The sequence below is a fragment of the Lagenorhynchus albirostris genome, chromosome 20, assembly GCF_949774975.1.
Source record: "Lagenorhynchus albirostris chromosome 20, mLagAlb1.1, whole genome shotgun sequence".
NCBI lineage: Eukaryota > Metazoa > Chordata > Mammalia > Artiodactyla > Delphinidae > Lagenorhynchus > Lagenorhynchus albirostris.
Genome location: NC_083114.1, coordinates 40,257,666 through 40,326,925, shown reverse-complemented (window position 1 = coordinate 40,326,925; position 69,260 = coordinate 40,257,666). Strand labels below are relative to the sequence as shown.

Sequence of the window (69,260 nt, the reverse complement as noted above, 5' to 3'; positions counted from 1 at the left end):
CAAGGACGAGACCCCCGGGGAGATGCCAAGGGAGGGGTAGGCGTGGCCAGTGAGGCTGGGGGCCATGCAGTCTGTGGGGCCAGGTGGAGAGGGAGGGTCTGGGAGAACCTGGATTTGGTGTCCCACCTGGTGTCCCACCTGACCCATCCTCACTGCTCCTGCTGAATCCTTCGTAAAATACCAGTTGCTCACTGGTGCTTTTGAGGAGAGGATTTTCTTTTGGGGACAGAGTGAGGTTTGGGCTTTTGCTTCAAGACTGGCCTGGGCTTCTGCATGGGGGAAACTGTGACACTTTGGTTACCTTATAGGGAGGCCATGGCCCGTTGTAGAAATATTATTTACTATCTGCTTCCAAGTGATGGGCTTGGCATTAAGCAGTTTATATTTACTGTCTTGTTCAATCTTCCCTAAGCCCCACCAAGTGGGAATGGCTCTTCTCTTACAGACAAGGACACTGAATTTACAGAGCTGGGATTATTTTCGCAAGATCATAGCTAGTAAGTGGCAGGGCTGCGTTCAAGCCCTGAGCCTGTGCCCTTAACTGTGAGGGTACCCCCGCCCTGTGGACTGTCTGTGCCTGGCCGTGCCCCCCAACACATACCCCCAAATCACTGCTGGCTTCTCTTCCCAGGGCGGGGGAGGCACGGAACCCCCGCCCAGGGCAGGGCGGCCTGGCATGGCCCTTGAGTGAACCCACTTCCTTCAGTTCTTTCAGCATCTCTATGCTTTATTTTATTTTCAAAATAATGATGATATCTCCCCAAATTGTAAAATAATACATTCTTATTGCATAAAAATTTAAAACGTAGAAAAGTGACCCCCCAAAAAACACCTGTTAAGTCAGTTACCACCCAGGGATGACCAGGACCCATTTTGGCGTGTTTCTGTCTGTTTATGAATCTGCCCACTGCTTTCAGCGTCCTTCTGCCTTGTGCCTTGCTATGCCGTACACAGCCTTCGGCATGGCTTCAGATCTTCCCCAAAGAATCCACTCTTACTTAAAACATGAGCGAACGATGTAAGTTTTACCCAGTGACCCTCAACAGAGGGCATTTACACCACCTCCCCTAACTTAGCTCAAAAGTCTTAGCTGCGCAGACCCCTCCTGGTCTTTTTTTTTTTTTTGCGGTACACGGGCCTCTCACTGTTGTGGCCTCTCCCGTTGCGGAGCACAGGCTCCGGACGCGCAGGCTCAGCGGCCACGGCTCACGGGCCCAGCCGCTTCGCGGCATGTGGGATCTTCCCGGACCGGGGCACGAACCTGTGTCCCCTGCGTCGGCAGGCAGACTCTCAACCACTGCGCCACCAGGGAAGCCCTACAACCACACTTTTAACGGCTATGAAGTTTTTATTTATCTGAATGTAGCATAAATAATGTAACCAGTTTGCTTTTCTTGGACATCTAAATCGTCTCCAATCCTTTGTTCTCATCAACAGCACTGCATGAACATCCTTGTGGGTAATTCAACTTGCACGCCTTTCAGGATAATTCCTCTAAGTGGATTTTCTGGGTCAACAGAAAAGCATATCTTTAAGGTGTTTGCTAAACTGCCCTCCAGAGACAAACTGGTTCACATTCCCTCCAGCAGCCCAGGTGAAGGAGGGCCTTTCCCTTCTCTCCCAGCCACTTTTCTGACTCTTTCCTCCCTGGACTCTGTGACGCTCAGCTCTCTGCCAAGGGCTTTACAAATCCTAGTTCATCGTGTTTAGTTGTCACGTCAACCCGATGAGGCAAGGACTTTTTAAAAATAATTAATTAATTAATTTTTGGCCACATTGGGTCTTCACTGTTGCGTGCGGGCTTTCTCTAGTTGAGGCGAGCAGGGGCTACTCTTCGTTGTGGTGCGTGGTCTTCTCATTGCGGTGGCTTCTCGTTTCAGATCATGGGCTCTAGGCACGCGGGCTTCAGTATTTGTGGCATGCGGGCTCAGTAGTTGTGGCTCACGGGCTCTAGAGTGCAGGCTCAGTAGTTGTGGCGCACAGTCTTAGTTGCTCCGCGGCATGTGGGATCTTCCCGGACTAGAGCTTGAACCCATGTCCCCTGCATTGGCAGGCAGACTCTTAACCACTGCGCCACCAGGGAAGTCCTGAGGCAAGAACTTTTATCATCACCATTTTATAGATGGGGAGACAGAGACTCAGAAAGGGTAAGTAGGGACTTACCTACTTATAAATAAATAAATAAATAAATAAATAAATAAAAAAGAAAGGATAAGTAACCAGCCCAAGGTCACACAGCTGCTAGCAAGCTGTGATTGGATGGCCTGGCCTGGGACTGTATTGACAGGCAGCTCTCCCTTTGCTTTCTCTGCTAGCTCCCCTTCCTTCTCTGGACTCCTGCCAGGTCCCAAACTCCTGCTTCCTGCTGTCTTGGGTCTCACATTCCTCTCTTCTGCAGCAAACTGGCAAACTCGTTCCCCACCAGCTCTATGAAGATGGCTCCTAAGTTTGCACCTCGGTTCAATTCAGCTCCCACAAGTTTCTATTTCCAGGTCTGTCTCTAGCAGGGGTTTCCGAATCACAGTGGCCAAGAGAACCAGAAACATCTCTGAGGCAAGCATCCTTGGCTCAGGGCTCTGCTACCTCCTGTAAGTTCCTTTCCCTGTCTGATTCTCAAGCCCTCCTGGGTAAAAGTGGGGAAAAACACACAGGGTTGGGAAACCATATAGCAGCTCCTCAGAAAAACTAAACATGGAATCGACATATGATTCACAATTCCACTTCTGTGTATAAACCCAGAAGAATTGAAAGGAGAGACATGAGCAGATGTACACCCATGTTCATAGCAGCACTATTCACAGTAGCCAAAAGGTGAAAAACCCTCAAATGTTCACTGATGGATGAATGGATAAATAAGACGAATTCCTATACAATGGAATATTATTCAGCCTTAATAAGGAATGAAATTTTGACACATGCTACAACACGGATGAACCTTGAAAACACTATGCTAAATGAAGAAAGCCAGATACAAAAGGACAAATATTGGATGATTCCACCTAGAGGAAGTACCAGAATAGGCAAATTTATAGAAATAGAATGATGGTTGCCAGGGCTTGGGGGAAGGGAGAATGGGGAGTTATTGTTTAATGGGTACAGAGTTTCAGTCTGGGATGATGAGAAGTTTCTGGAGGTGGACCGTGATGAGGAAGATGATGTTGGATGATGGTTGTACAACAATGTGAATCGACTTCATGCCACTGAATGATATACTTAAAAATGATTAAAATGGTAAATTTTATGTTACGTGTACTTTCCACAATAAAACACACACACACAAACGCACACACACACGGTTACCAAGTGGGCTGAATGAAGTTAATTCACTTGATATCCGCCTTATGATGCTTAATAAACACCCCAAACTTACCAAGCCCCAGTCTGAGCTCCTAATCTCCCCTCCCCGCCCAAGCTGCTCCTTCCCCATGGAGACAGCATCCTGACTCTTCTCTCCCACCCCACATCCAATGGTTAGGCAACCTTGAGCTCTCTCTGCACAATATATCAGAGCCTGATCACTGCTCAACACTCCTTGGTTCCTGCCCCAGACTGAACCACCATCATCTATGCCTTGGATTGTTGCAATAGCCCCCCCAACTTTCACCCCAGCTCCCTGGAGCTGGTCCCCACACGGCAGCCTGAGGAAGCTCCTTAAAATGGAAATCACAACATGACTGCCATCCGCTCAAAAGAAAAAGCCGGTCTTCACATGTTCTACAGGGCCCCTGTATCAATCCTTATCACCTCTCCCAGCCCATCTCAGCCACTCCACACTCCACCCCCAACTCCAGCCACACCAGCTCCCTTGCTGGGCCTAGAACATGCCGGAAATGCTCCCACTTTGGTATCTGGAAGCTTCTCCCCAGATATTCACGTGGCTTTCTTTCCCAATGTGTTCTAGGGGAAGAAAACATAATTTTCCCTCCACCCTTCTAAGATCTTGGCTGAAACTCCTGTAATAAAAGACAGATTAACAAGAGAAAAACAAACAGATTTATTAACATGTATACCTCATGCATACGGGAGAGGTACCCAGGAAAAAAAATGAGCAATTCCAAGGTGGCTTAGAATTCAGGCTTTAAATACATCTTAATAGAAAAAAGGGAAGGCGGGGGAACATAGACCTCTTAGGGGAAAGTAAACTAAAAAAAATTTAAAAATTGAAGTATAGCTGATTTGTAATATCATGCTAGATTCAGGTGTACTGCACAGTGATTCAGTTATCTATAAATATAAATAAATAAGTAAAGTAAGTAGGTAAATAAATAAATAAATTCTTCTTCAGATTCTCTTCCCTTATAGACTATTACAAAATATTGAGTAGAGTTCCCTGTGCTGTACAGTAGGTCCTTGTTGCTTATCTATTTTATATATAGTGACGTGTACATGTTAATCCTAACCTCCTCATTTATCCCTCCCCCACACCCCCTTCCCCTTTGGTAAACATAAATTTGTTTTCTATGTCTGTGAGTCTCTTTCTGTTTTGGAAAAAAGTTCACTTGTGTTTGTTTTTTTTTTAAGATTCCCTGCTACCCTTCCTCTCGAGGTTTTGCTTAAATGGCTCCTTTCTTGACCACCCTGTTTTATTTATTTATATTTTTTAAATTAAATTTTACTTTTTAAAAATTGGAGTATAATTGCTTTACAATGTTGTGTTAATTTCTGCTGCACAACGAAGGGAATCAGCCATGCGCATAAACACATCCCCTCCCTCTTGGACCCCCCTCCCCCCCACCCCTTGTTTTAAATTGCAGCTCTTCACCCAGTCCTCCCATACTCCTTTCCCTGCATGACGGCTCCTTTTTTCCCATAGCACCTTCTAGAACACCATGTACTTTACGTATTTATTAGGGCTGTTAATGTCTGTCTCCCCTACTGGAATCAACCACCATTCACTGATGGATCCCAAACCATTTAGCACAGGGTCTGGTGCATAGTAGGGGCTCAATAAATACTAGTCAAAGGCATGCATGAGTTAAAGTGCTTTCTTTACTATGTAGTCTGTACACATGTGAGCGAGTGTTACTGCTTCCACTTTTATTAATTTATTACTTCTAGTTGCGTGAAGGACGTCTTCACGGAGAGCAACTCAAGCTGAAGTCCTCGTCTCTCCTGGTGGCCCTGGCTTGTCAGCACTCTCAGTAGTACCACCATCAGCGCTGTGTGTTCTTCATCTGTTCTCTTTGCCCAGCAGCCTCTCAGCTGCCCCAAACTTCTCTCCTGTTTGCCCTGTTCACTCCCCTCCTCTGCAGCTCCTATGCTTTTATTCCTGGAGAGATCCCTGACAGAGCTGTGCCCCTGCTCAGAGACTTTTGCTGGTTCCTCACTGCATAAGGATTTAAGTACAAACTCAGCTTTGCCTGTTAGGCTCCCAAATGATCTCGCCCTCAATGCCTTACATCTGACCTCGTCTTGGGACAAACTGGATTCCTTAGAACCGATGTCTTCCTGCCTCTGTACCTTTGCTCAGGCTGGTCCCCTCACCTGGCGTGTCTTCTTTCATCTTCTCTTACCCCCAGTTCTACCTGCCCTTTAACGTCCAGCTTCAACATCACTTTTCTGATGCCTCTCCGTCTTTTGGAACCTTTTGCAGACCTTCTATTTTGGTACCTGGCTCTGAGTTGAGTTTTGGACCATGTCACCTGGAGGCCACCCGGCCAGACTGTAAGCTTTAAATGAACTGTAAAGGAACGGGCTTTTCAAGGCTGTGCCTTGTTCCTTTCTATGTCCCTGGGAGCCGGAGCACCCTGTTCAGTTTCGCTCAACCCGTGTTACCTTGGAACATTACAGGACGGACGCAGAGCGGCGGAACAGGCGCACTTCCTGCTAAGGCCACAAGATGGCAGCATAGACCGGGCTTCAGAACAGGTGAGGTTCCCGCCGGTTTCCCCTCCCCTCGCCCCCCTTGTTCCTACTACCTTCCCAGCATCCAAAGCCCTGAAAGGTTACTAGGTTCCCTCGAGGTGTGTGGAAGAGAGTCCTCTCTCTAGGGCTGGGGGCGTTAGGTCTGGGGTGGGCACACCAGTTGGAGGCCTACAGTGAGTGTGTGCGTGTGTTTCCTGTACCGCCCTCTTCCAAGGTCCCTTTTCCAAGAGAGATCCCGGTAGGATGGAAGGAGTACCAGGCAGGGAGGGAGTGGCAGGTTTGGGTCCTGGTTCTGCACTGCGGCCTCGGGCAAGTGTCTTTGCACCAGGAAAGGGCCGATCATAGAGTCCAGCTCGCGGCAAATGCCCACGAAGTCTCCTCTTCCTGTTCTCTCCCAGTCCCCCTGCCCCGATTTTCCCGAAGGCGAAATGATGGTCGCACTAATGACCTGACGGTCACCACATTCTCCCCCTTTCTGGAATTCTGTGTGGCCCAGAAGAGGGGCGATGTTGGAGCGGGGGGGGGGGTCCTTTTCCGCTCCAACATTTGACAATTGAGACCAACTGAGAGAGCGGGGGCGGGATAGCGGGGATTTAGGAATGTCTGAAATGTGCCTGCCGAGGGCGCAGGGGAGAGGCGAGAGGAAGGACAAAGATGTCTGCGGAGGGTCAGGTACACTCTGGGGCTTCCCTGGGCGACGGGGTGTGTGAGGAAGGGGCGGGGCTATCCCCAGGGGTTCGCGGGGATAGAGTGGAGGAGGGGCGGGGCGGGGGTAAGGACTGCGTGTCCCCCACCCCCTCCCGCGGCGCGCAATGATGGGTCTGTCCAACAGAGGGCGCCGCGAGCACGCAGGGCTCAGTCTTGAGTTTCCTCCACTTCTTTTTTTTTTTTTTTTTTTTTTTTGTGGTACGCGGGCCTCTCACTGTTGTGGCCTCTCCTGTTGCGGAGCACAGGCTCCGGAGGGCAGGCCCAGCAGCCATGGCTCACGGGCCTAGCTGCTCCGCGGCATGTGGGATCTTCCCGGACCGGGGCACGAACCCATGTCCCCTGCATCGGCAGGCGGACTCTCAACCACTGTGCCACCAGGGAAGCCCTTCTCCACTTCTTAATTGAGTGGGTTTGTCTTCCGAGCTTTGGGCCTCTGCACCTTCACCAGGGATGTGATAGGGGCGAGGGTACTGCTGGTTCAGCTGGGGAGCTGTGTCACCGTTCGTAATTGTGCTGTCCTGTGTCCCGAGTGGCAATTGTGGGTTTGCATGTAATCAGCACGGTGATCATTCATTTACTCATTTATTCATTCATCCAGCTAAAATTATTGAGCACCCATGAGGTGGCAAGCACTGTACTGGGAGTGAAGTGGCAAACGAGGAGCGCTCACTGATGACCGACACCTAAGACCCACATCACAGGTCAGCCCAGGGCCCTGGGGGCACACCGAGGGCGGGGAGTACTTCTTACCTCCATCCCTCGCAAGTGCACCCACTCTGAGGTGAGCAGTGTTATGCCTCTTTCACAGAGGAGAGAATCGAGGTTCACAGAGGTTAGGTAAGAGGCCCAGGGTTACACAGCCATTAAGGGGATGAGCTGGGATTTGCACCTGGAGCCTGGTTCCAGAGCTCCTTCCCGCCTGCCCTGTGAGGCTGCCTTTGTCAGGGAACAGCCAGTGAGGCTGTGAGGGGGTGAGAGGCTGTCCTGGGGGCAGGGAGGCCACTCCACCTGTGCATGTCCTGAGCAGGACAGGAGCCTGTGGGCAGGGGGAGCTTACAGCTGGCTGCTTCACCCCAGAATGAATAACTTTCCAGCGATCAGAACTGCCCAGTCATGGAATGGGTGAGCCTGAGGAACAGAAGTGCCCTGCCTCTTCCCAGACCTTGCAGGGGCTGCCCGTTGACCCTTGTGCATCCACCCAGCAGTGGAGGCTCTGCCTGGCACAGTCCGCTTCTCCCTCCAGCCTCGTCTTGTGTCCTTGCCCGGCTGCTCTCTGTGTTCCTGCCTCTCAGGCCTTCTTTCAGCAACCTGCTGGGCACACTCACCTCTGGGCCTTTGCACATGCACTCACCCATCTTTGGGCCACTTGAAGCCTTCCCCAAAGTCTTGTGTGCTGCCCTGCTGGTTTAGGCTTCTCTGCTTCCCCTCAGTATGGCTCCTCATGCCTTACTGAAATTATCGGGTAATAGCCTTTCCCACTGGACTATCAGATGCACGTGGCAAGGACACTGTCTTGTTATCAGGGCATTGCCTCGTTTGGTGCTCAAGAAAGTTTTCTTGGAAGAATGAATGAATAATGAATGAAGGTAAGAAAGAATGAAAGAAGCATGCAAAGCCCAGTGCATGGTTGGGGGACTTGGGTCAGTTCAAGATCTTTCAAGTCCCTTCCAATCATCCTCTGGCCGCAGCTCTTGCTCCCCCCACCCCCGCAGGAAGTGGAGACTGAGAGCCACAGTCAACACCTGACGTTTTTAAGCATCTAGGCATCCCGCTAGGCACTGTCACATGTACTCTCACCCATCAAATAAGCAGGAACGAGGTGAAACGTTTTCAGTGGACACTAGCTTGAAGGCTTCAATCTCTGCCTGAATAGTTTGCCGGTTGGCCTCGGTCATTGCTACATCTATCTGCACGGGCCCCGCCTTCCCTCGGACCCCATCCGCCTGGGCCCCTGACTGCACTTCCGAAGAAGGCCACCAGGTGGCGGCAGACGCCAAGAGTCGGGGCTCGGCTCGCGCCGTCCAACCTCCGACCGCCGGCAGGGGCCGCTGCTGCTCTGCCGGGTGCTCGGAGGAGGTGGGTCGGGTTTGCCAGCAGGGCTAGGGAGGCGGGGTCAGCCCTGCCTGGAGTTGGGGGCAGGTCCGAACCTCAGCAACGGAGGAAGTAGCGCCCTCATTCTTCCTCATTCGTACAGTGCGGTCTTAACCTCTACTTTGTAGGCTTAAGAGGCAAACTTTTTTGTAAAGGGCCAGATGGTAAATATTTTAGGTTTTGCTGGCATTTGGTCTCTGTCACAACTACTCAACTACTCAACTCTGTCCTTGGAGTGTGAAACAACCCATGGACAAATGGGCGTGGCCGTGTTCCAATACATCTTTACTACTGGACGTCGAAATTTGAATTTTGTACAATTTTCTCGTGTCACGAAATGTTGTTCTTTTACTTTAAAAAAATGACTTAAATATGTAATAACAATTTTTAGTTCTTGGGAAGGGATCAGGTGAGCCCTGATCTAGGTGAAGTCCCAAACCAGTGCCTGGCATACAGTAGGTGCTCAATGAGGGGTCACTGATGTCAGCCACCCAGAAACACTCAGCAGGGGCTCCATGGACCCTGGTCTCCAGCGGCCCTTGGAGGGGGTCAGGACGCTCTCCTCCCAGTTTTGGCCTTGGCTCTCCTCCACCCCTCACAGAAGTGCTCAGTGAGGGAGACCTGTCTCCTCCCCTTCTTCCTGTGGCTGCCTTTTCCCACCTCCATGCCTCCACCTGGGCAGTTCTCTCTTTCTAATGAAACCCCTGTCCTTTTCACCTTGCAAGTCCCAATCTCATTTCTCTCTTTGTAAAAATTCAACTTTAATTGAAGTATTCAATTGAAGTTCAATTGAAGTATTCAATTGAAGTATTTAATTCAACTTTAATTGAAGTATTCACCCATTTTAAGTGCAGAGTCCATGAGTTTATTTATTTATTTATTTATTGGCTGTGTAGGGTCTTAGTTGCGGCACGCAGCATCTTCTTTGCAGTGTGTGGGCTTCTCCCTAGTTGTGGTGCGAGGATTTAGTTGCCCTGTGGCATGTGAGATCTTAGTTCCCGGACCAGGGATCAAACCGGCGTTCCCTGCATTGCAAGAGGGATTCTTAAACACTGGACCACCAGGGAGGTCCCAGAGTTCATGAGTTTTGACAAATGCGTGTACCCAAAGGACCACCACCCCAATCAAGATAGAGAACATTTCCTTCACCCCAAAATCTTCCCCATGCCCTTTCCTAGTCAACCTTGGATTTTTTTTTTTTAATGTCTCCCAATTATCAAGCACTTGCAATGTGCCAGGCTTCACGGAGGCCCTTGACAAGTCCTGTTTCACTGAAGCCTCGGGAACCTGGTGAGGTGGGGGCAGTTGTTATCCATGGGCATCTTTCAGCTCAGGACCCCGAGCTCTGGGTTGGGGAGACACGTGCCCACTGCAAATCAGGACAGGGCTGAGATTTGAGCCTGGCCTGCTGATTCCTAACGGCTCTTCTACCTGCTTTTCTCCCAGCCCCCTCGTGTTCCCAGGGGCACTGTGCACACACCTCTATACTCCTGGGTGCTTGCAGAGTGGCCTGGGACCAGGAACATCAATATCCCCTGGGAGCTGGCCAGAAATGCAGAGTCTCGGGCCACACCCAGAACTACTGAGTTCCCAAGTCCCCAGGTAATTTCAAGGCTGAGAAGTGCTGTCCTGAGCCCGGCTCTCTACTGGGGAGTGGTGGCTGTGTCTGTGTCCACTTCCCAGATAGACTGTGAGCTCCTGGAAGGCAGGGGCTGAGCCCACCTCAAGGCCTCCATCCTGCAGCCCCCCTGTGACTCAAAGTTGAACCAGCAGGTGAAGGGAAGAGCAGGAGACTGGAGCTTCGGGGTGAAGGTTTGGGGGTGAGGGCTATGTATTCTAGGAACTAGTGGGAGGACTGAGACAGTGCTGGGGGTGGTCTATCCCCTTGGAGTTTGAAGGTCTGCTGTCCCCTTGCTCTGGTCACTCACTGTCCAAGCTGACCCAGGGAGTCTAGTTCATTTGCATATTATTTGCATACAATGAGCATATCTGGTGCCTTTCCTCTTCTTGCAGATTACATGGTGGTGGGGGAGGGGAGCAGACTGGATTTGGGAGGCGGTGGACAGGACACAGAGCCAGGAGTTTTGGGGAGGTCTTGGGCTGCAGACTCAGGCCTGGCTCCTGGCTGATGCCCATCCTGGGAGCTGGTCTGGTGGTAAGCAGTGACCCTCTTTGGGTGAGGAGGGGCACCGGCGAGGTCCTCCAAGCTCCAGATACTTGCTGTGGGAGCAAGGTTGGGGCCTGGGCTGTTTCTCACCTCCCTGCCTTCGTCCCCCAAGTTCCCCTGCCTGGAATGTCCTTTCCCACGTCCCTGTCACCATCCTACACATCTGTTCACACAACAGGATTCTCTCCAGCAGTGAGAGAACCTTGCAGATGTAATGTTCAGCAAGAAGACATAAAAGGAGCTTGTGTTGTGAGTCCAATTATATAAAGCATGAAAGCAGGTCCTATGAGTCTCTGCTGTTAGATGTAATGGTTCCCCTGGGGGGTGGTTAGTACCTGGAAGGGAGCTCGGGGTGGGGGGGGTGGGGGCTCTGGGAGATGCTCAAGTCACTGTGATCTGGGTGTTGGTTATACGGGTGCTGGTTTCACTTTGTGAAAATTCACCGAGCTGCACAGGGATTACACATGCATTTTTCTTTTTTTCTTTCTTTCTTCCTTCCTTCCTTCCTTCCTTCTTTCCTTCCTTCCTCTTTCTTTCTTTCTTTCTTTCTTTCTTTCTTTCTTTCTTTCTTTCTTTCTTTCTTTCTTTCTTTCTCTCTCTCTCTCTCCCTTCCTTCCTTCCTTCCTTCCTTCCTTCCTTCCTTCCTTCCTTCCTTCCTTCCTTCCTTCCTTCCTTTCTTTCTTCCTTCCTTCTGATTTATTCAACATTTATTTTGTATTTACTATGTAAGAAGTATGGCGATAATATGAATTATAAAAATTCACTTTCTGGACCAAGCACCTACACTATGTCTGTCCCTCAGATCATTTATATTCAAAATATGTCTGTATTTTAGGAACTAAATTGTAGCATTCTAAATCCTCCCACTTTGCTTTTCACGTCCTTAAAAAAGGAAAGTTTTTGTTAAGATCCATTTGCATTTTCGTATCTTAACAGGTAATTTTAATGTGTAATGATAGCACATGGAGGGATCACTTGATGAACTACTGCTCCGTTCGTGCATTTTTCTGTGTACAGACACAAAGTTGCAAAAAGCCCAGACTGAATGCCGAGATGAATCCTGTGCATATGAGCTGCCAGGCGCGCTTCTCTCCCCCTGCCTGCCCTTCACGGCTGATAGGCCCTAGCTGCTCCGTGGGATTTTAGTTTTCTCTTGCCCTCTTCTCCCCCTGGGCTGGGACACCCTGACATCAGGCCCAGGCCTGTTCCTCTGTGTCTCCTGGCCTGGGACCCGGCACCGAGCAGGTGCTGAACATCCCAGCATGAATGGGGCTCCTCAAGACCCCCGGGCTGGCCCTCGAGGCCCTGGGGCACCAGGCAACACGTGTATGGGGGTAGTTCTCCTTACTCCCCCCCACCGCCCCGCAAAGGCCAGCATTAAAACCTGGCTGAGGCCCAGGGTTAGAAGTGGGCTAAGGGATGGCATGGCAGAAAGCACCAGAGGAGAGAGAGGGGCCCCGGTGTGGGGACCACTGACACTCTGGGCCCTCAGCACCCTGGTCTCTCTAGCTGGGGCCGGCGCCTGCTCTTGCGCTGTGCATTCACCCCTGACCCTAAGGGTGCCTGGGCCCCTGCTCAGCCCCCACTTCAGTTTCCAGCAGGGGAGGCTGAGGCTGGCGTCTCTGCACTTGGCTCTGTGCTCAGGCTGCTCTGAACCTGCCCGGCCCTGCTTCTGACTCAGCCCTGCTCACCCTGCCCTGCAAGTTGGGGCCTGCCGGCGGTGCCTGAGTTACAGGGACTTACAAGCAGACACAGATCCCCTCCCCACTGGCTGGAACTTGTCATAGAGGAACTTTGGGCCATGATCTGGCCTCGCTGGCCTCGGTTTCCCTTTTCCATAGAGTGGGAGAGCAATTCTGCAGCTGTGGGGTCTGAGGAGTGTGGGAGACCTTGGGAGCCGGAAGTGTGGGGTCAAAGGCCTGCTGGGGAGGGGGGATGGCTAGTGAGGGGCCACACGGCCCTTGCCCCTCAGCTGGGTGGGTCTGCACGGCGGGGGCAGGCGAGGGGTGGAGAGGTGTGTGCTGCTTTTCCCAGGGTTCCTCTGGGAGGTGGGTGGAGGTGCCGGGGGAGCATGGGAGAGTCAGGGGCCTTGGCTTTGGCCCGACTTGGTCCTAACTGTCTGCAGGCCTGGTCCTTCTTCTATGGGTCTCAGTTGACTCCTTTGTCGGGGGGCCATTTTGTTCCATAGTCCCTCAGGCCCCCAGAACTCTGAGGCTCAGGCACACGCTCTGTTTGACCTGCCTGCGGTGTCATTTTGGAATCAGTGTCTACGTTTAAAAGATCAGAGGCCTCGCGATCAAATCCTGAGTCCCAGCTTCCTGAGCGGGCAGAGGGCTGGCCTCTTTGGGGTCCTCTCTGCCAGCAGCAAACGGGGACGGCTGCTCCCGGGGATCTCCATTCCCTGGGGGCCCAGCCCCCTGCACTGTCCACCCCTGGGGGCCCAGCCCCCTGCACTGTCCACCCCTGGGGGCCCAGCCCCCTGCACTGTCCACCCCTGGGGGCCCAGCCCCCTGCACTGTCCACCCCTGGGGGCCCAGCCCCCTGCACTGTCCACCCCTGGGGGCGCACTGTCCACCCCTGGGGGCCCAGCCCCCTGCACTGTCCACCCCTGGGGGCCCAGCCCCCTGCACTGTCCACCCCTGGGGGCCCAGCCCCCTGCACTGTCCACCCCTGGGGGCCCAGCCCCCTGCACTGTCCACCCCTGGGGGCCCAGCCCCCTGCACTGTCCACCCCTGGGGGCCCAGCCCCCTGCACTGTCCACCCCTGGGGGCGCACTGTCCACCCCTGGGGGCCCAGCCCCCTGCACTGTCCACCCCTGGGGGCCCAGCCCCCTGCACTGTCCACCCCTGGGGGCCCAGCCCCCTGCACTGTCCACCCCTGGGGGCCCAGCCCCCTGCACTGTCCACCCCTGGGGGCCCAGCCCCCTGCACTGTCCACCCCTGGGGGCCCAGCCCCCTGCACTGTCCACCCCTGGGGGCCCAGCCCCCTGCACTGTCCACCCCTGGGGGCGCACTGTCCACCCCTGGGGGCCCAGCCCCCTGCACTGTCCACCCCTGGGGGCCCAGCCCCCTGCACTGTCCACCCCTGGGGGCGCACTGTCCACCCCTGGGGGCCCAGCCCCCTGCACTGTCCACCCCTGGGGGCCCAGCCCCCTGCACTGTCCACCCCTGGGGGCCCAGCCCCCTGCACTGTCCACCCCTGGGGGCGCACTGTCCACCCCTGGGGGCCCAGCCCCCTGCACTGTCCACCCCTGGGGGCCCAGCCCCCTGCACTGTCCACCCCTGGGGGCGCACTGTCCACCCCTGGGGGCCCAGCCCCCCGGGCATTTGAGTGTAATCGCTGGCTCCCCTTCCAGCCGGGGCCGTCCCTGCCCAGGACCCTCTGCTTCCAGCCACGCCAGCCCCGTGGTTGCCCCACCTCCAGCAGCCCAGTGGTCCAGCAGCTGGCGCACCTGCACAAACGAGCCTCTTTTCTCTCTGTTTTGCCAAATTAAGGCTTTGGAGGGCGGGTCTGGGTTAGATGGGCCTTAGCTCGTGTGTTTATCCAAAGCAAAGACCTAGGTTTCGGGATCTCCGCGTGGTGTCTAGAGCCTCGGTCAGGGCCCAGAGATGGTGTCTGCTTGTGGGGAGGTGGGTCCCCACCTCCTGGGGCCAGGTCCTTCCCCTCCCCCTGCGATGACCCCCATTCTCAGTGTCTCAGCCTGGTCACAAGGCCCTTGGAGACCAGCTCTCTGACTGCCTGCTGATGTCTTGGCCTCACCTCCACCGTCCCACCCCCAAATGCCCACGCTCATCGTGTTCTTTGCGGCGCGGCTGACTGTCTGCCTCCCTAAGCCCCTTTCCCTCCTTCCTCTGCCTCAGCTCCCCCTCCCCCTCCCCCCAGGCCTGCCCTGCTCTGTCCCCATGGGCTGCTCCGTGGTGCCTGTGGCCTCCTGCACCATGGCTGTGTCCCTGGCGCTGGGATGGGGCCTCGGTCCGGCCTCCCAGCCTTGAGCACAGAGTCAGACACACAGTCAGGCCTCAACGCATGTTCTAACAATTGAAGCTGCCTTTTGTCTGAGGGGCTGAGAGCTGGTGAGGCGTCACTGGAGGTCAGGCCGAGGTTCTTTCAGCTGTTGCCTGGTCATTGCTGGGAGAGGGAGAAAGCGTAGCCCTAGCCGTCGGGCGAGGGACAGGGAGGCCCCCTCCCCTCTGACACCATTTCTGGCCACAGCCCTGGGCTCCTGCCCTCAGCCACCCGTTGGCACTCAGGCGCGCCAGCCCCAGGATGGGCAGCGGCCTGCAGAAATCCAGCCGGCCGCGATCCCCTCCGCCTCCCGGCTCAAGCCGGCCCAGCTCATGGTGGGCAAGCAGAACTAGGGAGGCTTCTCAGGGACCGCCCAGGCCAGCTCCTGACACTTTACAGATGGGGAAACTGAGGTCGAAGAGGGGTGGTGACTTGACCTGGAGTCCTGGGATCCTCTCCCAGGTGGCCTGAGTCCTGGGCGGTGCCAAGTCAGTCCTGGGGGTCGGGACATGGCAGTGCCTGCTGTGTGGGGCCCCCTGCCCCCATCTGAGCAGCAGGGGAGCCAGCCCTTCCCTCGCCCGGTTCCACCTGGCCTGGTGCCTCCCAGAGCTGGCAGAAAGGTAAGGTGGGAGCAAGTCTGAATCAGCGCAGGTGGCTTAGAATCCCAGGCGGCCCTCCCTGCCCGCAGGCCCTGGGAGCGGGCACTGAGCTCACACCCCAAATCCTCTGCCTTCCCTCCCCACCCATGCATTCAGCCTGGGGCCCAAACATGGCAGGGAGCCAGCCCCAGACTCTCTCCTTGGTAATGGAGGCACAACACCCAACAATACAGACTCGTTGCCCTGCCAAGGTCACACCCGAACCTGGGCCTTTGTGCCTGGTCAGGGAGAAGCCTGGCTGGGGGAGGGGGGAGGCAGGCAGGGTGGGGGGAGAGGGCAGCAGGGTCTCTGGGCCTAGAGACCCTTCCCTCCCTTCTCAAGCTCAGGGGAGCCAGGGCTGTTGTCCCAGCAGCCTTGGGTGGTGTGGCCCCAACCTCAGCCCTTCAGACTTGGTAGTGTGTGGAAGGCAGAGACGGGCCAGGTACATCACAGGGGGAAGTGTGGATCTAAGCAAGAGAGTCCTCCTGGGCCAGCTGGGCTGTGGGAAGGGCTCAGGGAGGGAGGGTATGAGAGGGTCCTTCTGTTCTGGCTGGGGGGCAGCAGGGGAGGGATGGGACATTCACCAGCCCCCAGGTTGGGGCAGGGGCACTGGGAGGCCGGTCCAGCCCCACGTTTGGGGCTGCTTGGGTGGGTGAGCAGAGGGGGTCAGGGCCTGGGGAAGCTGGGATGGCGCTGGAGAGGGGAAGGACAGTTTTTCTGACCTTCACTGGCCTTTGGTTTCTGTGGCCCAGGGCTTGGGATTGTGGGGCGATACAGGCAGATGGGGTGTCTGTCCCTGGGGAGCCCCCGTCAGGGAGGAACATGGCCCCAGGCCTTGGGAGCTCCGGGTCTCAGTGGGGAGTCCCAGCCTCTGTCCTGGGGAGCTCGGGAACATCCATATGGGCGACGGAGACAGAGGACAGATGGAGTCACCCAGCTGTGGGGCACAGGGCTCACCGGGCCTCCCTGGTGAATGCCTCTGCCACTTAGGGAGTGATGGAACCCGAGGGTCTTTCTGCTTCTCTTCCCTGGGTTGGGGGTACCACCCCAGAGCTGATGGGCCCTTCCCCAAGTTACCAGGCCTGGTCAGAGCTGTGATCAATTGAAACTGCTGGTCCAATGTTTGCAGGTTAAGCAGAAACTTCTCCCACCACCTCTGCCTGGCTCTGTGGGGAGGAACCATCACTGGCCCCCCTTTATGGATGAGGAAACTGAGACTCAGGGATGTGAGATGCCCGTGCTAGAGGGCTCGGGTCCTAGGGGCCAGACCACTGTGTTTAGAATGCCTTGCTCTCTGATGTTTGGGGGAATCTGATGCAGGCATGCCGTGGGCAGTGCAGGGAAGGGCAAGTCAGATCTGTGTCCCGGCTGTCTCCCAAGTCCTGAGACCCCGTGTGTGCCGTTCCAGTTCTCGGCCCCTCTGTCAGGCCCTGTACCCTGCTTCAGTCCCCGGTGGGCCAGAGGGGAGGGTGGGGCTGGGGAGACTGGGTCCTGCTGAGGCTGCATCTTCCACACCCACGGCCCACCCAGGCTGAGTCAGGGCCGGGCAGGAGCCATGGGGGTGGCAGCTTTCCCAGGGCCAGCCCAGGCGGGGTCCACATTCCTCACAAGCTGGGTGCGTCTGGGCTTGGCCAAGCTATGAGTCCTGGGCCCTGCCCAGGCCCCCGCCTGCCCCAGAGGCAGCTCAGCACCATGACCTTGGCCTTGTAGGGACCCTGCCTGGACCGGGGTGTGTGCTTGCCTTGCACATACCTGCGGGGGGGGGGGATCCTGCTGGAGCCCCAGTCCCCCACCATGGCCCGGGCATTGGGGTGCCCACTGCTCAGCCCCTCCTCAGGCCCCCCTTTTGCCTCTGCGCTTGGAGACCTGGATGCTGAGGCTTATGCCGCCCACCTGTGGTTTGGGCCTTGGTCCCGCTCATGGCTCAGCCAGTGCTGGTGGAAGGGCGAAGCGTGTTCCGACAGCTGGGGGGTAACGAGGGCCCCTCCAAGGCCAGGGAGCAGCAGGGGGCTCATCCTGTTTGTAGCGCCCAGTCTCTCAGGGAGGCCTTTGTCCTCAGCAGCTTGGAACCCTGGGTGCCAGGTGCGGTGCCGGGGCGGAGGCTCTGAGGGGGACCCTGTGTCCACGGGGGTCCAGCTCTGGGGGCTGCCTACAGCTTGCCCCTCCCTGCTTCCTCCGCGTGCCTGCCGGGCTCTCTGCAGGGCAGGGGTCTGCTAGGGATCCACGCAGGGGTTGGTCAAGGCCAGTCCCCACCTCTCCTTTGTGAAACGTTGCCACAGTCCACCTCCTCTCTCTGGGCCTCAGTTTCCTCTCCTGTCAAAGGAGGACAGGCCCCCCTACCTACCTGCTGGGTGGGGTGCAGGCTGGGGTCGGGGGGGAATGTGAGGCCCCTGGGCTCTTGGTGGGCGGACTGTGACCTTGAGACTGAGACCTGAGATGGGCTGTGCTGGGCCACCACCCCTTCCCCACGGGGGACCCTCCACCCCAGCTCTGCGGTTTCCCCACCAGCCTCTGTGGGTCAGGCCAGGCCCCTGCCCGGGGGTAGGGGAGGTAACCTCAAATCTGGGCTCTGGGGACCCTGTCCACGGTTCCCCACTTCCTCTGAGGGCTGCTGGGAGAGCATTTCATTCACTCCAGCGAATGGCTGCCAGACGCCACTTGCCTTCCCGAGTCACCCAGTTCTACGGCCTCAGCAGTTCTGAGTTCAGCCCGCGGGGCCTGGGCTGGTCGCCTCTGTCACGTCTCCGCAGCAGGCAGGGCCGGGCTGTTTCCTGGGCAGGCCCAGGGCTGCTTGGGCTGCAGAAACCACTTCCCAGGCCTTGGTGGCAACCAACGGGCCCTGGCCCCGAGCCCAGAGTGGGCGTGGGAATACTGTCCTGCACGGAAGGTCGGGAAGGGTGACACCGGGGCTGTCGGAGGAGGGGCAGGGGACAAGCTGAAATGTCAACTCAGCATGTCACTTGGAGAGGCAGCAGGCTGAGTACCGGGCGACCAGGGGGCCTGGGCCAGGGGAGGGGAGAGCAGGTAGGCACAGCCTCTACCCCATCTAGCCCATCACTGAGCACCCCTCAGGCTCCCCCCTCCCCGGCTTCCGACGGCTGAGCCCTAGAGCTGGCGTTCTGCGTGACCCTGTTCCTGCGGACCCTCTAGAGCAGCACTTGGCCCCGGGAGTGGTGCTGTTTGCAGTGTAAGGAAGTGCCTCGGCCCCTGAAAGCCAGCTCTGTGTCCCGGTGTCCTTGGGCTAAGGGTGGTTCAGTGTGTGTGTGCATGTGTGTCTGTGTGTGTGCGCACACGTTTGTGTTGGCGGGAGGCAGTTGTCCCAGTGGAGGTGGATTTCTGGACATTCAGACCAGGGTCTCTCTAGCTGGATTCTGAACCCTGAAGGATTCTGGGAGTTAGCACTGAGAACTGGGCCTGGGGCAGGCTGGGAAACCGTGGGAACAGGTGAGAACAGGCTGGAAGGGTGCGGCAGCAGCTGGAACGTGTAGGCTGGAGCAGCTCCACCCTTCCTCATACAGGAATGGGCGCTGGCTGGGGAGCCAGGACCCTGTGCCTCCCCCATGCTGTCCCCAGCTCTGCTCCGCTGGCCTCCCCAGCCCCTGCTCCCTCCCGTGGGGCATCCCCACACCCCCTCACTCCTTGCTGGGCTAGAGCCAGTGGCTCAGCCGGGCCAGGCTGCTTGGGAGAAGCTGGCCACTCTTCCTGAAGATTCCCAGGGTTTTGGTTTGCACGTTTGTTTCTGACCCTCTGCACAGACAGACTCTGTCACTCACTGGGGTCGCGCTCTGATGCATTAGGGAAGTGCGCAGCTCACCTGTGGGGTGCTCCCTGAACCAGTGGATGGGGCTTCTGGGCTAACTCTCCTCCTGGGATAGGGGCTGAGGGCACCTGCCATTCCCAGAGGTTCTGGACACACTGCTGGCCTCTGCAGAGAGGCTTTGTCCTCGCCTGTCCTTCACGGTTGATCAGGGAACCCTGTGACCTTCAAGAGAGAGGCTGTGCTCCTTAGCAGAGCATACAGGGCCTTCCACTGCGGGCCCCTGCCCGCCTCTCCAGGCCCAGCTCCCATCTCAGCCTCCCCAGCCAACGCCCCCCCCCATCCGAGGCGTCTCACTTCCCTGAGGGTGCCAGGCCCTGGGGCCTCCCGGCTTTTGCACATGCCAATCTCCTGCCAGGAAGGCTAGTGTCTACCTGTGACCCTTATGTATACAGGTCCCTGCTCAGACACCTGCCCCAGCTGTCCTGCCTCTTGGGCTGCATCGGGGGTCCCTCTTAGGTGCTCCCACGGCCCCACCTGCTCAACCAGCTTGTGACGTCTGGTGCCTCCCCCGGGGACAGAGCCCCCTAAGACCAGGGTCCACTGTCATGTGTGTCCCCTGCCACGTCTCCGGGCTCTCCCTCATGGAGGTCGGGGAGTGAGAGAATGAACTAGTGAATGGGTGCAGGCAGCTTGGGGAATTCCTCTGAGGCCTGCAGACTTGTAAAGGGCTGTCACGTGATCCCGGCCCTGGTTCTGCTGCCTCCAGTCCGAGGAAAATCACCCCTCTACCTTGGGATTGGGGCCTCCTGGGCAGATTCCAGAAATCTCTCTGAGAGCAAGGTGGGTGGAAGCTCCCCACCCCCCCACGGGGAGGACTCAAGGTTAATGGGCCAGCGTGCATGGCAATGGCTGCTTTGTGTGAGTGGGTGGGTAAAGGACGAGCCGGGAGAGGCTGTGTGAGTGTGAGTGTGCACGAGTGTGAAAGTGCCCATGAGTGTGTGAAAGTGCCCATGAGTGTGTAAAAGTGTGAGCGTGAGTCTGTGAATGTGAATCAGTGTGAGGCTGTGCACGTCTGTATGCATGTGTGAGGGTGTGGATACAGGTGAGTGTGCATGGGCGTGTGGGTGTGCAAGTCTGTGAGTGTGAATGTGTGTGAGTCTGCGTGAATGTGTGTGAGAGCTGATTGTGAGTGTGTCTGTGAATGTGTATATACTCTGTGCGAGTGTGTATGGATCTATGAGTGTGTGAGTTCGTGTGCATCTGTGATTATGAATGTGTGAGTCTAGGAGTGTGAGTGTGACTATGTGAAAGCTGTGGGCGAGTGTGTGAAGGTGGGAGCCTGAGTGTGTGTATGTGAATGTGCCTGAGAGCGTAAGAGTCTACAAATGCGTGTGTGTGGTATGAAGTTGTATGAGTGGGAGAGTGTGAATGTGAGTGTGTAAATGCGTGAGTGTATGAATATGTCAGTCTGTGAGCATGTGACCATGGGCGTGCGAATGTGCGTGTAAGCTGAGTGTAAAGGTGTGGCTAATCCTGGAGGGTGGTGGCAGGAGACCCAGGGCCGTGGGAGAAGCTCTGTCTCCCGTTCCCCAGGGTGGAGGTCAACCCCAGGGAACCCTCCAGGAGTCTGGGGAGACCCTAGGAGCTGCCAGGCTCATGTTTGCCCCAGAAGTTGACTCAGAGGGGCAAGGGGTCTTTCCCTGTTCTAGAGAGAGCTGAGGTCAACCTTTACTAGAAAGAAAAAAAGTACCACCAAATGGATTCAAAATAATATCTACAAAATATGGGTAGGATTTAAGAATTAAGACAACAAACACCTGTGAACCCACCACCCGATCTTAGAAACGTTGACAGCACCCTCTCCCATCTCACCACGACCCGCAATGGGGATTTGGGGCTGTTATTCCCTTGCTCTCTTTGCAGATCTGAAGCACTTCTCTCCAGGCCCCGTGGGTGAGACACAGGGCTCTTTCTGCCTGTTAAGCTGCCGGCGAGGCCAGGGCGGCTCAGTGCTGCCTCCTGGGGGCGCGGGACGCTGGCTTCCTCCCTCTCCGCACCGCCGCCGCCCGGGGTAGCAGCCCCACCCAGGTCACTCTGCAGACCCCACAGAGGTGCACGTACTCGCTGTGCACGCACGCGCAAGGCACGCCCAGACACATGAGCACACCAGGCACTCACAGAGCTTTGCACGCAGACGTGATCCATCTATTGTGAAGGGAGCAGGTGCCGTACTCTGCGTGGGGCGCTCCAGCAGGAGCCAGCCCACAGCAGCTGCTGCCCCAGGGAGCTGGAGGCAGGAAGGGGGTGGTCCACATGAAGGGGGTCCTCGGGGACCCTCCCACTCAGGGCTGGGGGAGTCTCGGTAAGAAGTACCTTTGGGGTGAGCCATTTAATAGAAAGGTCTAAGCACGGGGTTGCGGGAGGAGGGCTTTGTGCTAGAGGCAGGGAAAGGTTTTTTGGAGATGGAGAACGAGGGGAGGAGAGGCATAATGCAATGCACAGGCCAGCTTCAACAAGGAATTTCATGTCCATTGGCCTGGAATGGACGCAATGGCCCAGCCGGGGCCCCTGGTGCTACGGGGGTCACGGGACTACAGGGAGAGGAGCTGAAGACGGTGAGGAGGAGCCAGGCCCTTGGAGAAGGCGCCGGTGTGAAGCGCAGGTGGAAGATGTCTTGAGTCCCGTGGTCCCTACGCTAGTCGCAGGTGCCACCTCCCGGGACTGCTTGGCAGAGGCGCGCGACCCAGGGCGGCCAGCAGAGGGCGCTCCCGCTACAGATTTGAGGCTCCAGTTGGCTAGGTCTTGAGCCCGGGGTTTAACTAGGATTAGATCATTCTTGGAAAGCGCCCGGGCCTGCAGTCCTGATGGAAGCATTCTGGCTTCCCCCTTGCGGACTACGGAGCAGAAGGGTGTGAAGAGACGACCACGTGAGGTGGGAGCCCCACCAGTGTCCTCCTTCTCCCTTTCCTCTGCTCCCTGGTCAGATGCTGTCCGGTCAGTGTTTGCACCCCCCTGTCTCCAGGTGGCGACCTTGAAATCAACCCAGAAACGCGACTGGCTCTCCTAACCTGCCCTGGAAGCCTTCCTCGAGGCCAGCCAGCTTTTCTAGAACGTTCCCCAGGGAACTAGTCCCAGAGCTCTGCCTCGGGAGTCTCCCCGCTTCCCTCGCTGGCCACTAGGTGGAGGACTTCCTCGCCTGGCGCCCAGGAGGCTTCCCAGCTGCCATAACAACAAAGCCCGTGGACGCTAGAGTTTTCAGGACCGAATGCAGCCCTTTGTCTTCTGCCACAAAGCGTGACAGGCTTCCACGTGGCCGGTTGGTGGACCCAGCCAAGTCCAGCTGGCTCAGACGAGGTGGCAGCCCCATCAGTCCCTTGGTGGTGGTGGTGGGGGATTATGGAGGAGAAAGTCCCTTCAGTTGTGAGTGCCTCCTTCCACACCCTGGCATCTCCACCCAGGCAGAGGCACCTCGAACTCACGTCATTCACATATTCATTCATTTCTGCAGTTATCAAGCACCATTTGCTATGTCTGTTCCTGGGGACAGAAAGGAGGCAGGGTCCCTGCCTGAGTGGAGGAGGAGACAGGAAATAGGTGTGACCACACAGGGTGGTACGTGCTTTGAGGTCAGTGAATTGATTTCTTCCTCTGAACCCTGCTTTTCTCTCTGGCTTCTCGGACCCAGTCAGTGGCATATTACCTGCCCACCTGCTCAACCCCGAAAATGCAGTCATCCTGACGCCTCCCCCGCTTAGGCCCATCTCCCTGTCGGCCACTGTGTCCCATCCTTGCCCTCATCATCTCTCTCCCAGACCATCCCTTTAGCCCCGGGGCTGGCCCTTGGCCCCCTTCCGGCTTTCACATCGCCACCAAAGTGAGCGCTTCTTTTATGCCCAGAGGCATAAAAGAAAAAAATAGCAAATGTGACCTAAGGGAAATCGTTTTGTTTGGGGAACAAAAACACTGTAAACAAAGTTGGAAGACCAGTGGTCAGCTGGGAAAAGACATTGCAACCCATGTGGGAAAGGCCTCCTTCTCACGTTGACCAAAAGCTCACACACGTCAGGAGGGACAAGATCCCACAGAAAAAAAAAAAAAAGGTGTAGACTAGGAACAGCTGGTTCATAAAAAACAAGAAGGGTGCTGGCTTTGGCAGCACACGTACTACAACTGGAACAATAGAAGATTAGCATGGCCCCTGGGCAAGGATGACACCCAAATTCGTGAAGCATTCCATATTAAAAAAAATGATACAAATGAACTTATTTAGAAAACAGAAACAGAGTTTGAAAACACACTTATGGTTACCAAAGGGGAAATGTAGGGGGGAGGGACAATCTAGAGTTTGGGGTTAACAGATACACACTTCTATATATAAAGTAGATAATCAACAAGGACTTACTACTGTAAGTAGTAAACACAGGGAACTCTACTCAATATTCTATAATACCTATATGGGAGAAGAATCTGAAAAAGAATGGATATATGTTTATGTGTAACCGAATCACTTTGCTGTACACCTGAAACGAACACAACATTGTAAATCAACTCTACTCCAATATAAAATAAAAATTAAATTAAAAAAACCAACCAAACAAGAAGGGACTAAAAATTTAGGGAAGGATAGTCAGTCTTACTCATGAATAAAGAAATGGAAACTGAAGCAATAGAGAGGCCTTTTTCAACGATCAAAAAGACAGAACTTGGAAAACAACAACAAACTTCAAAGCTTGGTGAGAACCAGTGCTGATGGGTGTGGGTGGTGGAGGGAGGAGTTATTCTCATTCATAGTGGGTGGGAACGAAAATTTGTAGAACTTTTCAGGAAAACTTAGAGGTGAAGATCCATGACTGGTACAGGGCCCTGGGGCTGCCCGTGACCTTTTTTTAAAACTGTGGCAATTTCAAATATACACAAAAGTAGAGAGAATGGCAGAACAAACTCCCATATGCCCATCACTCAGTTTCAATAATTGTCAACATGCTGACATTCCTTTTTTTCTCTTTTCTACATATATATATATATATTTTTAAAAATTAATTAATTAATTTATTTTTAGCTGTGTTGAATCTTCGTTTCTGTGCGAGGGCTTTCTCTAGTTGCGGCGAGCGGGGGCCACTCTTCATCGCGGTGCGCGGGCCTCTCACTGTCGCGGCCTCTCCCGTTGCGGAGCACAGGCTCCAGACGCTCAGGCTCAGTAGTTGTGGCTCACGGGCCCAGATGCTCCGCGGCATGTGGGATCTTCCCAGACCAGGGCTTGAACCCGTGTCCCCTGCATTGGCAGGCAGATTCTCAACCACTGCGCCACCAGGGAAGCCCCTCAATATTTTTTTCATCAAAGTATAGTTGATTTACAATGTTGTGTTAATTTCTGCTGTGCAGCAAAGTGATTCAGTTATACATATATATATTCCTTTTTAAATATTCTTTTCCATTATGGTTCATCACAGGATATTGAACATAGTTCCGTGCGCTCTACAGTAGGACCTTGGTGTTTATCCATGCTGTATATAATAGCTGACATCTGCTAACCCCACACTCCCACTCCACCCCTCCCCCAACCCCCTCCCTTTTGGCAATCACCAGTCTGTTCTCTATGTCCGTCAACATGGGGCCATTCTTGTTTCTTCTCTCCCCTCCACCATCTTTTGTGGGGGAGATTAGAGTATTTTAAAGCAAAGATATAATTTCAATTCACTCTGAATGAAAATTTGGCAAGAGCTATCAAAAGAGAAAATGGATCTCCCCTTTCACCCAGGAATCCCACGGCTAAAATTTCCCCTAAGGATATATTTGTAAAAGTTCACCAGGCTTATGTTCAGGGAGTTTATTACACCATTGTTTGTAAAAAGCAAAAAAAGCAAAAAAAGCTGGACACCGTTTTGCGGGGGACAGGAGTGAGTGAATTACAGCTCACGGTCACGATGGATTAAATTAGAGAGAGTGAGGGACTTCCCTGGTGGCGCAGTGGTTAAGAATCCGCCTGTCAATGCAGGGGACACAGGTTTGAGCCCTGATCTGGGAAGATCCCACATGCCGCGGAGCAACTAAGCCCGTGCGCCACAACTACTGAGCCCATGTGCCACAACTGCTGAAGCCCGCGTGCCTAGAGTCTGTGCTCTGCAACAAGAGAAGCCACTGCAATGAGAAGCCCGTGCACCGCAACGAAGAGTAGTCTCCGCTCACCACAACTAGAGAATGCCCGCACGGCAACGAAGACCCAACGCAGCCAAAAATAAAAAATAATTTAAATACATTAAATAAATTTAAAAAAAAAAGAGGGTGAGGTGGCTCTCCAAGAGATATTATTAACTGGGAAACTGAGACATTGAAGAGATCAGTCATCTCCCTTTGTATAATTAAAATCTCTAAGCAGACAAACTAGAAACAAAACAGTACAGCAATGCTTGGATGACTGTATTGCTATAGAATAAAGTCCGAACTCTGCAGCACACTTTTCATGGAGGTCTCTCTTTCCAACTTTCATTCTAGCCATTTCTCCCACTAATATGCACTATGAATTGGCCATTAGATTCCCAAAATGGGTTCCAAGGAACCGTAGCTCCACATGAACCCCCTGAAAGTGGGTCCGTGGGTGATTAAGTTTGGGAAACGCTTAGCGCTCTGTCTTCTCCTCGTACAGTCACAATGCACATTAGCTTGTTAAGGGCTCTGGGAAGTCTGCAGTCCAACAAACAAAAACTTCTTGACGTGGATGTACGTGCCTTCCCCTGGTCTCCCAGGCTCTGCAGCATGGTTCTCAGCCTTGGCTCTCGTTAGCACCACCCGGGCCCAGCTCTGTGCATCAGGGCTTAGAACCACTACTCTGTAACGTTGCCCTGCCCCTTTCTGAGCTTACGTAGCCCCACTTTCTCCTCTGCTCACCCCACCCCAGCCATACTGGTCCTTCTTCTAGTTCCCTGAAAAGGAGTGTCTTGGTTCAGCTCCAAGGCCTTTGCACTAGTTCCTACTTTGGCCTGGAATGCCCTTCCCTGCATCTGCTCGCTCCTTCCTTAATTCAGTTTTCCCCTTAAATGTCACTTAGAAGAGGCCTTCCTGCGCCGCCCCAGAAGCACTCACATTCCCTTTCATGTTTCCCTGAAGAATGTCTCATTCTCTGGATTGATTACTGTCCATCTTACCCCCTAGAATATCTGCTCCATAAAAGCAAAAATGGTTTCTTTTGTGTTCATCACCATATCCCCAGAGGCTAGGGCAGTGCCCAGTACACAGTAGGTGCTCAATTAATAGTAGCTGAACAAAGGGGTTTCCTTCGAGATCTGCTTTCCTCTTGCTCCCCCTGAAATTGTGATCCAGCTGCAAGTCTCCTGATGGCCCCCAAACACACTGGGCACGTCCCCACTTCTGCCTGGATGAATTCGCACCTCGTCTTCTCTGCCTGGCAAAGCCCTGCCCTGGCTTCGAAACCCAGCTTTCTGGTCCCTCCCTATGAAACTGCCCTCAGCAGGCTGGTCTGAATGAGTCGCTCCTTCCCGCTCCTCCCAGGTGCTTGTACACACACACTTTCATCACCACACAGTAACACGGTGCTTGGACGGACTGTGCATCTGTCTGTCTCTCGCTCACCTGCCTGCACTCATTGAGGGCAGGACTCGCTGACTCAGTGCTGAGTTCTCGGGCACCCAGCCCCGTGACGGCCACACCATGAATGCGATGAATGGGTGCTGAGCGAAGCCCAGCACTGGGCTCTTACTGCCTGCATTTATCCAGCCCACATTGATCGGGCACTTCCTGTGCACAAAGCACCGAGTTAGACCTTAGAGTGGGTCCAGAGATAAACAGAAAGCCATCTTTTGGCTGTCAAGGATTGTCTTTCTAGAAGGGAAGGAGATCCAAATAATTCTAACACAAGTGAGAGTGGCTAGCACTCACGGGTGCTAGAATGGGCTGGGGGAGCGTATCAATTTCCTATTGCTCTTGGAACAAATGACAACTTTAGGGCCTTAAAGCAACACACGCTTATTACGTTACAGTTCTGGAAGTCCGAGGTCTGAAATGCGTCTTAGGAGGCTAGAGTCAGTGTGTCAGCAGGGCTGAGCCCCTTCTGGAGGCTCTAGGGGAGAACCGTTCCTTGTCTTTTCCTGTTTCTAGAGTCCGCTTCCCTGGCTCACGGCTGCATCCCTCTGACCTCTGCTTCTGTTGCCACATCTCCTTCTCTGACTCGGACCCTGTTGCCTCCCTCGTTTAAGGACCCTTGTGGTCATATTGGGCTCAACCAGATAATCCAGAATAATCTCCCCGTTGCAAAGCCCTCGACTTAGTCACACCTGCAAAGTCCCTTTTGCCATATAAGGGGATAAGGACCTGAGTCTGCCTGGCACGGGGAGGGAAGGGTTCCATCTCACCCCCGGGGGCCTTCCCCTAGCCAGCATTGGAGTCATTGATCCTTCCCCCAATCTCTAGTGTGCACAAGGACTGGGGCCAGCTGCTGTGACAAGCTATCTCACAAAGAGTTTGTCGTGGAAGCCGGGTAGCCTCATTTTGCAGATGCGGCTAAGAGAAGGGCTATGACTTGTCCACGGCAGGGTCCACATTGACCCAGGCTCTTGCACTCGGCCTTCTGAGCTCTTTTCATGAGGTGCGGAGTCGTGATCACAGATAACATGCTTCACGACGGGGGTCGTGAAGATCAGGGGCTGTGGTTCCTCCCCCACAAAACCTTGCTGGAGAAAGTGTATCACACCTGAAATGTTAACAAGGCCCAGGGCCCGGGTTCTGAGGCAGAGGCAGGGACAAGGGGGCTGTGAAACTGCCAGGTTGGGGCAGCTTCAGGGATGAGGCCGGGTTTGATGGGGGGGAGCAGGTGGGGGGCCCGGGGTGGGGCGGAGTATTCCATGGAGCCCAGGCCTTTGCACAGGCGTGCTCCCCTGTTGGCCGGGCACCGGATGATCCCATCCTGTGGTGGGCTGGGCTGTCAAAAAGCCAAGAGCGCCCCTTCCTGCCGGCGCTGTCAGGTGAAGGAAGGAGGCAGACCATGCTCAGAGCATCCCTAGACTCACACGGGGGAGACACGGCCTCCACCCCCAGCGAGCTCCCAGTCTGAGTGGGGAGATACAGCGTCTATCCTAGGAAGCCTCCACTCTGAGGGGAAAGACAAAGCCTCTCTCTCCGGGAGCCCGGGCCACACATGCCCCTGGAGGAAATCGCTCAAGAGCATCGAAGAACAGGGACAAATGAGGGTGAATTAATGGAGAGCAACCAGCCGCGCAGGGCATGGAGGGCGAACAGCAGAGTGGGCAGGCAGGGCAGGGCCCAGGGGCCTGGGAGAATGGGGTTTCTGACTCGGTTCCCCCAGGCCCTCAGTGCCCCATCAGCCTGCAGGGCAAAGGAGAGGCGGTGAGCCCCAGGTCCGAAAGGGGGCCCACCTGCCCTCTCTTCCTCCCCCATAACTCCCTGAGGCCAAGGAAGGGGGAAGGGAGGGAGGGGCAGAGGGGAGCAGCTGGTCCTGTTAAGCTGGAGTCTTCTAGCCTTGGGAAGAAGCAAGGGTTCCCTCCCTCGCTGGAAGGCCTGGGCTCCCCTTCCCAGACCTCCTCCTCACACGTTCCTGCTGGTTCTAGGCCCTCCCTTGCCCTCTCCTCCTGTCCTGGGTCCCATGGGGGCCCTTTCTGGGGCGGGGCCCTGGACATCTGATGTGGCTCTGTCCAGGGGGGCGGGCTTTCCCCGGGGGCCGAATCCCGTCTTGGGTCCACCCCAGGCACATGTTTCCTGGAAGCCAGCTACTGGGAGGTGGCCGCGTGTGCTTGTGTGGGGAAGGGAGCAGCTGGGGACCCCAGGAGTTCAGGGGGCACTGCAGGACGTCCCGCCTCTGACTCTGAATCGTGCCTCCTGGGAGGTGGCCGCCAGGACCGCTCCACGCCTCCCGCAAGCCCCGCCCCGCCCCGAGGCGGGGGGTGGGGCCTTCTGTGGAGTCAGCCGTAAATCATTAGTGGGTGGATCTGGGCGGGGCGGCACTGGGGCCTCAGGACAGAGGCTGAGGAAACCGAATAGAGGAAGAGGGTTCCACCTGAGGGCAGGTGTGGCGGGGTGAGGGTGCCTTTGCCAAGGGGTGAGGAGGCTTCAGGGCTGAGGTAAAGGGAGGAGCACCCGTGAGCTTGGTGACCTATCCTGGGCAAGGTGCCTGCAGGTGAGAGGGACTATGTGTCTGTGAGGAAAGGAGCTGACAGGCCCTAGTGGCAGGGTCTGGGGGTGGGGTCCAGTCTCTGGGGCCCCTGAAGGGTCTGGGGTCCTCTCCTCACCAGCAAAGCCAAGGTCCCAGCTGGGAGCCCACCCCCACATCCGGGCCTCTCACTTTCCTGACCTCACCTGATAGGGACCCTTTCCCTTGGGGGGAGGGTAGAGGTAGCCATGTACTCCCTTCCTGGGCCCCTGTCTCCGCCCCAGTCATGGCCCAGGCTCCCTGCTCCTAAGGACGCAGTGAACACTTACAGAGCACCTGCTGCATACCTGCCGTGCTCTGGGTTCTGGGTGGGGGTGGGCACTGTCCTAGGAAGGTGACAGTTAATGCTGGGGGGGGGGCCTGTGTAGGAGCCAAGGTCGACTGGGCCGATGTGGCGAGACCTTTGTCAACATCGATACGCATCTATCGAACATCAAGTGTATACGGGGGCCCCCAGGCCACCCTGCACCTTGCGCCTTCCATCAACCTCGTAGGGTGGGTACGGTCCTGGGGACTCTCCCCCCACACCCTATAGTCCTGCTCAAATCTGAGACAGGGTCTGTCCTAGTCAACCCGAGAGCACGCCGGCCGTCCAGCAGCCTCTAGCGAGGAGATCCAGGGCCTGTGGGGCTGGGCAAGGCTGGGGCTGGCTGGGGACACTCACTGGGGGATGCTGGGAGTTGTCCCAGCCGTCTCCCTGGGGCCTCCTCCTCCTGTCCCCTGCCCCCCGTGCTGGACCCCCGGCAGGCTGTGGGGCTGGATCGCCTCCTTTTCCTCTCCTCCTCCTTGTGGGCCGAGCTGCTGACACCCGTGAGGGCTGTGGGCCTGGCGCTGCCCCTCTGGCTGCCGGGGGTGGAGGACAGGCCCGGGCAGGAGAATTCACAGGCGAGAGGACCTTGGCATAGCCCTCCGACCGGCTCCCGCCAGGCCTTCCTCCCCTGGCAGGGGGAGTGGGCGCTGCTGGGGCCCCGCGTCAGGCCGGGCTCGGCTGCCAGCGCCCGGCTGCCCTGCCGCTGCGGCACCCTGGGCCTCGGTGTCCGCGTGGCGTCGTTGGCAGGACCTGGCCAGGGCTGTTCTGAGCGGTGCGGGAGGAGTGTCCGGGCTCTTCTTAGGCCCGCCAAAGGTGGCCATGCTTTCCAGAGGGCCAGGGAGGCCTTCCTGGCCCTGACCCTGTCCTTTCACCTGGGGAGAGGGGTTGAGCCAGGCCTGCCCTTCAGCAGCAGGTGAGGCCTCTCTGGGCCGAGGTGCTGCAGGGGCTTCAGAGGTGGCAGAGTCTCCAAAGGCCAGAGGCAAAGGGTCTGGGGGATCAATGGTGTGGAGCTCCCGAGGCCCAGACCTTGACACACAGCCTGACATCGGGGGGTGGCAGATGGAAGTGACGGGGGGATGGTGGGACCTTGGTGATTTTGGAGGGAGAAAGGAAGGTTAGTAAACTCTCTGCCCCTTCAAACTGGGCCTCAAGCCTAAGGTCTGAGGGCTTTGGAGGTGGGCTGCGGGCTGGGATGCAGGCTCTGAGAGAGGCAGAGGGTGAGTGGTGCCCTGTGGCCTGGCCCCCTCCCCAGGCCCCTGGCTCTGCTCCACATTCACTTCTCTGAACTGAGTGAGGCCTGTCTGGAGGGAGGAGATCAGTCAGCTTCTGGCGGAGGGGGCTTCCTGGGAGACTGGCTCCAGTGGGAAGGGGGAAGGTCATTCCCCGTGAAGGTGAGTGGGTGGTGCAAGGCTGGCCTCTGACCCATTCAGGTGACCCCAGGTTCTCTTGGTTCCCTTCCCCAAGACTGTCCGGAGTAGGAGGAAGTCCTCCCTGGTGTCTGGCCTCATGGAAGAGCCCCGGTGTTCTGACCTCGCTGCCTAGCCTTGACCTTGAGCCCCCCTCCGTGCCCCCAGGAACCCTGAGAACCCCCAGACTTTACAGGCGGGGTGGGAGCAGGACGAAGTCAGTCAGGTTGTCCCCTCTCTCACAGTAGCTCGTGGAGCCCCCACTCTCCAAGCAAGGAGACACCCTTGCGCGTGAGGGCACTCACTTTCTTTCCCCGTGTGTGGGCCGAGAGCCCAGGCCACCCACGAGTCTCCCTCCGCCCCTGCCTGGCCCGAAGGCCTCCCGTTCCCTGGAAGCTCCCCATTCAGACAGGCCCGGTGCAGACGCTGGGGTACTGGCAGCACATAAATCATTAGCACGGAAGCAATTAAGGCTGGTAATCTCCTGGCTGGGCATGGACGGGTGCCAGCCGACAGGGTGTGGGATTGTGCTTTGTCCTCGCAGAGGCCACACTTCCCCAGGGCGCGTCTCCGTGGAGGGGTACCCGCTGCACAGGTCCTGCTTCTCCTGCGCTCAGCATCTCCTCTGAGGGCCCCTTGGGAGTGTCTTCCCTCAGGGACTGCGGGTGTGTGTGTGTGTGTGTGTGTGTGTGTGTGTGTGTGTGTGTGAGGAGGAGTGGTCACCCTAACCCTCTGCTTCCTTCTCCCCCTCAGCCCCAGCTTGACTGATGTCAACCATCTCTCCAGATTCCCTCAAAGACCCTGGGAGGCAGGAATTACCCCCATTTTGCAAATGAGGCAACTGAGGCTCTTGAACTGACTTCCTGAAAGGTTTGGATCCAAAGCTCCCTCAGGTCAGTGGCTGTGACTATTCCCCTCAGATAGGGCAGCCCCCAGGCCAGGGGCTACGTCTCCTCCCACAGACTTGGAATAATCCCAAGAGACCTGGGGGGCTCCCTCAGGGCCACATTGTACGCGGTAGGGGAGGGTGTCCCCCGCATCTCTCCACCCTCTCCCTGGGACCCAAGAATGCTGGATGGGGGGCCAGACCAGCCCCAGGCTCTGGGCCTGTGGAGCCTTGTTCCAGGCCCTTTCTGGCTCCCGGGCTGGGTTCTCCGGACTCTCCCCAAGAACGAGCTCAGCCACCTAGTTGTGGCTGAGGGTGGAGAATCCCCCTACCCCGGGGTTGCGGCTCCAGTACCACCTTTGTTTCTAACAGACAATGGGCTGCTAAGAAGCCCTTGTGCTCAGGCCAGGCTTGGGATGCCCTCGGTGCGTCCAGCTTGAGCCCTGGGCGCCTGGTACAGAGACTGGGCTTTTGGCTCTGACTTAAAGAGCCAGGGGCCCAGCTGCCCTTTAGCCTGGCTATAAAGGGCTATAAAGGGCTACCTGGGGCCTCTGTGCAAACCAGACCCTGCGCATGACTTGTGGACACCATGGCCGCCCCCACCACCAGCATCCACCGGCTTTCCACTTCCGACTCCGTCAAGGGCCTGTGTGTGCCCGGTGGTGGGGGTTTCTCTCGATGTCTTCCATCCGTGTTGGGGGTGCCTGCCGGCCCGCCAGCCTCCTGGGAGCCAGCAGCTCTGGCAACATGTCTGTGTCCTCGTCCCGCTTCTCTGTGGGCACGGGGGGCAGCGAGAAGGAGACCATGCAGAACCTCAGCGACCGCCTGGCCTCCTACCTGGGCAAGGTGTGCGCTCTGGAGGAGTCTAATGCCTACCTGGAGGTGAAGATCCACGACTGGTACAAGAAGCAGGGCTCCGGGCCCGCCCTCGACTACAGCCACTACGTCAAGACCATCGAGGACCTGTGGAGCACGGTGGGCGCTCCCTGCCCTCTGTCCTTAGTACCTGCTTCTAACTCACACCATCCCAACTTTGGACCTTTGCCAACATTTCTCCTCCAGCCTAGGTCTCCATCCCTCACCCATTCGTTCATTCACTCACTCTCTCACTTGCTCTGGAACCCAGCCCTGTACCAGTCACTGGTCCCAGGCCTGGAGGACATCCCACGTTGGGAGGCTGTTTGGAGTTCCTCCTTTCTGGGGGAGGGTGTTTGGGGTGAGTGATAGAGGAGTGGGCAGGCAAGGCTTCAGAACCTTGACTGAGGGCAGCAGATGGCATTCAGGTATAGAGATCAGTGTGGACAAAGGCATAGGTGTGGGAACGAGTTTGGTGTGGCTGCTGGGAGATGAGGCTCAATGTCTCCTTCTCACTATCCCATTCCCCTTTGAGTTTGCCCCCCCCCGCCTGCCTCACCTCCTCCAGGCAGTCCTCCTGGATGCACGGCACTTGCCTTTTATCCTTGGATCTGGGGGTCCCTTCTGCACTTTGAGGTTCAGTCTATGCTCTGTTCATTGGGCTGATTTCACTGAGTCTGACATGTTCTCACAGCTACTTTCATTGTTGGTCCTCCTCACTCCTTCCATGATGGTCACTCTGGGGGTCCCCAAGAGCAGAGGCTGTCTCTGCTTGCAGATGCAGATTGGGGGGTGGTCCCTGAGGAAAGGAGCTGTGTCTTCCCACTCAGACTGGAAGCTTCCAAGGGGAGATATTTCTCTAACTTAGTCTGATGGAGGAGGCACACACACACACACACACACACACACACACACACACACACACACACACACACACACACACACGCTATGATCTCTGTGAACGTGACCTTGGCATTCTGTAAACACAGCACCTGGGTCTTCTGCGCAACCTTGCCCCTGGAGGGACCTACAGGGGTGCAGCCTCCAGAGGCAGGAGAGAGGTCAAAGAGGTGCAAAAGCTGGGCTCGGGAGAGCCGGACTTGGGGCTGGCTGGCCCGGGGTCAGCCCACTCAGTTTCCTGGTGGAGAACCAGGCCTGCTGCCCGGCGAGGGGCTTTGCCTGCTCCTGCCCGGGACCCAGTTCCCCAGGAAGGGAACTCCTGCAATTGCCCACTGGAAGCAGAGCTACTGGGAGTGCCAGATCATATACTGGGCTTGATCTGGGCAGCAGGGAACTCAGGGGAGCCCTGGCGAGTCAGTGTTCCTGAGCTTCGGGGTCGGCCAGCTCCTCACCGCCATCCCCCAGTGCACTGCGCACCAGGCCTCCGAGTCACTGCCCCTCGGCGGTTTTTTACCGCTGCCCCCTCGCTGGACCCAATCAGTCTCCTAAGCAGGGAGGCGGATGGGGGCCTAGTCTGCAGGTTGCCGATGGGCCTAGTGAGGCCCTGGGGCGGGTTCAGTCAGACTGGCTCTTGGGTTCAGTCTGGAAATGGAGCCTGACTCAGGGTGCCTTTTCAGAACTTAGGGCCACGAGCGGGCTCTGAGGCCCAGGATGAGTTTACTGGGGCTGCCCCCTCTTACAGCTTTATACTTCAGCCCTCAACCTTAAAAAACTCCAGATTCTGCTCAGCTCATCTGCCGCCTCCACCGCGACCTCCTCTCTGCTTCCTCTGGGCAGTGTGGAGGGGCCTCCCCCTCCCCCCAGCCCCATGGCCTTTGACTAGAGCCTCTCTTAGGTATTTCTCCCAACAATAACGACAGCAGCAGTAATAATAACCAACCCTCTGCTCCTTCCAGAGCCTCTCCCTTCCCTGTTGTCTTTTAAACCTCCCAGATGACCCTGTGGGAAAAGAAAACCTTGCCCTAGGTTTGACGTGGGGCCAGCCATAATATTATCAATTATTTAATTAATCGTTTAATTAAACTAATGTTTCCTGGGGGCTGACTCTCGGCCAGGCACTGTACTCAGGGCTGGGGAGTCCAAATTGAAGGAGACAGACATGAGACAGGGCCTTGTTCCTCTGGAGCTCAGAGTCCAGTGAAGGAGAGAAAAAAACACACAAAAAAGTCACAGAAAAATGTTGCACTTGGGAGAAGTACTGTGTAAGAGAGATGGGCCGAGGGGAGGTATGATGGGGAAGAAAGATCCAGACGGGGAATCAAAGAGGGCTTCCTGGAGGAGGTGGCAACTGAACCTACAGGTGAATTAATTTAATTTAATTTAATTAATTAATTTATTATTTATTTATTTTTTGGCTGTGTCGGGTCTTCGTTGCTGCGTGCCAGCTTTCTCTAGTTGCGGCGGGCGGGGGCTGCTCTTCTGCGGTGCGCGGGCTTCTCATTGCGGTGGCTTCTCTTGTTGCCAAGCACGGGCTCTAGGCGCGTGGGCTTCAGGAATTGTGGCACGTGGGCTCAGTAGTTGTGTCTTGCAGGCTCTAGAGTGCAGGCTCAGTAGTTGTGGCGCACGGGCTTAGCTGCTCCGCGGCATGTGGGATCTTCCTGGACCAGGGCTCGAAACCGTGTCCCTTGCATTGGCAGGCGGATTCTTAACCACTGAGCCACCAGGGAAGCCCTAGAGGTGAATTTAATTGGGGAAAGATGGAGTGAGGTCCAGGCAGCTTGGGCAGTGACCCTCATGGTGGGAGAGGGGTGCATATGGGTATCTTTCCTGGCACTATGGTTACCTATGCCTGGGTATCATGCCCCCACCCCTTGTGAGCCCCCCAGCAGGGTGCTCAGAGGAGGAGACCACAGGGACCCTCATCTCCCTCACTCTGGCCCGCTCTCCAAAGGGCTGCAGGAAGGGTGTTGCAAGGTCTTCCTGTGGCTGCCCAGGGCGCTTGCTCACCAAGCCCACTGTGTCCCTCAGATCCTGGTGGCCACCATCTACAATGCCAACTTGGTGTTGCAGATTGGTAATGCCCGCCTGGCAGCCGATGACTTCCGTACCAAGTGAGTCTGGGCCTTGGGGACAGCTCAGGGGGCTGGTGGGGGTCTGGCTCTCTGTGTACGAGGGTGTCCTAATGGCACTCCATGGCTCAGGCTTCCCTGCCTTCCCCGCTCCCCCGCTAAGGTATGAGATGGAGCTGAACCTGCGCATGAGCGTGGAGGCCAACATCAACGGCCTCCGCAGGGTGCTGGACGAGCTGACCCTGGCCAGAGCCGACCTGGAGATGCAGATTGAGAACCTCAAGCAGGAGCTGGCCTACCTCCGGAAGAACCATGAGGAGGTGAGGCCAGCTCGGGAATGCAGGAGAAACTTGCCTGAGAACAAGCAAGGCCGGGGCCCCCACATCTTCCTGGGCCGGGGCCACGCTCTCCATCCAGTTCCCATCTCTGGTGGGTTCCTGGCTCTGACCCTGGGAGACTCTCATTGGGCCCTGGTTGAGGTCTGGAGGGCCCTTTCCCCCCAGAGATACTTCTCTGTCCCTCGAGGCACTGCCTACCGTGTGGTGGCAGTTAAGTATCTAATGAGTGAATCAGTCTAAGAACACACAGCCTAATTATTATAGTTAATTGTAATAGTGATAGTCATAACAACCACAAACACCTGCCCAGCCCATTATGAGTGTTTCACAGCAAATATCTCAGCTGATACCGACAGCCTCACTGGGAGAAAGGAGCAAGTTCTTCTCTTTACGAGTGAAGAAACCGAGGCTCAGAGAGGTTAAGGAATTTGTCCAAGGCTGTACAGGGGTGGGGCTTCCCTCAGGTCTGCCTGAGCCGTATCCACACCCAAGCCTGACTACAGCACTCTGCCACTTCTCCCATCTCCCAGGGACCCCAAGGCTCAACCCAAGGATAGGGATCCAAGACCCTGCAGGGGGACTAGTGAACCTTGTGGCTTCCTTCCCATCCGACTTCTGGGCTGGCCTGAGCTGAGGGAGCCTAATGCCCGAGTAGCAGGAGTCCAGAAAATGTCTCTACTTGGCTTTGAGGCTGGCTATAGGGATTGCATCCCCCAGCAGATTCACCTTTCCTAGTGAGGTCTGACTCCCCCAATACCGACAGGGTGCTGCTTTCCCCATGCCCGTGCTGCGTGGTTGGTGACGGGGGGTGAGGTGGGTAGTCAGGGCTGGAGTGAGGTTGTCCTGGCTCATCCCCCACCATGACTGGGAGTTGCCATCTCTCCTGGCCCAGCACACACCGGGACTGGGCAAAGCCCACCCCGCGAGTGTGTGTTGGGGGAGATTGTTGATATCCACAGCCCTGCATGTTTGAGACGTGATGACATCCACCTCCACCTTCAGGGTGAGGAGCTGTTGGCCTGTCTGTGTCTGTCTGTCCTCTGCACCCATCTCCCCCAGACAGAGAAGGCAGCCCCAGGGACTCTTCCCAGGATGGCCCTGAGTGAGCTCCTGCTTAGCTGTCTGCCCAGGAAGTGAATGCCCTGCGAGGCCAGGTGGGTGGTGAGATCAACGTGGAGATGGACGCCGCCCCCGCTGTGGACCTGGGCCGCATCCTGAATGAGATGCGCGACCAATACGAGAAGATCACGAAGAACCGCACGGACGCCGAGGACTGGCTCTTCAGCAAGGTGGGTGGCCTGCGTGAGCAGGTGTGCACACGTGTGCGTGCACACGCCGTGTGCTGAGCACATGTCGGAAAACTTACAGATCCACAGGCTGTGGATTCCCAGCTGGAAGCACCTTTGGAAACCAGGGGACCAACCCCTCACGTTCAGGGGGACATCGTGAGGCTCAGAGAGGCCTTACGCTCACACAACCCCTCACCGTGGCCTGGGGAGCAGATCCAGGTCTCCTGATCCCACTAGGGTTCTCCCAGCCCGGGCATTCGTAGGTAGGTGTGTGTTTGGATGCAGACTCTCGTGCCCCCAGGAAGCATGCACGGAGCAGCTGCAGTGCCCGGACAGTGACAGGCACAAAAAGAGTAAAACCCAGGGCCTGCCCTAGAGTGGTACCTGCAGTCCAGTAAGGAGACAAACGACCCCAGAGCAAGGTGAATGCTACAAGTTCCAGGATGTGCAGGCGGGCTTGGGGCCCTGCAGAGGCTGGGGAGCGGCAGGTCTAGGAGGTCAGGCCCCTGCCCCACCTCTGCAAGCCTCCGCAAGCCCCTAGGGCCCGTCCTGCCTTCCAGATGGAGGAGCTGAACCGCAAGGTGGCCACCAACACCGAGGTCCTGCCGAGCAGCTGGGCAGAGATCACGGAGCCACGCCGCACCGTGCAGAACCTGGAGATCGAGCTGCAGTCCCAGCTCGGCGTGGTAGGGCCTCTGTCCCCTCCTTGTCCTGTACCCGTCACTCCGAGTGGGCCCCGCCTCCTGGACCCCCACTCGGAGAACCAGAGACTGCCTGCCCCGCCTGCCACTGCACACTCTGCCCCACTTACTAACCCACCCACAAACCCACACACGTGGGGCCCCCTTCTGGGGGCTCGGTCTCCCCAGCCACCTCCACCTTGACCCACAGAAAGCGTCGCTGGAGGGCAGCCTGGCAGAGACCGAGGCGCGCTACGGGGCCCAGCTGGCCCAGCTGCAGGGGCTTAGCAGCAGCATCGAGGCCCAGCTGAGTGAGCTCCGCTGCGAGATGGAGCAGCAGAACAAGGAGTACAAGATGCTGCTGGACGTGAAGACGCGGCTGGAGCAGGAGATCGCCACCTACCGCCGCCTGCTGGAGGGCCAGGACGCCCAGTGAGTGGAGGGCTCCCTGCACCTGCTCGGTGGTCTGGGTGGCTTCACCCAGGGAGGGCCAGCACCCGCCGAGGCAGGAGGAGGTGTGGAGGTTCGCAGGAGGTGAAGCTGAGAACACTGGCTGGGGTCCCACTTGATGGAGTAGGCAGTGGGGAGCCACGGGGGCTTTTGCGCAGAGAGAAGTATGGTCATCAAGACATCTTAGAACATTCACTCTGGCTGCAGAGGGAGAAATGCATCCTAGGGGCGAGGGTGGGGTCAGGGAGACCAGTCAGGAGGCTGGAGCAAGGTCGTCAGGCTAGAGAAGACCTGCCATAAGGCGGGCGAAGGGCAGGGAAGGGGAGGTGTTGCGCCAAGAGGATGTGTTATAGCTAAAAACAGCAGGACTGGATGCCTGAACGCGGGGGCGAGCGTGGCTTGCAGGCGGGACTCAACGAACGTTTGCGTTAGCACATGAAGTGGTTAATGATGATCCTGGCTTTCTGGTTCCAGTGATTGCGTGGTTGGTGATCCCATTGTCTGGGATGGGTGGCGATCTGGTTTGGAGTTGGGTGGGTGATGGGGCCCTAGTGTAAAGGGGCCGAGGATGTTCTGAAGTCTCCATGCTTAGTCACACATTCCAGCTTTTTGCTCTATGACGATGGCTAAGTCTATCTATAGTCTAGCCACAGTCTCTCCTGCTTTAATTAAGTTTATTTGTTGGGCCCTTCAGGATATGGAGAAACCACTTGCTCAGCTTCTCCTTGTAAATCCCTGGTTGGCCGCAAAGTGCCTCTGGGCCTTCCCCTTTCCTCACTTCTGCCCACTGGGCCTGTGCCCTTTGACCCTGTGGTTGCCATTCTTTGCCGTATACTCCCTGCTGTGATTTCTATCCGATTTGCTGGGACCTGTCTCCCCTCGGCCGGGGCCTCCCCAGCTGCTCCTCCTCCCTGGGGGCTGGGCTCCCAACCAACACCACTGGGCTGACAGGTCCCCCTTTCCCTGCAGCCTGGCCACCCAGTACTCCTCGTCCCTGGTCTCTCAGCCCACCCGGGAAGGTAAGAGCCTGCCCCGTCCTGCCCAGGGCGGGTGGGGAGAGGCTGAGGACCCTTCTTTGTGGGAGGCTTGGGGAGGGCCTCCAGCCTGAGGTTCCCTGTGCCTCCCTCCTCCTCCGCCCGTAGCCGTGGTGACCACCCGCCAGGTGCGTACCATTATAGAGGAAGTCCAGGACGGCAAGGTGGTCCCCTCCTGCGAGCAGGTCCATCGCTCCCCGCACTGAGGCCCCGTCTACCTGCGACAGCCCAGCCTCCAGGGTCAAGGGGCAGCCATTGCCTGCAGCTCCCAGCACACTACTGCCGTGCCCCAAGTGCCCGTCTGGGCCACCGCCCAAGAGCGGTTGCCTTTCTTTATCTGCTTCCCACAGCCCCTCACCAAGGGGACCTCCTTAGTTTGCCCCAGTGACTGCAATTAAAGCTTTGCTTGAAGTTCAATGCCTCCTGTGGTTTGGTCTGGTCTTTGGCTTGGGCAGTGTGGGCTGAGGGATGGGGGGACAAGGAGAGTCTGCTGAGGGTTTGGGGCTGCTTGACCCCTGCTAACCTGTTCTGCCCACCCCATCCGGGCCTGAGGCTCAAAGGAGGGAGACGGGAGGCTTGAGGGCTGAGGGGTGGGACAGCCCATCAGGTTGGGAAAGTTCCTGAGAATCAGCCCCTGGGTCCCCATTGACTGTGGCTGGTCCCTGGGAGGGCCCCATAGACTTTCCGGGGAGCCACACCTGTTATAGCCAGCTCCCTGTCTCAGCCTGGGGCGGTACAAGGTCAAGGTCGGAGGGAGAGGGGCTGGGCAGGGGGCTTTCTGGAGAGGTGGTCCAGGGTGCTGAAGCGTGCAAGGGATGGCAGTGGCACGGCCAGTCCAGGAAACCAGACCGGCTCTGTTGGGCTTGTGGGTGTGTGGGGCGGGGTGGCCCCTCTGCATGTGAGCATGGGTGGGGGGGCGTCCTCCTTGCTTTGGTGGCTTAGCAGCTGCTGGGCTCTTGGGGAATCTCTCTCGGCTGCTGACAGGGGCTGTCTGGGCCTGTCTGGGAAGTGGAAGCCATTGGCAGTCTGAGACATGAGCACATTCCGCCCACTGGGCCTGCTGGGACCCTGGAACTGAGGGTGGTGGGCAGGGCAGGGTGGGGCTGTGGGGCAGGCACCTGGCCCATCCTGAGGGGCCAGGTCAGGGGATTGGGTGGGGCCCCTGGGGGAGACTGCAGGGGAGGGGAGGGGAGGGGGGAAGGGAGGGGGAGGAGGGAGGAGGGGGAGGGGACGGGGGGAGGAGGGGAGGGGACTGGCCAGGGCCGGGGTCTCAGGAAGCCCCTCTTCTTGGGCAGTGTCCTTTAGTTTTCCAGCTAGCTGGGACCCAAAGGTATATGCCCCCTGCCTGAGGCCTCTTGGGGAATAGGAGGGGTGAGGAGGGTGGAAGGGGCGTGCCCCTCACCCTTCTTCCTCTTGCCTTTACCACGATGCCCCCTCTCAGCCTGCCACTTCCCCAGCCTGCAGCTAAGTTCCCCTTTGCCCACTCCAGCCCAGGACTTCCCACTTGTGAGAGAGAGAGATGGGGAAAGGTCAGAAAAGGACGCTGGGTCTCCAGGGGGTTCCAGGGATGGGGACAGGGTCAGAAAACTGGACAGAGGGAACCACGGCCCCTGCGGTGCTCCCTTGGTGTCAGGGCTCTGCAGAAGGGGGTCAGTGTGTCACAGGCCCCTGGGAGGCATATAGCTGCTGTGGCGGGGTGCGATGAAGGAAGAAGCCCTGCCAGCCCCGTTCTGAGTTGGGTGGGGCGGTGGGACACTTTGCCTCTACAAGCCCCAGCTTCCTTATCTGTGAATGGGGTGGTAATCTGAGACCTGACCGAGCTACTGCGTGGTGAGGCTGGTGGGTTTGGGTCTAGTTTCCAAGGCAGGATGGGGTACCGGTCCTCGCTGTCTCCCCTGCACCTCGCCCAGGGCCAGGATCGTGTGTGGCGTGGTGTGTGGTGTGGTGTGTGGCCGGGGGCAGCTGCCTGGGAGGGCTCAGTGACGGTCACGTCCTGCTTATTCCTCTTGTCCGTATTAGGTCATGGGAAAGCGTAGCTGAAGGGCCTGCCTGAATTACAGGTGACAGGCCTGAGACCAGGGACACGTACATACACACAAGCAGACGCCCAGCACGGGGGTTCGGAGAAATGATGCAAAGGCCCGACGGTGGGAGGGAAGGGGACCCACAGCCACCTGGGAGCTGGCGGGCAGCCAGCGGTGATGAAAGCCCAGGGGAATGGGAACAGAGGAGCGAACTTGCTGTAATCGTTACGCCCATTTGTTGGGGCCTATAAAGGAGGCGGGCGAGCCCCGGCAGCAACACACGCCTTGGGCCTCTCTCCTCTCGAGCCCTCTCTCCGTCTCTGCCTGCCACCCGCTACCGCCACCATGACCACCAGCAACCGCCAGTTCTCCTCCTCCAACTCCATCAGGGGCTCCTCTGGCCTGGGGGGCAGCTCGTCCCTCACCTCCCGCCAGCTGTCTGGCAGCCTGGGCAATGCCCTTGGGGGTGGCAGCTACTCTGGCTGCTACAGCGTCGGCTCTGGAGGCGGCTACGGCAGCGGCGACTACGGCAGTGGCGGCTACGGCAGCGGCGGCTACGGCAGCGGCGGCTACGGCAGCGGCGGCTATGGCAGCGGCAGCGTTGGCACTGGTGGCAGTGGCTTTGGAGGTGGTGATGTGCTGCTGGGGGGCAGCGAGAAGGCCACCATGCAGAACCTCAACGACCGCCTGGCCTCCTACCTGGAGAAGGTGCGCGCCCTGGAGGAGGCCAACACTGACCTGGAGGTGAAGATCCGTGACTGGTACCAGAAGCAGACCCCAGGGCCGACTTCCGACTACAGCGCCTACTTCAAGACCATCGAGGACCTGAGGAACAAGGTAGGGGCTACGGTGGGAGGGGACCTGGCGGGGCACAGCTTTTCCTCCCCTACCTCCTGCCCTTGACCAAGGCCTGGAGTCCAGCCTGGGGGCTGCCCCAGGGTCTTGGGGAGCTAAGGACAGCTGGGATCCGGCTTGGCTTCTGGGAGCCCATTTGGGGCCACCTTGGGGCCTATGGTCTCTTCTTTGGGGGCAGCGGCCTGGGCTAGGGACAAGCAGGCCTTGTGGAGCTCCTTGGAGCCTCCGTTTCCCATCATGGAGCGTTTTGCCACCTTGTGTGATTGTAGGATGAGATGAATGGATGCGTGTGGAGGGCTGGGTCCCTGGGGTCGCTGCATACTCAGGCACCTCTTTCCTCGGAGCAAGAGGGGGATTTAGGGCTACGGTGGGGTCAGGGGTCTGGGTGAGCTCCTGCTAGCACCTGCTAGGAGGAGGAGGTGAGAGAGAGGGGGCGGGACCTCAGGAGGCCACTTGTGTGCCTTATTTGGGGACTTTTCTGGCTTCCCCATCTCTCCTGCTGCGCCCTCAAGACTGGGGCTCAGCAAACCTGGGGTGGGGCCGGGGCTGCCTGCTGGAGCCCGGGGTCAGGACTTAGCAGGGGTCATGACTTCTGATTTGGAACTACTCTTCGGTGAGGGTTCCTTTAGTCTTCCTTTTTGGGGGAGCCCCTCAGGGACACTATATCCCCAGCTGTAAAATGAGGTTTCCCATATCTGTCCTCTTTCCAGGACTTGGGAACAGCTTCTGCCCCGGGGCACCCTCCCATTCTTTTCTTGCTCTCCTGCATTTCCAGCCTGGCACTCCCGGATGGCTGTCCACTCTGGTTTAAGGCAGAGCCTGGCATGGGGGAGGGGGGCAAGGTTTCAGCCATCAGACTCAGGCTGGCCCCGCCTCTCTTACCAACTGTAATGCAGTAAAGGAGAATGGCTGGGTGGGAAGGGAGCCTGCCTGGAGGAGGCAGCCGCATCCTGGCCCCCAGACAGAGAGACCCGCCTCAGAACCCTGGTTTGTGCTGAGCTACTCCCACCCAGTGACCTGATTACTCTCCCATCTTCCCAGATCCTCATGGCCACCACAGACAATGCCAACGTCCTGCTGCAGATCGACAACACCCGTCTGGCTGCTGATGACTTCCGTACCAAGTGAGCTCTGGCCAGAGGGTGCTGGGGAGGAACTGGGGGCACCCCTCCCTACCCCAGGACTCCTCAGTTGCTGGTGGCAAGGTCCAGGAGCTGGGGGTGGGGGAGTCCCTGCTAAGAGTCCTGCACCTCTTAGCCCAGGATGCAGCAAATGCAGCAGATGCTGAAGGTTGCTGGGCCTAGTCAGGTGATGGAAGAGCGAGAAGGGAGGCGGGAGGAAGAGGGGAGAGAAGCCAGGAAGCAGGGTGGGGGTGGGGCCTTGCCCCGCGTGGTCCCAGGCTCCCAGGGCTGCGATGGGCTTCTACTCCACCCCCTCATCGTTCGGAGGCAGGGTGCTGGCCAGAACCTGCACCTGCCAGTCCAAGCATCTTGACGAAGTCTCTGGTTCCCTTTGCAGGTTCGAGACGGAGCAGGCCCTGCGCGTGAGCGTGGAGTCCGACATCAATGGCTTGCGCAGGGTGCTGGACGAGCTGACCCTGGCCAGAGCCGACCTGGAGATGGAGATTGAGAACCTCAAGGAGGAGCTGGTCTACCTCCGGAAGAACCACGAGGAGGTGAGGCAGCCGGGGCAGCAGGTCAAAGAGGATGCTGAGTGGGTGGCAGGGCTCTGGGGCTGTGCCAGGTTGAGACTGTGGGAAGAGCACAGGTGTCCAGGCTGGTCGCCTTACAGCGCTGCTCTGTCTGCAGAGCCCTGATCCCCATGCAGGGCAGCCTCCTCCACGTACTACCTTGCTTCCCCGCACCTGGGGAGCCTCCCAGGGGCCCGCAGAGGCCTCTTCTGCCCCTCCTGCCTTCCCTCAGCAGGACAGGAGATAATCGAGGAGGTTGCCCCCTTGTCCCAGCTCAAACCCTCGAATCTGGCCCCTAGATAGAAGTTTGGAAATTAGACGGGATGTTTTGGGGGCTCAGGCTTAAGAATTAGATTTTATCTTCAGAGAGCCCTCAGTCTCATGGGGGAAACACAGAATCTGTCCTCAGGGAACCCCTAGCCTGATGGTGGAGGCAAAGCCCACATAGAGCAGGTGAATAAAAATCATTCAGAGGGTCAGAGAGTAGAGGGCAGGCAGAACAAAGGAGGTGTCCTTGGGAGGGGTCTGGAGAACTTGCGTGGGAAGGGTTGGGAGTGAGGGATCAGGATGCATGCCCACACCCACCATCCCCTCCTCCACAGGAGATGAAAGTCCTGCGAGGCCAGGTGGGTGGTGAGATCAACGTGGAGATGGATGCCGCCCCCGGCGTGGACCTGAGCCGCATCCTGAATGAGATGCGCGAACAGTACGAGAAGATGGCGGAGAAGAACCGCAAGGACGCCGAGGACTGGTTCTTCAGCAAGGTGGGGGCTGCCGCAGGCCAGAGGCCTTCCCCAGGGGATGCGGTGCAAGGCTTGAGTCCCCACAGTAAGCCCAGCGCCTGGCATCTTGGGTACCTTATCCCTGGTGAGCCACATGGACACCGGGGGTCAGGGTCGCCTGTTGCATCCACAGGCCTGGAGCTTGGCTGAAGCTGGGATCTGGTGGTGGGTAGGGAGCCCCCCCCAGGAGCTTGCATCTGTCCCTCAAGAAGTCAGGAACTAGCACCAGGGGCCTGGCTACTGTCCTGACTGGTTCTCAAGTTTCCTATTCCTGTGCTTTACATTTGCAGGAATTAAAGATAAAACTTAACATCCTTTCAAAGGCTTCTGGTTTTGGGGAAGTGGGAAGCTGGTGAGAAGGCACTGCTCCCACAGTCAGGTTTGGGAGGAGGCCTGAGAGGCCCGGGGGAGGTCAGGAAGGTGGCCATGGTGAGGGGGTATTTGGGAGAGTGGGGGAGAGCCCAGGTGCCTGTCTGGGCACAGAGTGGGCCCTGCGCTGAGCGTATGGAGGCCATGGGGGTCACCTGACTTGGAGATGGGAAGCTGAGCTCATGCTGCCCTGTCCTGTGTCCTGTTTGCAGACAGAGGAACTGAACCGCGAGGTGGCCAGCAACAGCGAGATGGTGCAGAGCAGCAAGAGCGAGATCTCAGAGCTCCGGCACACCATGCAGAACCTGGAGATCGAGCTGCAGTCCCATCTCAGCATGGTAGGGGCGCTGCCAGGCCTGGGGGGTGTGGGGGAGGTGCCCAGGTCCCTGGAGGGGGCACTGAGAACCCTTCTGACCCCTGCCCCTCCCGCTCTCCTGCAGAAAGCATCTCTGGAGAACAGCCTGGCGGAGACAGAGAACCGCTACTGCCTCCAGCTGTCCCAGATCCAGGGACTGGTCGGCAGCGTGGAGGAGCAACTGGCCCAGCTGCGCTGCGAGATGGGACAGCAGAGCCAGGAGTACCAGATCCTTCTGGACGTGAAGACGCGGCTGGAGCAGGAGATCGCCACCTACCGCCGCCTGCTGGAGGGCGAGGATGCCCGGTGAGAGGGGACCCGGGGCCAGGGCTGGGGGCCTGGGGCAGAGGTGAGGCTGAGACCCACATCTAATCTTCTCTCTCTTTTTTTTTGCAGGCTGACTCCGCACAAGTCCAGAGAATGTAAGCATCTTGGTAGCTGAGGGTGGGGCTGCACGCGGCAGGCGACCCACCTGTACGTTGCTGGGGGAGGGTGTCCAGGAGCTCCAGGAAGTGATGGCTGACCCTCGGCAGGGGTGGGGGAAGGGACCCGGTAGCGCTCAGGGTCCTAATCAAGTGAGCGGGACACTATCTGATCCAATGGGGGAGAGGCAGGGAAATGGCCCTTACCTTGGAGATCCTAGTCTGAGGTGGGAGACATGGTCCCAGCTCTGGGGACTCTCATCTGATGGGGAGGTAGGGACATGGTCTCACGATGTTTGCTCTTGGGACCCTACAGATGAGCAAAAGCAGTCTTGTTCTGGAGTCTCTTGTCTGATAGCAGAAAGGGACTTGGTCCTTGTCCTCCAGATCCCAGTCTGATGGGGAAGAAAAAATCCCAGCCCTGGGGCATCTAGTCTAAGGGTGTGGACCAGGGTCTTGTCTTGGAGATCCGCTTCTGAAGGGAGGGTAATCCAGGCCCTTGAGACTGCAGAGAAATGGAGACAGACCCCAGTCTGTGTAGCATCCAGTCTGTGCAGTCTTCCTCTTGCAGAAGGACATGTGGGTCAGAATCAAACTATCTATTTGGGAGGCAGGATTCACCCAGGGGCACCAGCAAGGAACAGGGTGAGAGGGAGGGAGTGGCAAGGTCGGGGGGACACCTGTGCGGATGTGATGTTGAGGGGCCAGCAGAGGCGTGGACACCAAGTGGCCATGGGGGAGAGAGCCGGCTCCACGCAGGGGCTGGGGGCTAGGCCAGGGCCTCTTGAGCCCCGCCCACCCTGAGTGTCTGTCTCCTGCAGCTGTGACCACCCGCCAGGTGCGCACCATTGTGGAAGAAGTCCAGGATGGCAGGGTCATCTCTTCCCGCGAGCAGGTCAAACAGTCCAACATCTGAGGCCTCTGCTCCCCCTGCCAGCCCCTCTGGGGCCTCCCATTGGCTCCGCAGCCCCAGCACCCAGCTTCAGTCCCTTTCCCATCCCCCCTCCCTGACCAATAAATCTCGTTGACTGAGACATGGAATGCTCTCTGGTTGTGGCCACTGACGTGGCCCTAGCGCGGAAGGGGGGAACCGGTGGGGGGGGGCGAATGGGGGCAGGGGGAGGAGTCCGTGGACACCCACTGTTGTTGACTTGGAGGTCAGGGGTCATCTTAGAGCAGGGTGAAGACTAGGTCTGGGCAGAACTCGAGGGGTGGGGGTTGCTTTTTATCTCCCAAGGGCTGGTGATCCCTGGGAGGGTGGTCCAGGCAGTGCCAGACCCAGGTTGAGGTCAGCGTGTCAGGGGCAGGTGTCTTAGGTGTCCTCTTCTTGGCCTGTAATTGGGTCCATGACCTTGGGCAGTGCCTTCCCCTCACTGAGCCTCATTTTCTCATCCATAAATGGACAAGAAGGTCTCAGGAACCAGAGACGCAGGGCTAAAGCATCCGCTCGGTTGCCCCGCACAGTCCTGTGGGCTGTGTCCTCCTCTAAGAGGGGACAAGGTGGGGAGGGGGCAGGGAGGCAGGCCAGGGCAGAAATCAGGATCCTCCTGAAGGGGGGGATGGAGGACGGAAGGCGGGGAGGCAGGCTGGGTGATTAGGGTCCAGGCTCCTGTGTGAGTCTCGGGAAACCCCTAGGAGGGGTTTGTGGGTCCGGATGCTCCCATGGCCTCAACCCCAGGAATGTGAGCTGAGACCTGTGCTTCCAGAGAAGGCAGGTGTGGGAGAGAGGGTGGGGCCTCTCCCAGGTGTGGGGGAGAGAGGGTGGGGCCTCTCCCAGGGATATGTCTTCAAATGGTGAGCTCAGGATGGGGCGTTCAGGGGAGGTCGTGCCGGGGGACAGCACTGCCCTCCCTGGCAGTTCGTCCCCTCTTGGTTCCAGCAGCTTGGAGGTCAGGGAGGTGGGAAGCTGCCTCCTGGGGAAGGGGGAGGGGCCGTCCTGCCCCAGCCGCTCCAACACCCTCCAGCCTGGCCCCCGTCACTCCACGGCCAGGCGCTGAGCCAGCAGGAGAGGAGCCTCAGAAGTCTTTCTTTGAGTAAATCTGGAAACCACTGGGCCAGGCGGGTCTGATTTCCTGGTTTTCTTCAAGAAGTGGGGGTGGGTGGAAGGTGTTAACGGGAGGAGGGATGCCCTCACCCGGGTTCACTGACAGGCCCCCTCCAAACACGTGCTCTCGCCCGGTGCCTGGAGACTGAGGGCGCGGCCGGGGCAGGGAGGGGACAGAAGCAGCCAGAGCCCCCAGAGGCCCAGCGTGGTGGAGGCTTGGGACCAGCGGAGGCCCGGGAGAAGCAGGTGGGGCAGGGGCATGAGCACTGTCTATGACGTGGCCAGCGGGGTGTGAGGACTTTGGGGAGGTCACAGGCCCTCTCTGGATCTCAGAAGCCACAGTAAAGGAGGGGTGAGACGAGCTGCAGCTAACGGCCCTTCCGGCCCCGATCCCAGGGAAAGGGAAGACAGTGAATTCCTTTCCATGGCAGGGATGACAGGCAGCAGTCCAGGGCCCGTGTCTGCAGAGGCAAATGCCGGAATCAAAGGAGGCTGGGAGCGTGGGCTCCGCTCCTGCAGCAGCTGGCCTCTCTCAGCTGCCTGGGAAGCAATCAGGGTGGGGATGGAGGGCAGGAGGGAGGGAGGGACCGTACCCACCAGGCCCCCACCGTACATCCAGCCACAACCGGGAGAACCAGCCCTGGGCTGAGGATGGCCCGTCTGGGGGTGATCTCATTTCCCTGAACGACAGTCCCAGGAAGAGGGGAGGGTCCAGGAAGAGGTGCCCATTATGTGGATGGGGACCCTGAGGCTCCGGGGAGCAGTGACTCAGCCCCTGTATGGAGCCTGGCATGTCAGGGGTGGAGCAGGGCGTGGGAGGGGAGGCAGCTACGCTGGGAAAGCGGCCACAGCCCCACCCCCTGCCCAACCCCAGGCTCTTAGGCAGGGCCCTCTCTCCCCGCAGACTCTGGGGGTGCACTTTTACTGATGGGGTGAGTGAGGAGGGGTCAGAGTGTGGGGCTGGGAGAGGCAGCCCCGGACTTCACCCTTCTGCGGGGGAAGAAGCCCCTGCACACAAAGCAAGTGGGTGGGTGGTCAGGAGGCCACAATGGGGGAGCAGCCGGATGTCCTGGGAGCTGCACCAGGAGAGCGGTGGCCGCGGTGCCGGGGCTGGAGGTCCACAGGGCAGAGTGCTGGGCCCAGAGAGGGAAAGCCCCGCCCTTTCCAGGAGTGCTCAGCCCAGGCCTGGGCAGGTGGGGGCCGCAGGGAGGAGTGCCTGGGGGTGGAGGCCTGTGGTCCCCTTGGGGATGGTACGGCTTTGTCCAGACACACCACGCTGACCCAGGCTGCTGGGGCATGTGCCTGCGGCTGGACTGGGGGACCCAGCTGTGGGACTCTCCAAGGGACTCACATTCATCCACACCCACCCACCTGCTGCACAAGATGTTTCAGTGAGCCGGTCTGTGCCTCCCCTGGGTGCCGTCTCACCCACGCTCGTACGATGGACACGCACACCTGATGCCCAGGCTCGGGCCGGCCACGGGTAGTCAGCCCCTGTGACTCTTCCTCCGCCTCGCCCACATTCTGGAAGGGTGACCTGACGGTGCTTTCTGCGGATAAATGACATGGCAGTAACACTGTCCACGGCACTGCGCCGCTCTGTGCCTGGGTCTGCACTGGGCCCGGGGGAAGCAAGAGACCCAGGCCCTGGTTCGGAGGGACCCTGAGGTACCCCAGTCCAGGAGTGGTAAGCCGGGCACAATGGCAATGCCTGCCCATCCTCCCTCAGCCCTTATGTAGTGTGTTCTCCTGTGCCACCCAGGCTTTGGGGGGCTGAGGGGAACAGAGGGACCAGAGCCAGGACAGTTCAGCCCCCAGGCAGAGTCCAGACTGTCACCCAGCTTAACCCAGCCACAGGCTCCCCTGAGGGCCCCTGGTTGTGCAGACCATGGTGAGGGGCTGCGAGAGGCCCTGCCTTGGAAGGGGGAGAGCCAACACTGTGGCGGAGGACCGCCCAAGGTGGGTAAGGCACTCACAGGCTCACCTCGATCCTGGGACCAGGCATGGGGCCGGAGCCTGCCTGGGGGCCATTTGTTCACTCCCAGAGAGCCTGTCCCCTCCCTGCAGGCCCCCTACCCCCCATTATGGCCTGAACACTCAGTGTTGGGGACGTCTCTACCTCCTCCAGACATTCTGCCCTGAGGGCCTCTCTGTCTCGTTCTTTGCATCTGAGTGTCCAGTGGCACATAGTAGGTGCTTTATAAATACCTGAAGATAAATGCAGTGACAGCCACCAGTCTGTGACAGCTGCTTTATTTATTTCACCTCTCTGTGCCTGCGAAGTGGTGCTGCCATTCCCATTTCCCAGAGAAGGAAACTGAGGCTCAGAGGGGAGGAACGACTTGCCTAGTATCTGGTCCCTGCTGGCCCGACTCCAGCCTGCTCTGTCCTGGCTCATCTGGCTCCTTTCTTTCTCCATCCTGCCCTGAAGCCTGTAACTGTGGCTGCCATCAGTGGCTGGGGACTTTGCAGCGACCTCCCCTCTCCCCTCAGGCTCCCTGGAGTCTCCTTCCCCTCCCTTCCCTCCCACAGCTGCCTCTTGGTCCCCAGCCTGGCTGGACACCAGAATCCCCTGGGAGCTTGTAAAACCTCCCCACCATCAGGCTTGTCCTGGGCAAGGCTGACGAAGTGGTTCAGAGCAGGGCCCGGGAATCTGTATGGGGATTCTCGTGTTCAGTCAGATTTGGGAATCGCTGCAAGTTGAGGTGTGGCATTGGCCAATAATATTTCCTGGCCAGTTCAGGTATGTGATGATGATACCTGGGATGGAGCTGGGCCGAGGAGAGAGGAAGGAGGCCTGGGTAGAGGAAGGAACCCACTGCCTGGAGGGTTGGTGGGAGTCTGTGCTCGGTGCAGACCAGGTCTGGTGATTCTGGATCTTGGCAACCTCGGAGCAGGTGTGCCTCACGGGCACGGAGGAAATGCCAGCTGCATCCTGCGGGCCGAGCATCCCAGGTTTCCTGCTGCACTGTGCTGTCTTTCCGGCCTTAGTTTTCTCTCCAGGGTCACATGATAAGTTCCAAGGTCAGAGACCACGTCAGCATCCCTCTCCTCCCTGCCACACCCCAGATGCTGGACACATGGTGGGTGCTTGGTCTGCGGTGTTGATTGAGTGATCTGATGGGTTGGTTGGCAACTTCCGGCAGCCTCTCAGTCCATGCAGATCCCCGACCTCCAGGGCTGGGCCTGTGTGTAATCCCACCCCCGACTCCTCCAGGAATGGGGGCAGGGGCGGTGATCTGGTGAGAAGGGAGGTGGAGGGTTGGGGGGTGGTGCAGAGAAGAAGGAGCTCCCAGAGACTACTGGGAGAGTCAGTATGGACTTCGGTCAGGGTGCTGGACCTGGGTCTAGTCTCTGCTCCTCTGCTGCTGCTGCTTCTTTTTTTTTTTTTAAATTTTTTTGCTGCGCCATGCAACATGTGAAATCTTAATTCCCCAACCAGGGATTGAACCTGCACCCCCTGCACTGGAAGCATGGAGTCTTAACCACTGGACCTCCAGGGAAGTCCATCTGCTCCTCTGCTTCTGTCCTGTTTAACATGGAACAAGTCTTTTGTGCTCTCTGGTTGGGGCTTGGTGGTCTTTGCTGACCTTGAAGGCCATTTCCAGTTCCGAAATTCCCCTGAATCTGTGATTGGACCTGAACTTCAGGCCCATCCTGAAGCCTGGGATGGTGGGGGTTTTGTCTAAGATTCCAGGGTCCCTTTTGCCTATTTGGGGGGTTAGGGGAGGGAATAGCAAGTTCTCTCTCCCAGGCCTGGACCTGAAGCCATAGGCTGGGTACCAGCTCTGCTCATCCCTCTGGGCCCTGTGCCTCCAGATGAGGGATGTGATGTGGCAGAAACAAAGCCCTGGTTATGCTGAGACAGAATTTCCTGCCCCAAGGTTCAAGGTGGTATTGTCCAGCGGGACTCAGGTTGAGGCAAGCCCTCTTCCGCCTCCTCTCACCTCCACAGAGGCGCTGCAGAGCAGGGACAGTGGCCAGCTCTGTCGGTCACCCCCCAGGGCACCCCAAGGAGGCCTCTTTGTTGGGGTCCAGACCCCCCAGTCCTGCCTTCAGCCCTCAGGCCGATATCATGCCCACCACGGGCAGAGCTCATTCCAGGCACCTCGGGGAGGCAGAGGACGATGGACATGCTTGCCGGGCATTGCGGGAGAGTTGAAGACAGCCCATCTCTGGGGTCAAGTCCCGGCTCTGCAGCTTAAACGCAGTGCCTTTGGGCAAATCACCCTCTCTCTGGTTCTCCCTCTCTCCTCCTCACCTCACAGGGTTGACTCAAGACAGTGATGTATGTTGGAGGGGCAAAAAGAGAGTGGTTCAGGATGGTGGAAAGGACTTGGGCTGGGCGAGCAGACAGACGGGGGTTCAAGCCCCAGCTCCTCACTGACTGGGGTCTTGGTAAGCCCACTTACCCTTCCAGCCTCCTCATCTGTGAACTGGTGGCAGGAATAAGGCCCCTCACAGAACTGTGTGGCATGTGTAAATACCTGAGCGTGGCAGGTGACCAGAGAGCCACCTTCCCCTGTCTCCTCGACTGAACGAATAAAGTTGCCAAACCCAGCCTGGAAGCTGTGGACTCTCCAGAGAAAACTGTTGGGATCTGAGCCCTGGATACAGTGTGGGGTCTTGGAGTCTTGTGGCGGGGTTCGGGGTCACAGGTAGTACCAGCAGCAGGATGGAGATTCCCTCCCACCACAGTTTACGGTGGGTGCCTGTGATTAGGTGAAGCAATGCGCTGGGCGGGGGAGCTGCTCAAAGGGTGGGAGTGTGGGAGAGAAGAGGAGAGGGCAGGCATGTGGGAGGGGGGTGCCGGAGCATAGAGGTGGGCGAGGAGGGGTGGGTGAGGGGTAGCTGGGCTGGAAGGGAAGGAAGGGGAGGCTGGGGGTCAGGGCTGGCCATTGGGAAGGGGCCAGCAGGGTCCATCATGCATGTTCCTTTGTGGCTGGTGGTGTGCCCTCCCCTTTTACAGATGAGAAAACTGAGGTCCAGAGGCTCATAGACTAAAGGACTACCTATGCCATGCAGCTTGTACAGGGCAGAGCAGGGATTCAACCTTCTATCTGCTTGTTTCATGGTACACACCACTTCTGGAGGTCCTGGGGGCTCAAAGGCAGCCTCTGAAACTGGGATAAGACTCATAGAATTTTTAGAACTGGAAAGGACTCTGAGATTGCCCAGTTCAGGCTTGTCACTTTACTGAGGGCAAACAGAGGCCCAGAGAAGGTAGGTGGCGGGTGGGGGGCACAGGTCACACAGGGAGCAGAGCAGAGCAGGACCATGAACCCAGGTCTCCCGTCCACAGCCAGCCATGTAGGGTCCCCACAGCTGCATCCCGAGACGGCCCCTGGACAGCATCGCTGAGGCCATTCATCCAAGGCTGTCACCGTCGGGCAGGGAGTCCTTCCATGGGCTGACTCACTGCCCAGGGATGCAGTCACCACAAATTCGCCTGTGTCAGGGCACGGCTGGCCCCTCAGCCTCCAGGAACTAACTCCAGCTAGATTCCCGTTGCCTAGCGTGAGTCACCACCAACTTGAGTTGGTATGTTTTCTCTCAGCTCCACACCCCCCAAAACTGGGTGGGAACTCAGAGAGGCACACAGTGAAGTGAGTTGACCCCGGGGCTGAATAATCTGGAGTGGGGAGTTGGATGGGATCTGGAGTGATGAAATCCGGAGCGGTGCCTGGAGTCAGCAGCTGGGAGGGGCCCTCCTTCCTCACGTGCATATAAACGTTCCTGGAGTTTGAGGACCCCTCAGCATCCTCCCAGCCCCCCCGAGCACCTTTCTCTTCTCTCTTCTCACCACGACCACCTGCAGGCACCAGTTCTCCTCCAGCTCCATCAGGGCTCCTGTGGTATCAGCGGCGGATCCAGCTGCGGGTCTTCCGTCCTGGCGGGAGGCTCCTGCCGGACCCCCAGCGCCTACGGGGGCCTGTCCTCCTCCCGCTACTCCTCCGGGGGTGTCTGTGGGCTGGGGGGCGGCTATGGAGGCAGCTTCAGCAGCAGCAGGAGCTTCGGTGGGGCCCTGGGTAGCATCTTCGTTGGAGGATATGGTGGTGGTCTTGGCGTCTGCCTCAGTGGTGGCAATGGTGGCCTCCTCTCTGGCAACGAGAAGCTCACTATGCAGAACCTCAATGACCGCCTGGCCTCCTACCTGGAGAAGGTGCGCACCCTGGAGGAGGCCGACACAGAGCTGGAGGTGAAGATCTGAGACCGGTACCAGAATCAGAGGCCCAGACCCGCCTGTGACTACAGCCCCTACTTCAAGACCATCGAGGACCTGCGGAACGAGGTGGTGTGGCCAGGTGTGCGACTCTGGTGGTGGAGTGTTGATAGAGGTCATGGCTGCAGTGGACCCTAGAAAAACGCTTGCTAGCATCTTCATTTTACAAACAGGGAGACTGAGGCCCGCTTTTGAGGAGTGGCCAGGGACTACTCAGAAGTGGTGGCAGAGGGTCCCTTTTTAGCATCAGGGTATCTGAACTGGACCTGGTACCCTGAATCTCTTACTCCCCACAAGCATTCTTTGGATCAGCTTCTCTCCGAAGTAAGATGGGGCCCCGGATGGGGTGGCAGATACGTGGATGCATCCCCTGCACATGCTAAGCTGGGTGGAGAAGGCACCCTAGGCTGTCTGGGGGAGAGTAAAGACTGACCTGCGCGCCAGATAACCCCAAGTATGGTGAGGCTCCTTTCCCCCCTCTTTGCTATTCACCCCTGAGCAGCAGGGCCTTGGCTAACCAGACGTGTCCTTCACCCCCTCTGCAGATATTCGAGGCCACAATAGAGAATACACAGCCCCTTCTGCAGATTGACGATGCCAGGCTAGCAACCGATGACTTTAGGACCAAGTGAGTGGCACTGTGGTGGGCTGAGGACAGAGAGTAGAGGGCAGGGGGTGAGCAGTGGGGTTGTCCAGACAGGAGGACCAGCAGGCCTTGAGCCTCAGAAGCTTCATGATGGACCCTGAGGCCCTGACCTTTGTCTTGCCATGCATGAGCATGAGCTGGCCCTGTGCCAGGGCATGGAGGCTGACATCAATGGCCCGCGCAGGGTGCTGGACGAGCTGACCCTGGTAAGGACTGACCTGGAGATGCAGATCAAGGCCTGAAGGAGGAGCTGGCCTACCTGAAGAAGAACCACCAGGAGGTAAGGCTGCTGCTGGCGGTGGGAGGCTGATCCAGTGGGGTTGCAGATGCACCTGGGGCCAGGGAAGGGGGCAGCTGAGCTGACCACCTCCCCCCATCTCTTCCTAGGAGATGTTTACCCTGCGGAGTCAGACCAGCGGGGACGTCAGTGTGGAGGTGGATGCTGCCCCCAGTGTGGACCTGAGCCACATCCTGAATGAGATGTGCGACCAGTATGAACAGATAGCAGACAAGAACCGCAGAGATGCCGAGGCCTGGTTCCTGAGCAAGGTGTTATGGGTCCTCAGTCCTGCTGCAGGACTTCCCAGCCTGGGTGCCTCTGGAGTGCCCCACACCTTCTGTTCTTTCCTATCTCAGAAAGAGGAGCTGAGGGGCTTCCCTGGTGGCGCAGTGGTTGAGAGTCCGCCTGCTAATGCGGGGGACACGGGTTCGTGCCCCGGTCTGGGAAGACCCCACATGCCGCGGAGCGCTAGGCTAGGCCCGTGAGCCATGGCCGCTGAGCCTGCGCGGCCGGAGCCTGTGCTCCGCAGCGGGAGAGGCCACAGTGGTGAGAGGCCCCGCGTACCGCAAAAAAACAAAAAAAAAAAAAAAAAAGAAAGAGGAGCTGAACAAAGAAGTGGCCTCTAACAGCGAGCTGATGCAGGACAGCCGCAATGAGTTGAATGAGCTCCGAAGGTGCTCCAGGGCCTGGAAGTCAAACTGCAGTCCCAGCTCTGCAGGGTAAGAAGGATCAGGCCCAGCCCAGACTCCAAGTCGCCAGTAATGGCACCGCCCCCTGTAGTGGAGCATCGCCGCAGTACGGTTCCATCTCTCTTTTCCCAGGAGTGGGTTGGAGGGATCACTGTACCCATTATATAGATGGAGAAATGAAGGCCCAGAACAAACGGTGGAATAAGTTTTCTCCATGTTGTCTAGCCAATAAGTAGCCCAGCTGGGGTCAAAAATCCATGCACCTCTCAGGAAACATGCCCAGAGACCTGGGGGGACAGCAGTGACCCCCCTCCGTTGACTCTCTCTTTTGCTCTCTCCCATTCACAGAAAGCATCCCTGGAGAAGAGCCTGGAGGAGACCAAAAACCGCTACTGCCTGCAGCTGTCCCAGATCTAGGGGCTCATCTGCAGCGTGGAGGAGCAGCTGGCCCAGCTGCGCTGCGAGATGGAGCAGCAGAGCCAGGAGTACAAGATCCTTCTGGACGTGAAGACGCGGCTGGAGCAGGAGATCGCCACCTACCGCCCCCTGCTGGAGGGTGAGGACACCCAGTGAGTGGGGACCCCCCCCCCCCGTCCTGCCCCACAGACCCTTCAGCCCCACCCCTGCTGCTCCCAACACACCTAACCGCTCTACCTTTTCTCCCCTACAGCCTCTCCTCCCAGCACCCATCCGGCCAGAACTATGTTTCCTGCGAAGGTAAGGCTCCTGAGAGTCCCGGAGCCGCCTTTGCCCACCCGCCGGCCTCACCACCTGAAGGCCTGGGTCCAGCCCCTGCTCGCCCCAGCTGTCTCCCCTCCCTCTCTGCTGGTGGTGGGTTCATAAAGCTGACTTTCTGGTTGATGCAACAATCCTGTGTGGTCTCCATGCCTGAGCTGATGGGACGGGAATTGGAGGTGCCTCCCAGGAATCTTCTGGGACCTCACAGCCTGAGGGACACAGGAAAAAGCCAGGCTCAGAAGAGCTTGTAGGGTCTTCCCTGAAGACCTGCATGCTCTCGGGGGAGTGGGAGTTGGGACATAGGATGGGAGGGAGCTCGCTCGTGTTGACAGATGCTGCGTGAGGCGTTCTACAGCAGCTCTTTCCTCCGACTCACCTGGCGACTCTGTGAGGGGGCTGAGGTCAGGCTCATCTTGGTGCTTAATGTCACACAGACACGAAGTGGCGCAACGGTGGCTCAGGTCTGTCCAGCTGCAAAGTCCATGCCTTTCTCTTATACGGCTCTATCTTTTTAGGTATTTTAACCCAAGACTCCCAAGCTTGAGCTCCTCGCTCTACCCCTCGGAGCCTCACCTTTGCACACAATGATTTTAGTGTTGGATGGTGGAGGGAGAGCCTGCTGCCTTGGGGGTGGTATCCACGGTTAGGACTGAATCTTTCTTCTTCCAACCTGCTCCCCCTCGTCACTCCCATCAACTCCCTCCTCTTCCTCGTTCCCCTCAGCCAGTGAATCATGTGCCAGCGAGTGCCCTAGAAATATATCTGTCACCCCTGCTTCCTCTTCATCCCCACGACCACCGCCGCCATCAGACTTCCTTCCTCACTCCCTAGAACTGGGCCCAGCCTACTAATTGGAGTCCCTTGCTGTCCATCTCCCCCACCCTCACTTCTACCTAATGACCTTTCTAGCGAGAATGTGGTACAGATCAAGAATAAGGAGGCCGTCAGGACCCCTCCGTTCAACCACCTGTGTTGTTCCCTCTCTCCTGGGATGCTTGGCTTTCCCGTCTCAACCCTCCGTGGTGCTTCTCCCCACCCCCTGCCCTGCACCGCATGAATCCACCCTACTTGGCTATTGAGGTGTACCGCACTTCTCACTTGCGGTGGATGCCTTCTATATTTTAAAATTTTGATTAAAAAATCAAAGTTATGGGAATTCCCTGGCGGTCCAGTGGTTAGGACTCGGCGCTTTCACTGCCGGGGCCTGGGTTCAATCCCTGGTTGGGGAACTAAGATCCCGTAAGCCATGCAGCGTGGCCCAAACAAAACAAAACATAAGAAAACAAAACAAAAAAAAGTTATGTCTGTAGAACGTAATTAGATTTTTATGAAAAAGAGCCATTCCCAGGCTGACATCCCCAGGTGTCACACACCTCCATACTTACCTCCCACTTTCAAGTCTTAGTTCTTACTTTTATCATTTGTCTCCTTCTTTCTTTTTTCTTTTTCTTGAATTTTATTTTATTTTTTTATATAGCAGGTTCTTGTTAGTTATCCATTTTATACATATTAGTGTATGTATGTCAATCTCAATCTCCCAATTCATCATCCCTCACCCCCACCGCTTTCCTCCCTTGGTGTCCATACGTTTGTTCTTTACATCTGTGTCTCAATTTCTGCCCTGCAAACTAGTTCATCAGTACCATTTTTCTAGGTTCCACATACATGCGTTAATATACGATATTTGTTTTTCTCTTTCTGACTTACTTCACTCTGTATGACAGTCTCTAGATTCATCCACGTCTCTACAAATGACCCAATTTCGTTCCTTTTTATGGCTGAGTAATATTCCATTGTATATATGTACCACATCTTCTTTATCCATTCGTCTGTCGATGGGCATTTAGATTGCTTCCATGAGCTGGCTATTGTAAATAGTGCAGCAATGAACATTGGGGTGCATGTGTCTTTTTCAATTATGGTTTTCTCTGGGTATATGCCCAGTAGTGGGATTGCTGGGTCATATGGTAATTCTGTTTTTAGTTTTTTAAGGAACCTCCATACTGTTCTCCATAGTGGCTGTATCAGTTTACATTCCCACCAACAGTGCAAGAGGGTTCCCTTTTCTCCACACCCTCTCCAGCATTTGTTGTTTGTAGATTTTCTGATGATGTCCATTCTAACCGGTTTGAGGTGATACCTCACTGTAGTTTTGATTTGCATTTCTCTAATGATTAGTGATATGGGGCAGCTTTTCATGTGCTTCTTGGCCATCTGTATGTCTTCTTTGGAGAAATGTCTGTTTAGGTCTTCTGCCCGTTTTTGGATTGGGTTGTTTGTTTTTTTAATATTGAGCTGCATGAGCTGTTTATATATTTTGGAGATTAATCCTTTGTTCGTTGATCCATTTGCAAATATTTTCTCCCATTCTGAGGGTTGTCTTTTTGTCTTGTTTATAGTTTCCTTTGCTGTGCAAAAGCTTTTAAGTTTCATTAGGTCCCATTTGTTTATTTTTGTTTTTATTTCCATTACTCTAGCAGGTGGATCAAAAAAGATATTGCTGTGATTTATGTCAAAGAGTGTTCTTCCTATGTTTTCCTCTAAGAGTTTTATAGTGTCCAGTCTTACATTTAGGTCTCTAATCCATTTTGAGTTTATTTTTGTGTATGGTGTTAGGGAGTGTTCTAATTTCATTCTTTTACATGTAGCTGTCCAGTTTTCCCAGCACCACTTATTGAAGAGACTGTCTTTTCTCCATTGTATATCTTTGCCTCCTTTGTCATAGATTAGCTGACCACAGGTGTGTGGGTTTATCTCTGGGCTTTCTATCCTGTTCCATTGATCTGTATTTCTGTTTTTGTGCCAGTACCATATTGTCTTGATGACTGTAGCTTTGTAGTATAGTCCGAAGTCAGGGAGTCTGATTCCTCCAGCTCTGTTTTTTTCCCTCAAGACTGCTTTGGCTATTAGGGGTCTTTTGTGTCTCCTTACAAATTTTAAGATTTTTTGTTCTAGTTCTGTAAAAAATGCCATTGGTAATTTGATAGGGATTGCATTGAATCTGTAGATTGCTTTGGGTAGTATAGTCATTTTCACAATATTGATTCTTCTAATCCAAGAACATGGTATATCTCTCCATCTGTTTTTATCATCCTTAATTTCTTTCATCAGTGTCTTATAGTTTTCTGCATACAGGTCTTTTGTCTCCCTAGGTAGGTTTATTCCTAGGTATTTTATTCTTTTTGTTGCAGTGGTAAATGGGAGTGTTTCCTTAATTTCTCTTTCAGATTTTTCATCATTAGTGTATAGGAATGCAAGAGATTTCTGTGCATTAATTTTGTATCCTGCTACTTTACCAAATTCATTGATTGACTCTAGTAGTTTTCTGGTAACATCTTTAGGATTCTCTATGTATAGTATCATGTCATCTGCAAACAGTGACAGTTTTACTTCTTCTTTCCCAATTTGTATTCCTTTTTCTTCTCTGATTGCCGTGGCTAGGACTTCCAAAACTATGTTGAATAATAATGGTGAGAATGGACATCCTTGTCTTGTTCCTGATCTTAGAGGAAATGCTTTCAGCTTTTCACCATTGAGAATGATGTTTGCTGTGGGTTTGTCATATATGGCCTTTATTACGTTGAGGTAGGTTCCCTCTATGCCCACTCTCTGGAGAGTTTTTATCATAAATGGGTGTTGAATTTTGTCAAAAGCTTTTTCTGCATCTATTGAGATGATCATATGGTTTTTATTTTTCAATTTGTTAATATGGTGTATCACATTGATTGATTTGTGTATATTGAAGAATCCTTGCATCCCTGGGATAAATCCCACATGATCATTTTATATGACCCTTTTAATGTGTTGTTGGATTCTGTTTGCTAGTATTTTGTTGAGGATTTTTGCATCTATATTCATCAGTGATATTGGTCTGTAATTTTCTTTTTTTGTAGTACATTTGTCTGATTTTGTTATCAGGGTGATGGTGGCCTCATAGAATGAGTTTGGGAGAGTTCCTTCCTCTGCAATTTTTTGGAAAAGTTTGAGAAGGATGGGTGTTAGCTCTTCTCTAAATGTTTGATAGAATTCACCTGTGAAGCCATCTGGTCCTGGACTTTTGTTTGTTGGAAGATTTTTAATCACAGTTTCAATTTCATTACTTGTGATTGGTCTGTACATATTTTCTATTTCTTCCTGGTTCAGTCTTGGAAGGTTATACCTTTCCAAGAATTTGTCCATTTCTTCCAGGTTGTCCATTTTATTGGCATAGAGTTGCTTGTAGTAGTCTCTTAGGATGCTTTGTATTTCTGAGGTGTCTGTTGTAACTTCTCTTTTTTCATTTCTAATTTATTGATGCAAGTCCTCTCCCTCTTTTTCTTGATGAGTCTGGCTAATGGTTTATCAATTTTGTTTATCTTCTCAAAGAACCAGCTTTTAGTTTTATTGATCTTTGCTATTGTTTCTTTTGTTTCTATTTCATTTATTTCTGCTCTGATCTTTATGATTTCTTTCCTTCTGCTAACTCTGGGTTTTGTTTGTTCTTCTTTCTCTAGTTCCTATAGGTGTAAGGTTAGATTGTTTATTTGAGATTTTTCTTGTTTCTTGAGGTAGGCTTGTATTGCTATAAACTTCCCTCTTAAAACTGCTTTTGCTGCATCCCATAGGTTTTGGATCATCATGTTTTCATTGTCATTTGTCTCTAGGTATTTTTTGACTTCTTCTTTGATTTCTTCAGTGATCTCTTGGTTATTTAGTAGCGTATTGTTTAGCCTCCATGTGTTTGTGTTTTTTACGTTTCTTCTCCTGTAATTGATTTCTAGTCTCATAGCATTGTGGTCAGAAAAAATGCTTGATATGATTTCAAATTTCTTAAATTTACGAGGCTTGATTTGTGACCCAAGATGTGATCTATCCTGGAGAATATTCTGTGCACACTTGAGAAGAAGGTGTAATCTGCTGTTTTGGGGTGGAATGTCCTATAAATATCAATTAAATCTATCTGGTCTATTGTGTCATTTAAAGCTTGTGTTTCCTTATTAATTTTCTGTTTGGATGATCTGTCCATTGGTGTAAGTGAGATGTTAAAGTCCCCCACTATTATTGTGTTACTGTGGATTTCCTCTTTTATAGATGTTAGCAGTTGCCTTATGTATTGAGGTGTTCTTATGTTGGGTGCATATATATTTATAATTGTTATATGTTCTTCTAGGATTGATCCCTTCATCATTATGTAGTGTCCTTCCTTGTCTCTTGTAACATTCTTTATTTTAAAATCTGTTTTATCTGATATGAGTATTGCTACTCCAGTTTTCTTTTGATTTCCATTTGCACGGAATACCTTTTTCCATCCCCTCACTTTCAGTCTGTATGTGTCCCTACGTCTGAAGTAGGTCTCTCGTAGACAGCATATATATGGGTCTTGTTTTTGTATCCATTCAGTGAGCCTGTGTCTTTTGGTTGGAGCATTTAATCCATTCCCATTTAAGGTAATTATCGATATGTATGTTCCTATTACCTTTTTCTTAATTGTTATGGGTTTTTTTTTGTACATCATTTTCTTCTCTTGTGTTTCCCACTTAGAGAAGTTCCTTTAGCATTTGTTGTAGAGCTGGTTTGGTGGTGCTGAATTCTCTTAGCTTTTGCTTGTCTGTAAAGCTTTTGATTTCTCCATCAAATCTGAATGAGATCCTTGCCAGGTAGAGTAATCTTGGTTGTAATTTCTTCCCTTTCATCACTTTAAATATGTCATGCCACCCGCTTCTGGCTCGTTAGAGTTTCTGCTGAGAAATCAGCCGTTAACCTTATGGGAGTTCCCTTGTATATTATTTGTCATTTTTCCCTTCTTGCTTTCAATAATTTATCTTTGTCTTTAATTTTTGTCAGTTTGATTACTATGTGTCTTGGCATGTTTCTCCTTGGGTTTATCCTGCCTGGGACTCTCTGTGCTTCCTGAACTTTGGTGGCTATTTCCTTTCCCATGTTAGGGAAGTTTTCAACTATAATCTCTTCAAATATTTTCTTGGGTCCTTTCTCTCTCTCTTCTCCCTCTGGAACCCCTTTAATGCAAATGTTGGTGCATTTAATGTTGTCCCAGAGGTATCTTAGGCTGTCTTCATTTCTTTTCATTCTTTTTTCTTTATTCTGTTCTGCAGCAGTGAATTCCACCATTCTGTCTTCCAGGTCACTTCTCCGTTCTTCTGCCTCAGTCATTCTGCTATTGATTCTTCTAGCATATTTTTCTTTTCAGTTATTGTATTGTTCATCTCTGTTTGTTTGTTCTTTAATTCTTCTAGGTCCTTGTTAAACATTTCTTGCATCTTCTCGATCTTTGCCTCCATTCTTTTCCCGAGGTCCTGGATCATCTTCACTATCATTATTCTGAATTCTTTTTCTGGAAGTTTGCCTATCTCCACTTCATTTAGTTGTTTTTCTGGGGTTTTATCTTGTTCCTTCATCTGGTACATAGCCCTCTGCCTTTTCATCTTGTCTATCTTTCTGTGAATGTGGTGTTTGTTCCACAGGCTGCAGGATTGTAGTTCTTCTTGCTTCTGCTGTGTGCCCTCTGGTGGATGAAGCTGTCTAAGAGGTTTGTGCAAGTTTCCTGTTGGGAGGGACTGGTGGTGGGTAGAGCTGGCTGTTGCTCTGGTGGGGCTTTAATCCGCTTGTCTGCTGATGGGTGGGGCTGGGTTCTCTCCCTGTTGGTTGTTTGACCTGAGGCAACCAATCACTGGAACCTACCGGGGCTCTTTGGTGGGGCTAATGGCAGGGCTAATGGTGGGCTCTGGGAGGGCTCATGCCAAGGAGTACTTCCCAGAACTTCTGCTGCCTGTGTCCTTGTCCTCATGGTGAGACACAGCCAGCCCTCACCTCTGCAGGAGACCCTCCAATACTAGCAGGTAGATCTGGTTCAGCATCCTATGGGGTCACTGCTCCTTCTGCTGGGTCCCGATATGCACACTACTTTGTGTGTTCCTCCAGGAGTGGAGTCTCTGTTTTCCCCAGTCCTGTCGATGTCCTGCAATCAAATCCCACTAGACTTTAAAGTGTGATTCTCTAGGAATTCCTCCTCCTGTTGCCTGACCCCCAGGTTGGGAAGCCTGATGTGGGGCTCAGAACCTTCACTCCAGTGGGTGGACTTCTGTGGTATAAGTGTTCTCCAGTTTGTGAGTCACGTACCCAGCAGTTATGGGATTTGATTTTATTGTGATTGCGCCCCTCCTACCGTCTCACTGTGGCTTCTCCTTTGTCTTTGGATGTGGGGTATCTTTTTTGGTGAGTTCCAGTGTCTTCCTGTCGATGATTGTTCAGCAGTTATTTGTGATTCTGGTGCTCTTGCGAGAGGGAGTGAGAGCACATCCTTCTACTCTGCCATCTTGAAACAATCGATCTCCTTATTTCTAAATAACAGGCTATGCTATAATTTCTAGATATTTTTTCAGTTTTAGTTTTTTTTTTAATTGAAGTATAGTTGATTTACAGTGTTGTGTTAGTTTCTGGTGTACAGCAAAGTGATTCAGATATATCTATATCTATATACTCTTTTTCATATTCTTTTCCATTATGGTTTATTACAGTATATTTAATATAGTTCCCTGTGCTATACAGTAGGACCTGGTTTTTTATGTAGTTTATATATAGTAGTTTGTATCTGCTAATCCCAGACTACTAATTTATTCCTCCCCACCTTTCCCCTTTGGTAACCATAAGTTTGTTTTCTATGTCTGTGAGCCTGTTTCTGTTTTGTAAATAAGTTCATTTGTATCATATTTTAGATTCCACATATAAGTGGTATCATATGATATTTGTCTTTCTCTGTCTGACTACTTCACTTAGTATTATAATCTTGAGGTCCATTCGTCTTGCTGCAAATGACATTATTTCATTCTTTTTTAATGGCTGAGTAGTATTCCATCATATATATATCACATGTTCTTTATCCATTCATCTGTTGATGGACACTTGGGTTGTTTCCATGTCTTGACTATTATAAGTAGTGCTGCTATGAACATTGAAGTGCATGTATCTTTTCGAATTAGAGTTTTCATCATTTCTAGCTATATGCCCAGGAGTGGGATTGTTGGATCATGTGGTAACTCTGTTTTTAGTTTGTTAAGGAACCTCCATACTGTTGTCCATAGTGGCTGCACCAATTTACATTCCCACCAACGTTGTAGCAGGATTCCCTTTTTTCCACACCTTCTCCAGCATTTATTATTTGTAGACTTTTTGATGATGGCCATTCTGACTGTGTGAGGTGATACTTCACTGCAGTTTTGATTTGCATTTCTCTAGTAATTAGTGATGTTGAGCATCTTTTCATGTGCCTATTGGCCATCTGTATGTCTTCTTTGGAGAAACGTCTGTGTAGGTTTTCTGCCCATTTTTTGATTTTTTTTTTTTATTATTGAGTTGTATGAGCTGTATGTATATTTTGGAAATTAAACCCTTGTATGTCGCATCATTTGCAAATATTTTCTCCCATTCCATAGGTTGTCTTTTCGTTCTGCTTATAGTTTCCTTTGATGTGCAAAAGCTTATAAGTTTGATTAGGTCCCATTTGTTTATTTTTGCTTTTATTTCTATTGCCTTGGGAGAGTTACCTAAGAAAACATTGCTACGATTTATGTCAGAGAATGTTTTGCCTATGTTCTCTTCTAGGGGTTTTATGGTGTCACGTCTTATATTTAAATCTTTTTAAAAAAATTATTTGTTTATTTATTTATTTTTGGCCACATCCTGTGTTAGTTGCGGCATGCGGGATCTTTCACTTGATGTGCGGGCTCTTCGTTTTGGCACACGGACTTCTCGGGCTTCTCTCTAGTTGTGGTGTGGGGGCTCCAGCGTGCATGGGCTCTGTAGTTGTGGCACGCAGGCTCTAGAGCATGTGGACTCTGTACTTGCAGCATGTGGGCTCTCTAGTTGTGGCCTGTGGACTCAGTAGTTGCAATGCACAGGCTTAGTTGCCCTGCGGCATGTGGGATCTTAGTTTCTTGACCAGGGATTGAGCCCACGTCCCCTGCATTGGAAGGTGGATTCTTAACCACTGGACAACCAGGGAAGTCCTGTCTTTAAGTCTTTTTGAGTTTTTTTTTGTGTATGGTGTGAGGGAGTGTTCTAACATCATTGATTTAAAATGCAGCTGTCCAACTTTCCTAACACCAGTTGCTGAAGAGACTGTCTTTTTCCAATTGTATATTCTTCCCTCCTTTGCTGAAGATTAATTGACTGTAGGTGTGCAGATTTATTTCTGGACTCTATTGTGTTCCATTGATCCATATGTCTGTTTTTGTGTCAGTACCATGCTGTTTTGATTACTGTAGCTTTGTAGTATTGTCTGAAGTCTGGGAGGGTTATGCCTCCAGTTTTGTTCTTTTTCCTCAAGATTGCTTTGGAAATTCTGGGTCCCTTATGCCTCCATATAAATTTTAGGATTATTTCCTCCAGTTATGTGAAAAATAACTTTGGTTATTTTTCTCTTTGGTAATTTGATAGGAGTCACATTAAATCTGTAGATTGCTTTGGGTAGTATAGCCATTTTTCAGGTTTAGTTTTTAATTGCTGCTGTATAGGAAGAGAATTTAGCTCTCTGTGCATTTTCCCTATCCACTTTTTCCTACCCTCTCAATAACTTTTCATTAGTAAACGTTTAATGTTTACATTTTTATGACTATTTAAATATTATTCACAACCAAATCATGTTTTACACTATATTAAATTTCCTCAGAATAAATATCTGTTTTTCAGTTTGTATAAGTTTTCTTTGTACCTATCACTAATTCATTGCCAGAAGTATACATCTCCTCTTAATGTGTTAAACACTGCCTATTCCATCAATTTCATGTTCTTGAAGATGTCCTTCCTGGATCCCTCTGTCCTCCTGCTCCAGTCTGTTCTGGGTGCTCTCTGGGCCTGCTATTACCCGGACATCTCCCTTCACCATTGTCTTGGGCATCTCTTCTTTCTCTATTGCACCCCTTGTTTTCTGGATCCCATGTCTTCTTTTTCCTCCCTCTCCCTCCCTTTATTTGAGTGAAACACATACTCTTATGGAAAGTTTTATAGAGGTTAAAGTTTTTGAACTTTCATTTCTGAAAATATTGTTAGTCTCTTGACTGATAGTTTGGCTGGGTATGGAATTCTAGGTTGGAAGTAATTTTTCCTCAGCATTTTGAAGGTATTGTTTCTTCACTGTTTCCTGGCTTCCGGTATTACACTTGAGAAGTCTAATTCTATTTTGATTCTAGATCCTTCATACTATCCCATTCCCACTCTTCCCCCAGCAGGATTTAGGTTCTTCTCTTTCTCTCCAGTGGCTGAAATATCACATATTCTGCCTTGTTGTGGCTGTGTCTTCATCTGTTGGATTAGGCACTTAGCAGAATCTTTCAATGTAGGAACTCATGTTCTTCACTGATAACATTTTGGTGAGTTTCTTTCATATATATATACAAACATAACTACAATCACACCAAATACAATTTAATGCTGTTTCCACTTTTTTTGATTACCATTTAAAGTAATGCAACAATGGAACATCTTTCTGCATAATACTTTATTTTCATATATTTTTTGCAGTATTCCTTTAGGCTAGATTCCCAGAAGTATAATTACTAGGTGAGAAGATAATGAATATTTTAATGGTCTTAATTTGTATTGCCAAATTGATTTAAAAAGAAGTTGTACCAATTTACATATTTTTCCATCAGGGAATGGGAGTGCCTATTTCAAAACATGCTCAGCAACTTTGAGTATTATCTTTAAAAAATATCTTTTGTGAATTGATTCATCACTTTTAAAGCTGATGTTATGGAAGAACTCTGACACAGACATATAGTCCTGGCCTGGGTTGTTAAAAACTCGTGAGCACATGCTCATGAGTTGTTGAGTAATGAGATGTCAGAACAGAGTGTGCAGAACACACTTTACCTGGGTGTGGGGAGCGATTTTAACAAAACTGTTTGTGCTTGTGTCTTCAGAATGAATACCAGCCAACGGTGGACCCTCGGAAAGCTCCATGAGAAAGTCCTCCATTTGACAGATGGGGAAACTGAGATTTCAAATAATCAAGGAAAAAAAATTTCTTTGGGTCTCTCAGCTAGTTAGAAAAATTGCCTAAGAGCAGGAACCATGTGTCTCCTGTTCATTGCTGTGTCCAGTGTAAACAAAACCTGAGCCCCTTTTATTTTTTATTAATATTATTATTTTATTGAGACATAGTGGATTTTCAACATTATATTAGTTTCAGGTGTACAACATGGTGGCTAAATATTTTTATAGCTTATACTCCATTTAAAGTTATTATAGGGTGGCGCAGTGGTTGAGAGTCCGCCTGCCGATGCAGGGGACATGGGTTCATGCCCTGGTCTGGAAAGATCCCACATGCCGCAGAGCGGCTGGGCCCATGAGCCATGGCCGCTGAACCTGCGCGTCCAGGGCCTGTGCTCCGCAACGGGAGAGGCCACAACAGTGAAAGGCCTACGTACCGCAAAAAAAAATAATAAATAAATAAAAAAAATAAAGTTATTATAAAATATTGGCTATATTCCTTGTGCTGTACAATATGTCCTTGTAGCCTATTTTATTTTATACATAGTAGTTCATACCTATTAATCCTCTATCCCTATCTTGCCCCGCCTCCCTTCCCTCTCCACGCTGGTAACCACAAGTTTGTGCCCTATATCTCTGAGTCTATTTCTGTTTTGTTATATTCATCATGAGCCCCCTTTACAGAAAGACATTATCGAAGCAGAAATGTAAATTTTGCCTTCAGTAAAGGAAGCAGGTTTTCCATCTGGAAATGCTTGGATTTCTCAAGCTAAGATTCAAGTCCAAATCAGACTGCATTTTTAATTTTTTAAAATTTTATTGAAGTATAGTTGATTTACAATGTTGTGTTAATTTCTGCTGTACAGCAAAGAAATTCAGTTATGCATATATATATTCTTTTTCATATGCTTTTCCATTATGGTTTATCACAGGATATTGAACATAGTTCCCTGTGCTATATAGTCCTTATTGTTTATCCATCCTATATATACTAGTTTGCTTCCGCTAATCCCAAACTCCCAATCCATCCCTCCCCCATGTCCCCTCCCCCTTGGCAACCACAGGTCTATTCTCTATGTCAGATCAGACTGCATTCTGCTCTTGGCTGGTCTTTCCTGCTTCCTAAGATCCTGGCACCTGAGATGAGGAGGTTGAGTGCTCTTGAATGTTCCTTGTAACGTGTCTATTTTGAACACACCCTCAGATTCTTCATGCTCGAGTTATGTGTCAAAGTTGGTAAAATATTGTTTTAGATAATTGCATAAAGTGCTAAACAATGGCTGAAGTGAGAATTGATGATAGCCCATAAAGTGTATCTGCTGAAGTCAGTGACTTAGTGGTAAGCTCCTAAAGGTTTTGCGTTCTTTGGGCCCATTGTTTCTGAGAGCTATTAAAAGCACTGTGTCACTCCTGATATCTGAGATAAGTGATTTCTTCTGTTTGCCTTCCCATTGCTGTAGCTTGTAGTTTAAAATCTTCTGATGGCTTCCTGAAACATAACACACATGAAGCTTTTGGTTTTGCCTGTC

General features: G+C 54.4%; 2 protein-coding genes, 1 non-coding gene and 1 pseudogene across 3 annotated transcripts; all 4 read left to right on the top strand.

The window, feature by feature from the left end:
* The first annotated feature begins 23,374 nt into the window (after positions 1–23,374).
* LOC132512410 (U6 spliceosomal RNA) lies at positions 23,375–23,477 on the top strand. The gene has a single exon (XR_009538140.1). It is a non-coding gene; the product is annotated as a U6 spliceosomal RNA (small nuclear RNA).
* Positions 23,478–31,984: 8,507 nt separating this feature from the next.
* LOC132510862 (keratin, type I cytoskeletal 42-like) lies at positions 31,985–40,047 on the top strand. The gene is given in 9 exon segments (XM_060133312.1): positions 31,985–32,674; positions 32,677–32,988; positions 35,797–35,879; positions 36,001–36,157; positions 37,306–37,464; positions 38,025–38,150; positions 38,356–38,576; positions 39,564–39,613; positions 39,737–40,047. Coding segments are annotated over 9 exon segments (1,278 nt in total). The 5' UTR covers positions 31,985–32,602; the 3' UTR covers positions 39,835–40,047.
* Positions 40,048–41,922: 1,875 nt separating this feature from the next.
* Positions 41,923–47,159, top strand: LOC132510861 (keratin, type I cytoskeletal 17-like). Its single transcript, XM_060133311.1, has 8 exons — positions 41,923–42,489; positions 43,549–43,631; positions 44,026–44,182; positions 44,800–44,961; positions 45,561–45,686; positions 45,789–46,009; positions 46,100–46,125; positions 46,947–47,159. The coding sequence occupies exons 1-8, from the start codon at positions 41,998–42,000 to the stop codon at positions 47,039–47,041; spliced, it is 1,362 nt and encodes a 453-aa protein (XP_059989294.1). The 5' UTR covers positions 41,923–41,997; the 3' UTR covers positions 47,042–47,159.
* A 6,990-nt stretch (positions 47,160–54,149) lies between these two features.
* On the top strand, positions 54,150–56,580 carry LOC132510864 (keratin, type I cytoskeletal 16-like; annotated as a pseudogene).
* Positions 56,581–69,260: the final 12,680 nt, after the last annotated feature.

Excerpts from the sequence above, each read along its gene's own strand:
- LOC132510861 (XM_060133311.1), top strand. The coding sequence starts at position 41,998 with ATGACCACCAGCAACCGCCAGTTCTCCTCCTCCAACTCCATCAGGGGC. Across the intron at positions 42,490-43,548 it reads TCGAGGACCTGAGGAACAAG|ATCCTCATGGCCACCACAGA; the intron begins GTAGGGGCTACG and ends CCATCTTCCCAG. Across the intron at positions 45,687-45,788 it reads TGCAGTCCCATCTCAGCATG|AAAGCATCTCTGGAGAACAG; the intron begins GTAGGGGCGCTG and ends GCTCTCCTGCAG.